Source organism: Medicago truncatula, chromosome 2, assembly GCF_003473485.1.
Source record: "Medicago truncatula cultivar Jemalong A17 chromosome 2, MtrunA17r5.0-ANR, whole genome shotgun sequence".
In the NCBI taxonomy this organism is placed as follows: domain Eukaryota; kingdom Viridiplantae; phylum Streptophyta; class Magnoliopsida; order Fabales; family Fabaceae; genus Medicago; species Medicago truncatula.
This window is the reverse complement of record NC_053043.1, coordinates 315,641-371,692: the sequence shown is the minus strand read 5'-3', so window position 1 is coordinate 371,692 and position 56,052 is coordinate 315,641. Positions and strand designations below refer to the sequence as shown.

General features: G+C 32.2%; 4 protein-coding genes across 8 annotated transcripts; 2 read left to right on the top strand and 2 right to left on the bottom strand.

The window, feature by feature from the left end:
• The first annotated feature begins 17,717 nt into the window (after nt 1-17,717).
• On the top strand, nt 17,718-24,253 carry LOC11429210 (YTH domain-containing protein ECT1). Of its 3 annotated transcripts, XM_024776652.2 has the most exons (9): nt 17,718-17,892; nt 18,009-18,113; nt 18,215-18,282; nt 18,699-18,777; nt 20,774-21,066; nt 21,792-22,340; nt 22,777-22,989; nt 23,522-23,692; nt 23,860-24,253. In XM_024776652.2, the coding sequence occupies exons 2-9, from the start codon at nt 18,086-18,088 to the stop codon at nt 23,995-23,997; spliced, it is 1,539 nt and encodes a 512-aa protein (XP_024632420.1). In that variant the 5' UTR covers nt 17,718-17,892; nt 18,009-18,085; the 3' UTR covers nt 23,998-24,253. The 3 variants fall into 3 exon arrangements, with proteins under 3 accessions (XP_024632420.1, XP_003592928.2, XP_024632422.1); XM_003592880.4 differs by lacking the exon at nt 18,009-18,113 and having other exon boundaries at nt 23,860-24,198; XM_024776654.1 differs by lacking the exon at nt 17,718-17,892 and having other exon boundaries at nt 18,003-18,117; nt 23,860-24,198.
• An 884-nt stretch (nt 24,254-25,137) lies between these two features.
• Nucleotides 25,138-29,832, top strand: LOC11429209 (tRNA pseudouridine synthase A). Of its 2 annotated transcripts, none has more exons than XM_024775715.2 (10): nt 25,138-25,498; nt 25,573-25,629; nt 25,723-25,800; nt 26,372-26,425; nt 27,383-27,462; nt 27,774-27,873; nt 27,962-28,024; nt 28,411-28,683; nt 28,796-28,856; nt 28,973-29,832. In XM_024775715.2, exons 1-10 carry the CDS (start codon nt 25,283-25,285, stop codon nt 29,071-29,073), a joined length of 1,083 nt encoding a protein of 360 aa, XP_024631483.1. In that variant the 5' UTR covers nt 25,138-25,282; the 3' UTR covers nt 29,074-29,832. The 2 variants fall into 2 exon arrangements, with proteins under 2 accessions (XP_024631483.1, XP_003592926.2); XM_003592878.4 differs by having other exon boundaries at nt 25,141-25,498; nt 27,380-27,462.
• A 2,615-nt stretch (nt 29,833-32,447) lies between these two features.
• Nucleotides 32,448-37,066, bottom strand: LOC11430331 (bromodomain-containing protein C631.02). 2 transcript variants are annotated; one of them, XM_039830190.1, is made up of 8 exons: nt 36,873-37,066; nt 35,926-36,538; nt 35,735-35,812; nt 35,100-35,343; nt 34,614-34,704; nt 34,013-34,151; nt 33,005-33,427; nt 32,448-32,917 (listed from the first exon to the last, which is right to left on the bottom strand). In XM_039830190.1, exons 2-8 carry the CDS (start codon nt 36,526-36,528, stop codon nt 32,720-32,722), a joined length of 1,776 nt encoding a protein of 591 aa, XP_039686124.1. In that variant the 5' UTR covers nt 36,529-36,538; nt 36,873-37,066; the 3' UTR covers nt 32,448-32,719. The 2 variants fall into 2 exon arrangements, with proteins under 2 accessions (XP_039686124.1, XP_003592925.2); XM_003592877.4 differs by having other exon boundaries at nt 35,926-36,577; nt 36,873-37,065.
• A 3,296-nt stretch (nt 37,067-40,362) lies between these two features.
• Nucleotides 40,363-44,665, bottom strand: LOC11428518 (leucine-rich repeat receptor-like serine/threonine-protein kinase BAM3). The gene is made up of 2 exons (XM_003592876.4): nt 41,674-44,665; nt 40,363-40,839 (listed from the first exon to the last, which is right to left on the bottom strand). Exons 1-2 carry the CDS (start codon nt 44,249-44,251, stop codon nt 40,394-40,396), a joined length of 3,024 nt encoding a protein of 1,007 aa, XP_003592924.1. The 5' UTR covers nt 44,252-44,665; the 3' UTR covers nt 40,363-40,393.
• Between the last annotated feature and the right edge of the window lie 11,387 nt (nt 44,666-56,052).

Here is a 56,052-nt window from a genome sequence, read left to right as displayed (position 1 = left end):
ATAGATTTGATGTATTGTTTGTTACAAGAAAATGAGAAAAGAAATAGGAGAGAGAAGTGTATCTGTTTGTTGAAAGTACAAGAATACCCTTAAATTGAAAAACTACCATGGAATTTATTTTTATCTTAATTCAATTAATTAATTTATTAAATAAAGATTAACATCCCACCTTTTCAACAAAAAAAATTAACATCACCGTTCATGCCACCAAAATAAATTTCAGCCTGTTCGAAATTAAAGAAAAAAAGAAAAAAAAAAGCAGCGAAACCATTATATGAATTAATTGCTATAGTATTTTTTAGCAATGAATAAATGGCTGGCTATCAATCGTTAGTTATTCTGACATAAGAACAAAATTTAAAACAGAAAAAAATAAAATTAAAACGTAGTCCTGGCTATATGACGGTTTGTTCTTGCTTTAAAATCAATTCAAATCCCAGACATTGTGTAATAATCAGAACCATCTAAAAAAGCAAAGAACTAGTGGGCAATAGTGTAAATTAATCAATAAATCAGCTCTTATTCCCTTTTCTTCGCTGTGGAGAGAAGAAAGCAAAAAGTGGATATTTTGTCTTTGCTATTTCTCTCTCTCAAACTTCTCTCCTCTTCCAAACAGAAGAAAACCCTTCTCTCTTCTCTAATTCTCTCTCCTTTATTTCTCTCTTCGGTATTTCTCTCCAAACAAACAGAGTGTAAGATATACGTACTCATATTTCTCGAGTTTGAAGCTTAAATCTACTAGTATGATAAACATAATAATTTAATCAAAGGAGAAAGCATGTGTCCATGTTGTTTCTTTTTCTTGATCTAACATCTCCCATATAATATAATTTTAGTGTTTGGTGTATTTCAGTTTTAATGGATATTATGGAAGCACAATGTTTTACTTTTAAATATCTTGTGCATCAATGGATTTTTCCATATGACATTTTGAATGCTACGATTCTGATTGTATGCAATTTTGCAATTATGTGGTGGTAAAGCTTCAGAAGGGATTTTTGTTGGTGCTTTCCTTTCTATGTCTTCAACAGCAGTGGCATGAGAATATAAGCAATCTGCTTCTGTTTCATTTTAAAGTGCATACACTGTCTAATGAACTTCCATGTCGATAATAACTTTTATGTTTCTTCAAAACACAATCTTTTCCAACGTTGATCGATGAAGATGATGATGATTTTGGAGAGATAAAGTTGGTGACAGTTTTAGCAGGAAGGAGAATAGTCAAGGACTTGTTTGATGTGTATAAATGAAATGTAAGGATGTAGATGAATGGGTAAGAGAGGGGTAAAAATGCAAAACAGAAGCAAAAAATAAAAGTGAAAATTTAAAATGAAATTTGTTGCTTTTCAATCAAAATGGTCCTTGTACACGTGGCTGACTTGATGACATGTGTACAACACATCACAACATGCAGGAAGACACCTCATCACCATTAACAGATATATTGGACAGAGGGACTAAATTGATGGACGTCTGACGAATTCAATGACTAATTTGATATTTCACATAATTGAGGGATGATTTTGGCCGATTCATGAAAATTCAAGGACGAAGTTGATGATTCACTCTTAAATGGTCCTAACAAATTGAAGTTCGATCGTGAAATCAAAGATAATTTTGTTAAGAATTGTTTCATTTAATAACTTAATTTAGAATTTGTTAATCATTTAAGCTCAATTGTTTAGTTTTGTATATCATATTTTAGTTATGTATATAATTAGTGGTATTTTGTTCCAATGATAAATAAAAAATTTTAAGGGGCTAAAATTAAATATATTACCACATTAAGAGGGTTTTCCTAGCGCAAGATGTGCTAAGGAAGAAACACCCAAAATACAGTCATAGTAGGAAACCAAAAATTATTAATCCTATCGTGGTATAGTTGTTGTATTATAAGTAATTGTTTTACTTTTATGTGAAATATATTAAAAACACCAATTTTAAATAATTGTTTATTGATAAATGTTGGTTCGTGCATTTATCAATAACAAATATTTTCTATCGTTCCCTAAAAAAACTATTGTAAAACAAATAATAAAATTATGTACGGTGTTTTTTTCTATATAAAAGAAAGATATTTGTCCTTTTCTTATATTTATCGATAACCAATTTGTGCCTCGTGGCTTTGTTATGTACCAATGACAAATATTTTTAGGTGTTTTTTTTTTTTTATTTTAGAATGAAATTTAGTTAAAACTCACTTAGGTTAGTTTGTAATATTGATTTGTGACATGAGAGTGTGCTCCTCCTCTACGTCTCAGGTTCAATTCTCTTCGGTGTTAATTTGGGTGGGTTAATTTAGTTTCGTCGAAAAAAAATGAAATTTAAGTTTTTTTTTTTTTGAGAGAGAGAATGAAATTTAGTTGACTTGTGTTATTTTATGTATTAGACACAAAAATATGTCATGTTTTATATTATTTTTATCAATGACTAGCGAAAAGACGGGCACGTTGTGCTAAAGTTTAAAAATTATCAATGGTGTTTTTCCATGAAATTTTAATTTTGATTAAAAATATAAATATAAATGATTGTTGCTTTCAAATTATAACAAACTAAACTAATTTTGTTTGTCTATTTCAAAGACACCAACAATATAACAAAAAAATATATAATATAAATTCTTATTTTTTTTAATGACACCAACAACAATCATTATTATAGAAAATATTATTTTAGTTTATAATTGAGATAATGAAAACGCCAGCCCAGATATTATGTATATCCTCGATCTAGTTTGTTAGACTTTTTAAAGTATAAAAGAAAAATTAGGCATATATTCATATTGTATTTGTTACATTTTGTTTTATTTTGAATTCACTCCCATCAATTATTTTTTAAAAGAATAAATGATTGGAAAAAATTGATATATCATGAACAATAAAGATTGGATTTGTTACACTTTTTTTAAAATATTTGAACTTACTCTTATCTATTTCTCATATGAGCTATTTGTATTTAAAGTTGATGGTAATTTGAGAAAGTAAAAAATCAACCTAAACGAGCTGAAAGATACTATTTTCTTTATATATAATACAACGGAATATTTATTTTCACACCTTTTGTAAATTCGTATCTTGTATTGATTTATAATTATCTATGTCAAATTTTTGTCTCATGCTTTATATATATATATATATATATATATATCTGTGTGTGTGTGAACATACTTGTCTTGTTTTTTATATTTATCAATAAGTATTATTCGTCCCGTGTTTATTTTCATGTTACAATGTCATTAATATTATTTTGATTATCTACTCAATAATAAAATAATTTAGAATTAATTGAGGATAAAAGGTAGAGAAATAAGAAAAACTGATTCGTAAATGTTTATGTGCAAAAGGTTATAGGTAATGGTATCGTACGAATGAATAGTGTAAAAGGTGATGCATAATGATATTTGTTTTGTAAGAAAAATAGTAGAAGTTGTTGGAAAAGGAGAAAAAACACTACAGTAATTGGTAAAAATAAAACTCATTTACGCGTATTTATAGGTTTTAGTGGTAATAAATTTGTATAGTTATATGATTGGATTATATTTCAATTTATTTTACATGATGTAAAAAATAAAAAATAAACTTATCTACGATTTCATGCCTACTAAAAAATTGTATGAATAAAATTGAGAATGATATTTTTACTAAATTACGTTTCAACTATTAATATTTTGGCTACAACCATAAATAATAGGTGAACTTTTTTAATTTATAACTGGTTCAAGTGGTGTCAAATTAGTAGATGGTATACCTGGAAATATAATATTAATGTTGGACTGGAAATAGAAAGGTTCGTTCATTTTATATTTTTTTTTTTAGTAAATAAGCCATTGTTTATAACACTCATGGAGTATTACTTATTAATTATGTATGACGTATGCGTGGATTCTCGTCCCACGCATATATTCACAGAAAATGAAAAAAAATTACTACGTCTCAATGTGTTTTTTTAAAGAAAAAATTGTTCTGATTGTCTTTTAAATTATTTTATTATATTATTTATGGTTTTTTTAGTTGATCTTTGGCGTATTTGTGAGCTTATATTTATTCTCTTAAAAAATCCACAAGACAAATCAAACTAAATTTTCTTTAAAAAATATATATTATGAAAAGGCCATATTTATTAACTCGTGATTTAGATAGAAACACAAGTTAAAAGTATTTAGCATTGTTGTTCTCCGCTCACTTTCAATAAGAGTTAAATTGAGATTTATAAGATCTACTACATGAGGAAAGATTAAATGACACAATTGATACAATTAAAATAGTAGAAGTATACATCATTGTTAGTGTGTTACGGTTTCATAAACCCTACACCCTAATTTATATGTGACAATTTTTGCCTAGAACACATTGCAATAGAAAAAAGAACAAAAAAAGCTTCCCAAAATTAAAATATTTCATATAATGTGATAAAAATGCATACATTTTTTAAAGGATAGTACAATTATATTGTTTATATAAAACTTAAGGACATAAGTCTTTACTTTAGTCTACAGATCATCTAAAAAATGTTTGTACGAGTGAGAATCATGCGCTAAACAAATAAACATCAGAGCATGCTACACACACATAAACATAACTCGTGCAAGACACAAACATATAAATCAATTATCAGCCACAAAATACATTAACATAATCATTAAACTCAAATCATATCATTCATCACATTGTCTATACACACAACACACATTATGACGTGTAACGCCCTCTTTGAATTATTTGATTGTTTTAATAGGTTTAGAATATATTTATATGATTATGTGATTTATTAAGTGACTTATTTTAGTATTTATGTGATTTAAATGATTATGCGGTGTGTCGTTATTTTATTAAGTAGTGTTATTTTATTATTTAATATAATAAGTCTTGAAAATAGAAATAAGATTAAGATTGTGGGGCTGTTTTAAGAATTTAGAGAGTTTAGTGGATTAAGTGGAAATAAGATAAAATAGATGGGAAGAGATAAATAGGAAAAACTAGGTTTATAATTATTTTTCACGTACAATCAGTTTTGGAGAAAAGGGGAGAAAACAAGAGAAGAGGAGAACCAAGAGGGAGAGAGACCGCCGATCATCAATACTAAGGTAAGGGTGGGACTAACTTTCTCTAATTCTAAGTTGTATGATTCTGAAACTGGATTTAACAGGTGGTAGGTTGTAGTTTTTGAAATTTGGGAATTAGGTTTAGAAGTTGTAATTGGTTGTTTTAATTGTAGAATTGATTGTTGAAATTAAGATGTTAATGAAGTTAGGGTTGTGAAAAGAAGTTAGAGTTTTGAAAAGAAGTTAGAGTTTTGAAATTATGATGTTGATTACGATGTTGCTATGTTGTTTATGATATTGATTATGATGTTATAAGATGATGTTTATGATGTGATGTTTATGTTGTTGTATGACGATGTGTATAATGTGATGAATATGAAGTTAATGATGATTAGAAGTTGATTGAGTTATTAATGAAATATTATAAGAAGAGTAATGTTATTAATTGATGAAGTATAAGTTGTTAAATGCTTTTGATGAATTATATGCTTATTATTATTGAATGTGAAATCTCACCCCTTCTGCTTGGAAATGTTGTCCACCATGGGTAACTTGCAGGTAACCAAGAATAGTTGATGTCGTGTGAGGTTTATCTCTCGTGTGTCTTAGGTGCTCTGATACGTAACGAGATGAGATTTTGTTGTTGCTTTCTATTCCTTACGTATTATTTTATGAATTATCATGAACATGTTGTTGGAAGAATTTTAAGAGATTTTATGTTGAGACCCTTGTGCCAAAGTTGTTTAAAAGTTGAATAATTTCCGCTGCGAAGTAATAAATATTATGACGTTGAATTTTGAAGGATAAATAGTTATTTTATTCCGTTTATGATTTTAAGAAAAGAAGTGTGACATTCCGTTTATGTTGAAATACTCTGATTTATATGTGAAATTTTTAAGTTGGGAAAACGGGGTGTTACAATACTCATTTAAGTTGAGGGCTTGATGCCCTGTAATGTATATTTATACATATTATGTTGAGGGCTTGATGCCCTGTGAGCCTATTTATGCTCAATACGTTGAGGGCTTGATGCCCTGGTTGGTACCACATGCATGATTAAGAAGTTGAAGTTGCATATGTTGAGTTTAAGTTGTAGAAGTCGCATTGTCGTTGTCGTTAAGTTGTCAATTGTCAATGAGTTGTTAATAAAGAACTAAGTGAAGTATTAATATTTATTAATCGTGGTTGTTTATGTTATTATGAGATGATGATTATGTTGATATGTATTCACATTTTTTGTATAATTACAAATTTGTATTCAGAAGAAGTGGTAAAAAACATGCATCAATTTTTTCTCGTAATAATTTTGTTAGGTTGTTAATACGTTTTTTTTATGGTGTAATATGGTTTTTGGAGGGTGACGAGTTTTTTTTTTTTTTTTTTTGCACGAGCTAAAATGATATATATTAATAACGTCGGCTATAACACCCTGCACAAGGCGTGCAAAGAGTGGAATACCGGAAAATATTTACAAGTACAAAGTGCCCAAACATAGGCACCACCCTACCACAATTCACAATAATTCAAAGAAGGACCCCCATACAAAGAAGTGGGTGAGTCCACCAATCATACCAGCTAAAACTACAAGATTTAAGTTTTACTTTCATCCAAAAAAAATGAATAACGCTTAACATTGTCAAGTAAACCGTGAGAATCGAAAGGCTCGTTTTGGAAAATGCATTTGTTCCGATTCTTCCAAATAACCCAAACGCAAGAATACCAAATACCTTGCAGAAAAGCATGAGTGCACCTAGAAATTCCCGCCATGAAACAGAAATGCATGTGGTGATCGCGTAACTCAAAGTGGTGCACCAAATACAAACCTAACCACGAACAAACAGAATACCATAAAGAGAGAGATGTACCGCATTCTAAAAAAAGGTGGCGCGCTGTTTCCGTCACGTCACAGCCAGCCATGCAAGAGATCGCTGCCGGATGAAGAATATTACGACGTAAAAGATTGTCACGAGTCGGAAGTCAATTACGAAGCAAACGCCAAACAAACAACGAAACCTTTGTCGGAATAGACTTATGCCACACATTGTCAACGAAGCTCCTATCCACCTTATCACCATTATTAGTAACAAATCGATACGCCTCCCGTACAGTGTAACCATGAGTAGTATCAAGTGCCCAACACCATTTATCAGTAACATTAACCTGCAAAACAACGTTAAGTAATAATATGGAGCACTCCCGCACACACTCCTCCTCCCAAGCAAACAAACGACGTCTCCACAACCACGCCCTACCATCCTCCTCCCACCCCTCCCTCTCCATCTCCGCCACCGTACACTCTTTATTTACAGCCAAGTCAAAAAGTCGAGGAAATTTAAATCGCAAAGGCAATTCCCCAACCCAATTATCAAACCAAAATAAAGTAGTAGAACCATCTCCCACAACCCGTCGTACATTACCTTCAAACCAATTCCCCACACCCTCTCCCCCCCCCCCCCGCGGATATTACAAAGCATCTGCCACCAAGGCGAACCAAATCTACCCCCTCCTTCAGCCGACCCCCCTCCTCGCCATAACGTGCCTTTAGGACACGATACCACAACCCCTCCTTATCCACTAACATCCTCCAACACCATTTTCCTAACAGTGACAAGTTGAACTCTCCTAGCCTCCTAACCCCCAAACCACCATCCTCCTTTGGAACACAAATAGAGTCCCATTTTATCCATGCAATTTTCCTATTATCCTCACTCCCCCCCAAAAAAATCTTTTAAAGACAGATTCAATAGAAGAAATTATACATGCGGGAGCCTTGAAGAAGGAAAGAAAGTAAACCGGAAGCGAAGACAAGACATATTTCAGCAGGATTAGACGACCACCAAAAGACAGAAATTTGTTGTTCCACGAAGACAAGCGAGCAACTATATGATCAATAAAAGGTTTCCAAAAACTTAATTTTCTAAAGTCTCCACCAATAGGCAATCCCAAATACACGAACGGAATAGAACCCCTTCGGCAATTCAAAACCACCGCTGCCTCTGTCAACTACGAAACATTTATATTTACACCAGTGATCATACTCTTGTGAAAATTAACCTTCAACCCCGAAATATCCTCAAACAACATTAACACGGCCTGCAAGGATCGCACATTCAACCAACTCTTTTCGCCTAAAATGAGAGTATCGTCAACGAACTGAAGGTGAGTCAGACTCACTTCCCCATCACGTCCATGCCATAACCTCTAAAGAGTTGCGCTTCCACCATAGCATTCATCAAAATATTAAAACCTTTGGCAGCCAATAAAAATAGAAATGGCGAGAGAGGGTCCCCTTGACGAAGGCCCCTCTCAACAGTAAACTCGTCAGTCGGACACCCATTAACAAGAACCGACGCTGTAGCCGTTCCCACACATTCATGTATCCATTTCTGCCACAAAGTTGGAAAATTCATATTTCTCATCACAGAGTCAAGATAATTTAAATCAACCGAGTCATAAGCCTTTTGGAAATCAACTTTAAACATAAGGAGTTCTTTATTCATACGTCTTGCTTCATCAACAACCTCATTGGCGATAAGAATACCATCTAATATTTGTTGCCCTTTAACAAAAGCTGACTGGGAGTCGGAAATAACACTCTCAAGAACACCTCGAAGTCTATTAGCCAAAACCTTCGCAAGGACCTTGTACATACAAACAACCAGAGAAATAGGGCGAAAGTCGTTGAATTGTTAAGGACTATTTACCTTTGGAATCAGTGCAATAAATGTAGAGTTCAAACCTTTTGTCAATTTCCCATTTCTATGGAATTCCACCATAAATTTCATAAAATCAATTTTCAACATGTCCCAAAAATGCTTAAGAAATCCAAAGCTGACACCATCTGGTCTCGGGCTCTTAAAACTGTCACAGTCCCAGACTGCTTGCTTAACCTCTTCCAAAGAAAAAGGCTTTGTCAAATCACCGGCTTGTGCATAAGATAATTTTCGAAACGGGAGAGCAGACACATCTGGCCGAACCACCGCATGAAGTTTAAAGTGCTCAGAAAAATGGTTAAAGACTGCGGCTCTAACGTTTTGTACCCCTTCAACGCGATTACCATTTACAGTTACCAAATGAATATTATTACGGCGCTTACGTGTTGACATAATTCCATGAAAAAATTTAGTATTTGCATCTCCTTCCTATAGCCATTTCAGCCGTGATTTTTGCCAATTAATGTTGTTCAAACTGCGACTTTGAGAATGTAAATTGACAGTCAACTCATGAATTTCCGTCACCTCCTCTTCTGTGAGCGCGGATGACTCTCCTTTTGGAGGGTGACGAGTTAATTACATTGTCAACGTTAAATTTTTTTTATTTTTTTTTTAAAGACAACATAGAATGTTTTAAACATGTTTTTTGTTTAAGAAAATAAAATAAAACGTAATTTACAAATTTATCCTTTCTAATGACATAACTTAAATGGATAAAATTGGGTTTTCAGTAAAATACAAGTGGGAGTAGGCTTACTAGTAACTTAGCAACCCCATATATATATTTATATTACCAACAAAATGATGGACATTCACCTTTTTATTGCGCTAACGCATGTGAAGTATGAACGATATTTTATATTAAATTTTAGAGGGATGCTATGTGCACTCTCTCTCACACTCTCTCTCAAACACTCCCTTAACCATTGGTCCACGTCATTAAATTTTTAAAACCAAATACTTGTTAACCTGTTATGCTGGTTTAGGCTCACTATTTTTTTATTTAAAATTCAACAAAAAAATAAACATCACCCATCATGTTCTTCTTCAAGTACATATCTGACCTTTGAGAATTGTCAAAACAACCTTTAACCAAAAAGAAACTACCACATCTCAGCATGCCAAACATCACCCATCATGTTCTTCTTCAAGTACATATCTGACCTTTGAGAATTGCCAAAACAACCTTTTACCAAAAAGAAACTACCACATCTCAGCATGCCAAACACATATTACTCTCTTATGAATGAAAAATGTGTTCTTTGTCTATTTAAAAAATTGGGTTCTTTGGTTTTCTAAAAAATTATGGTGTCTCTATTTCTTCATCTTTATCTCATCTGCAACAAAAAAAATAAAATCTCACGATGAACCAGATGAAATTTGCTTGAATCTGACTTCTTCATCCATGTTACGTGTTACCCAACATCGACCCATAACAACTTTTCAAAGATTCAGGTGCTTTCTTCACATAAACATTTCAAAGGATTGAGTTGTAGTGCAAAGGCTCAATTCTGTTCTTGCCATGGGTTTTTGACGAGCTTGATGAAGACAAAGGGGTTTGAGAAAACCCAAGTTTGGAAACATAAAGTTACTTAAATGGGCCTTTTTATTTTAAATTAAATTAAAATAATAAATTGGTACCAGCCGGTTGCCTGTTGCAAACCATTTTAACAATAATAATTTGGACCAATAGGAGAGAAAGTATCCAATAGCGACTGTCTAAGCGATGGTGCTTAGATTTTAAGTATAAGTATTTATGAGTTTCAAATTGTAACAAACTAAAAAGCATGTTTATTTTTTTTTTCAATAACAAAGGTAATTTAGCAAATATAATATAAATCCTTATCTTTTTCAATACCACCAACAATATAACATTAATATAGGAAAATTTATTTTAAGGGTATAATTGGAATTATAAAAAATTTAGCCCAAAATCTCTATCCCCTTCATATATAATACTAATAATATTGTTCCTATTGTAAGTGTATAATTGGAATTATAAAAAAAATTAGCCCAAAATCTCTATCCCCTTCATATATAATACTGATAATATTGTTCCTATTGTAGTGGGATATTTCATATTTTAATCGGATTTAATTTTTTTATTAAAATTTAAAATAATATTATTAAAGGATAAAACAGTAAATAAAATAGTTTAAATGAAGGGTAAAATAGGTAATGAAAAATTCAAGCAACCTAATGTATTTTAAGCATATTTTCTTTATATATAGTATAAATTAGGTGTAGATAAATATGTAATATTGGAAGTGTGGAGAAATTTTTGCAATATATTTTATTTTCTTGGGTCATGTCCTAATTTATAGAAAAACTGGTAAAAATTTAATATTTGGGATTACAACTTAGTATTTCAAGTCAAAAGTAGTACAATACTAACCACTCATATATATGTGGTGTGACTTTACCTGTGTATGGGTATACAAATTTTACAATTTGTGTAGCATAAATGTTATCTCATTCAAAGTCCATTGTTATTATGGACAAACACTCGATCTCTTCTAGTATTTGTTTTTGTTTGTATATGCTTACCCAAGTATGTATAGTTATAAATTGTTTTAATTATATAGACTAATCATGTTAAAATGTGGTGTGTGCTTACACAAGCATATGCTTACAATGAACATTTCTAATGGTCAAGTCCTTGAAAGGTGGAAGATCAACATTTAGATCGACGATGACATTGTTGAGAAGGGTGTGTTAGGGGGAAGAGTGACAATGAATTCATGAGATACAAGTCATTATTAGGCATATTTCTTTGAGTATCACCTATTTGTCATGCCTCGATGAACCTCTTTTTATTTTATTTTGTATTATGATATAATAACACATATATGGAAGTTTCATTCAATTGGATTGAGAGTGATCCTAAGTTGATTGTGAATATGTAGATGGTGAAATTTGATTCTTATGATACTAAGATTTACAAGGTTAACACACTTGTATCATACAAGAATGTCAAATGCGATAAGCGGTAAAATTGACCTGCATGTGTCCTTTTATTTTCACGTTGTTCTATTTATGTGATTTTTTTCAAATCAAGTGAATTGTATGAGTTGTGAATTTTTCAAATAATGTTGTATTGAAGTATGAAATTATTTGCGGTTATGTTTTAACATTGACTTTGTTCAAGTTTTTCCCAAGAAAAATGACAAGTTAAGTTACTGAATATCTTCTTGACTTTCGAGAAATTGAAGTAGAAGTTGACACTAGGCAAAAGGAACTAGTTGTTGAGAAGGACGAGCATTTAAGAAATACTTCTGGGTTAGATATAAATAAAATAAGGTTTTGAGGGTACATTAGGAAATGGACGTGAGAGTTTAAGGGCATTTTAGTCAACTTACCACTTAAACTTTCCACACACACACACGAGTTAGTCAATATTAGTCAAAATAGTGATCCAAACCTTCTCTTATTTACGCTATAACGATCAAATACCCAAAAAAAAATTATTTGTTCACTTTGTGATCGAATCATATATGCGAGTCAATTCTCACCCTCTGATCATCTTGATATTCAATTGATGTAAAATGGATCATAAAGAGAGTGAGAGAGAGCTTGTGGGTTATGAAAGGGAAAGGAGGAAATTTGTGAATTAGGGTTTAAGAAGGCAACGAGACTAAATTGGGGAAAAGCTACATTTTCATGGAATCTATAAGAGAAGAAAGAGCAATTGGGATCATGTACCATCAATATCTTCATAGAAACAAAGGTGGATACCTCTCTCTCATTTCTCATGCATGTATTAAGGGTTTAATTTGAAAAACTGAGCATTTTAGTTAAGCTAGTTAATCCATAAATCATGCATATAGTTTTAAGCAAATATGCCCATGCATGTTAATGTGTATGCTAATGTATTGATGAAATGTGTATGATATATGTTATGATTTGTTTCCATTTGCACTAACTGTTTGAGATGGGTTTACGGGTCATACAAAACCTCAAGATGCTGAAAAATCGTATAAAAATGATGAGATAAGTAATATAATAAATTTGTAAATCAGACACCGTCTTATTATTTTATTCATAACATGATCAACATTGTGTACGATTTACAAGTACATAAATTTACTTAAAACACCCTAAACTTTGAATTCCATTAAGTAGAATATGAGTAATCTTGGTTACAAGTTGGATAAAAATTCCTACCCTATTTCTAGACATACATGTTTTCTAAAATATTTTGTTTGAAACAGAGTTGATGTATACCTTTATTTGAATTTTAAGGAGTAATTAAATAATTGAAGCATACAAATTCAAATGTGTTGTTATGATTAGAGTTGGACGGTCATAATATTTCATGTGTTTTGCTCTCAAATCAAATTGTTACTAATATTAAGTGCATTATTTTTTGGTTATTTAAATTAAAAAAAGGCACATTCTTCTTATGTTTTAATAAGGTGATGGAATGTAATGTAGATCATTTGTTTTTAGAAACCCTAAACCTGTTCGGGTCGGGGTTGCAGAAATACCCATATTTATTTTATAATAAATATATCAATATACTAAAATAGAAAACGAAAAGGAAAGAACGTAATAAGAAGCGATTCGTTCTTTCTTCTTCGTGTGGCACGACATGATCTGTCAAAACCACTTCGACTGCCAATTACACTACGCCGCCGCTTCAAGCGACTGGCGGCCGCCACTCTCTGTTTCTTTCGTCTGTTTAGCTTCATCCTCTATTCCATTATGGCTTCAAACACTGCCTCCCAAGGTTCTCTCAACGCTTCATTCTTCCTAGATTTCTATAATTAATATTGTTTCTAAATTGAATGAATTTTCAGTTTTAGGTCTTATTTTCTTCATCTACGATACTCATACTCACACTCCCTCTGTTTCAATTCAATAAGAGTCTCACTTTATCATAAAAATTGTTTCATCATTTTCAACTTTAATATTATATATACATTATTTCCAAAACATTACTTCCACTTTGCATTTATCAAACTGAAAATATCTTAAACGACATTCATTTCAAAACAGAGGAAGAGGAAGTAATTTACATGCACACATCAATATATATACTGACACCAGACACGACACGGATACAAATACCGGACTCTAGACTAGACGCGGATGCTGACACACCGACACAGTTAATAATTTGAAAAATTACGTAATTCAGAGTAATCATATGTGTCACTGTCCGCTATCTGACACAGAGGAGTGTCAGTGCTTCATAGATACACACATTCTGCCTAACAGTGTGCCTTAATGTATTAAAGATAAAAAATTTGTATCGAAAATTGTGCATTTCATGCTCAAAAAGTTAGAAATTGTTTTTTTAGATCATAAATTACTATTTGTGGATTCATTAACGTTAACATGTGCCCTTAAAATACAAGTTAACATGACCCATAACATAAATTAGTAACAAACCTATGCTGACGCACGGGTACAATAAATGTTTGTTATTTGTAAAAGATCATTAAATTTTAATAAGAATTTTGATATAATTGAATTTTATGTAAATGTAAAGTAAATGTCGAATTATTTGTGTATTATATGTTTGATGGTGGAATAAAGTAAAATTGCATTGATTAGGTAATTTAAACTTTTTTGAATTAGTAGACGACACTTAAAATCAATTAAAAATATATAAAAGACAATTGAGATGCAATGTTAATGTATTGGTACAAAATTAGATGATTATGATTTTTTTTTAGAAAAGTCATCAATTAAAATGTCGAATTATTATTCATTAGTTTTAATAAGGATGATTATGAAAATTTGCTAGACTTTGATTTTTATATATTGTTAGCAGAATTAGATGTTAGTAGATTTGTATCAGTGACTACTTCGCCCTTGTATAATAATAGTTTAACGGTGACAACTTGTTTCGTGCATAATAAATCTTTTAAAGTTAACACATGAAATTAAGAAGATAATGAGTTTTAATAAGGACGATTATGAAATTTTGGTGGACTTTGATTTTTATATATTGTTATTATTGTTAGTAGAATTAGATGTTAGTAGATTTGTATCAGTGATGACTTCGCTCGTGTAAAAAAGTAATTATTAGTAGAAGTAGATGTTAGTAGATTTGTATTAGTGACGACTTCGTCCGTGTATAATAATAATTTTTAAAGTTAATAGTGACAACTTGTTTCATGTATAATCAATCTTTTATAATATATATCAGTGATGACATGTCACATGGTTAATAATTATCTTCAAATTTATATTAATGAAAACTTGTCTCTTTTGTTATAATTATTTTAAATTTGTACCTAATGATAACATGTATCACGTCATCACGTATAATACTGATTTTTTAAATTTTTAAGCTATTTTTTCACTTATATTATGATTAAAAAATGGAGTATGCATCTAATTCTACTAACAATATATATAAAAGTCGAAGTCCATCAAAATAAATAAATAAATTACATAGTTATTAGCGGAAATTAGTTACACTTGTGATGATCATTGTCCGTAATTAATTTTTTTTAAAAAAAATAAATTAAACTTTGAAAAACGACAATTATGCACATGAAATTAAGAAGATAATGAGTTTTAATAAGGATTATTATAAAATTTTGGTGGACTTTGATTTTTATATATTGTTATTGTTGTTAGTAGATGTTAGTAGATTTGTATCAGTGATGACTTCGCCCGTGTATAAAAATAATTATTAGTAGAAGTAGATGTTAGTAGATTTGTATTAGTAACGACTTCGCCCGTGTATAATAATAATTTTTAAAGTTAACAGTGACAACTTGTTTCGTGTATAATAAATCTTTTAAAGTTAACACATGAAATTAAGAAAATAGTGAATTTTAATAAGGACGATTATGAAATTTTGAAGGACTTCGATTATATATATATATATATATATATATATATATATATATTGTTAGTAGAAATAGATGTTAGTAAATTTGTATCGGTCCCCTCTAAAAATAGTAGATATTAGTGACGACTTCGCCCATGTATAATAATAATTTTTAAAGTTAACAATGACAACTTGTTTCGTGTATAATAAATATTTTACAATATAATCCCTCAAAAAAATATTTTATAATATATATAAGTGATGACATGTCACATGGTTAATAATTATTTTGAAATTTATATGAGCGACAACTTGTTTATTATGTTCTAATTTAAAAAAAAAACTAATTACAGATAATGGTTATGTATAACTAATTTCCACTGATAGCTGTAGACTAATTTATTTATGTTGCTGGACTTCATTTTTTAGATATTGTTATAAGAAGTAGATGTTAGTAGATTTGTATTAGTGACAATTTCGCCATAATAGTAATTATTAATTTTTTTTTTAAGTTAACAATAACAACTTGTTTCATGTATAATAAATATTTTATAATATATATATATATATATATATATATATATATATATATATATATATATATATATATATATATATCAGTGATGACATGTCACATGGTTAATAATTATCTTAAAATTCATATCGGCTACAACTTGTCTCTTTGTGTTATAATTATTTTGAATTTATACTAAATGATAACAAATGCCGTGTATAATTATATTATTTTCTAAAGTTAGTTTTTCACTTAGGGTGTGTTTGTTTCAAGTTTACCAAATTTATTCCTAGGAATAACATTCCTTGGAATATAAAGATGGGAATTTTATTCCAAGGAATTTAGGAAAAATATGTTTGGTTAGCTTTATAATATTCCTAGGAACCATAAAAATAGGGATTATAATAGGTAAACTATTTATGAATTTATTCCCATCTCCATGGGAACTTTATTCCCACCCTTTTCCTTGGGAAATTTTTTCTATTCCCAGGAACATTTTATACCCGGGAATAAAATTTAATAAACTTGTAACAAACATAGGCATATACATTCCTATCATTTTATTCCCGGGAATCAACAATTATAACTTGAAACAAACACACCCTTACGTTATGGTTTGAAAAAAAAGGAGAATAATGTTTTTTTTAAGGAAGGAGAATAATGTTTAATAATATATATCGTTGTATCTCTTGTCTCGTGTATAATAATTATTTTAGAATATATATCAGTGATGACAAATCATATGTTCAATACTTATGTCCTCGTGAGCTTAGCTCAGTTGGTTTGAATAATGCATAATATATGTAAGGTCCAGGGTTCAAACCCCGACCACTACCAAAATATGTTCAATACTTATTTTAAAATTTATATCAACAATTATTTTAAAATTTTGAAGTGATGAGTTGTCCCTTGTATAATATATTTTGTCACTCTTGTAAAAAAACACTCTATTAAAGCATTCGTATGTTTATTAATGCATTGGTTCAATTTGTTATTTGTTAGCAATTTATTAATGCATTCGTGTGACTCCAAAAGAATCCAATGATAGAAAAAATATCGATAGACCTCAAACTCCTTTTCTTTTTCAATTTGTTTCCTTTGATTAATAATTTTAATTTTAACGGGATAATTTGATTGTGGGTGGTGTGATTTTGATCGAAATTTGCGAAATTTTTTATTACCACGGCTACAAAGCAACAATGATAGAGATGCTAGACGGCGGCGACGGTGGCAAAGCAGCAGGGAAAAAGAAGGCGACGTCAAAGTTTAAAAGACTTTTATGATAGTATGTGAACATACGTACATGTTTTCATTTTACTATCTAACAAATATGAGCCGTTGATTTAATCACATGGTTTAATTCAAGTGACTCACCGGTGAAGCACTTGATAGGTGGTACACCTTAGACGCCACCTATATATATATATATATATATATATGTAATAACATTTATTAAATTATATGTTTAGAGGTTAAATAAACTACTACTATTTTTTAAGAAATTATTATTATTTTTTTTTTTAAAGAAATTATTTATTTTTATTTTTATTATGTTACACTAATTTTGCAATAAAAAAAAGTTTATACCCCTTTCTATCTCGTACAAACCTAGAGTATTTTTTCTATAATTTTCTTTTTATTTTATTTTTTGTCATTTAACTTTATTCCACACACACCATATTTATTTCAAAGTTAATTTTCTCTCTCTTCACCAAAGAAATCTGGAAAACTCTCTCATTCTCAAACAAACCCTAGCCGCAGCCTCCTCCCTCCTTCAGTGTGTCTCCGACGGTCGTTACATTGCTCCACCATCTTCATCCTCTCCTTTTCATCTGTAATTATACTCTATCAAATTTATTTCAAGTCAAAGATGATTTTAAATTTCCCTACGACCATCATTTTCAGAGAGATAACTTTACACATCATTTTTTGTTTTTAACGCTCATTTAGGAGTGGAAGCAGACAGATAAGTCTTTCATTTGTCTGAAATAGTTGCTTGAATGCAATAATCTAGAGTGGATCCTTCAATGTGGTTTGATTTGATGTTAGGTTTCAGTGAGTCAGTGTGATTTTAATTGTTTTGTCTTTTATTGGTCAAATTTCATATTTTTATGTTTTACTCATGCTCTGATTATTGTCTTTATCATGTCATATAGATCAGTCCATTCAAACGGCAACAACAACAACAACAAATCATATTCAGCAGAAGAATGAGGCAGATATGGTATGTGGCAACTTTCTTGACTTTATCAATGAATTTGAATGTCTCTTTCTTTTTCTCTCTAAATTTTAGTAAATAAGTATCGCAGGTCTTTGCTAGAGAAATTTCAGTGTAGTTTTAAATTGCTAAATGCATTGTTTAGGTGTGATGGCTCTTCTTTTCATAATTATAAATAAGATAAACTTGTAGTTTGTTAATTAGCAAGAAGACACTGTTTTTTTTTTTTGCAGCATGGTGAACACATACAAGTCACTCTCTGGACCTTATAGTTGTTTATTGATACATATCATTTTCAAATTGTTCCTGATTGGAATTTGATTTTGTAATTAATGGGATAAGCAGTTATTTATTTTGCTGTTATACCTTATTTCTCATGATGTCATCAAATTCTCTACAATTTTTTTTCATTCTTTCTGCAGGTTCCCTTAAAAGATTGTACCCCATCTGATTTGACATCACTGCATACCTTTTCTAGAGATGTTAATGCTGGCTTTGCAGGTGAGGTAGATCAAGAGTCAGTTTGAAGAGATTGTTTTTATTATATACACTTGATTATTATTTTTCCTATAAGATACTAGAGAGAAAGGGAAAACTGATTCTGTTGATTCTTTTTTATCACGTTAGAATGATCACAATTATGTTACAAATGAAGGAGCAACAATTTTAGATAGCTACCTCTTAACTCACACCAGCAGGTTTATCCTGCACTCACACTCGACACCTCTCACGTAAGAAACTGAATGAGCTTCGAGAGTAGGAGCAGAAATTTGGAGGTGGAAACAAGCAGCCCACTAATCTTCACCAAGACCATTCAGGACAATAAGCTGCTTTGGCAGAACCTTTTCTCAGACAAAAAGTATATTCATCTCCATATCTTTTGTCCTAACGTGGAGAATAGGATTTGAGCCAATAGTACTGCAAATTGTTTGTCCTAAAAACGGAGGGAGCAAGGCATGTAGCACATAACTCAGTGAGTAGTGTTTGAACCCAAAGGAAATGAGCTGTGACTTGAGCAAGGCTGCAATATTCCGCTTCAATACTTGATCAAGCTACACCAAACTGCTTATGGGACCACACCAAGAGATGAGGTTGGGACCAAAGCAAAATCGATGCTACCCATGAAGGTAGAGTGCCTGTCATCTGGGTCTGCAGCCCAGTCACCAAGATCACAAAAGGCCTTGAGGGAAAGAGGCTTGTGAATAGAGGCATGATAAAAGCCGCACCCAAGCTGAATAATACCTTTAAGGTAGCGAATAATACGCTTGACAACAACCCAATGAGACTCCAAAGGACTAGCCACGGAATAGAAAACTTCGTTAACAGCAAAGGAAATTTCAGACACGTATTGGCAGCATACTGTAGAGCACAACCCATAAACCTATACATGAAGGGATTTTGTAACCCATCAGACCCAGATCTGGAAAGTCTGAGACCAGACTGCAGATGAGTGGAGATGGCATTGGACTCAAGCATGTTGGTCTTGGAAAGCATATGGAATACCATGCTTCTTCATCAAACTTATAGCCGCCTTCGTTGCCGGAAAAAGAGCCCCACTGCTTCCATTGGTGGAATAACCTTAACCGCCTTCAATGTGGAGTCCTTAGGTTGCATCATTGTAGCTTTGGTGCGCCTACACTTATAGTTTCAATCTCTGGCGTGTGTAAGCCACATGCCACTGTGTTAGGCACCTTCTATGAACAACCATAGACTAGGTTGCTAGCCACCTGCTGTTATGTTTCAAGTGTTATTTTGAGCAGATTCTAGCTCCTTTTGTGGCTGTTTGAAAACCCTAATTCATTCCTTTTGAGATAAAGGACACATCTCTAAGCCTAGTTTTTACTTATGGCTCAAGGGGTTTTCAAGTTATTATCGATGAAAATCATATTTTACGACCTCAAAAATAGATATGAAGCTGTTTTGTGACAATAAATCAACCATTAGCAATGCACAAAACTTGGTTGAGTATGTTAGGATGAAACACACAGATCAAGGGTAAACTAGAAAAAGGTTCTATAGGGCTTCAATTAAGTGTATTCCTACAAAGCGGTTTTAAGACATTGCATGTTGAGAATGATAGATATAGATATTCATTTACAAGCTTGAGGGAGAGTATTGTATTGTAGGAAAATATTGTTTTATAGATTTTATTTTCTCTAATTAGTACATATTATATTTCATCTTTGCTTAGTTCATAGAGTTTGAGTTTTTTTATTTTTTTGAAGAAGCCAAACCAACCCACCGAAATTGGCACCGAGGAGAATTGAACTTGAGACCTTGCGATGAGTACACTCCAAGGTCACAAGCCAACACCACCAGGCCAACCCAAGTGGGTTCATAGGGTTTATGAGCTTAGTTCATATAGTTTAGCCTTTTGTACAATTAATCATATTAGTTTACTTGATTTTTTTTTTAAACCTTTGAGTATGGTGTCATGTGATCAAAGTTATCCCTTTATTCTTACTTTGCTGGCTCTGCTCTTTATAATATATATCAGGGACAAATGTGGGTGTCGATAGGCATTGTATTATCCGGGAACTACCTGGTCAACAACCTGGTCTTTCTTACACTAGTTATTTTCAACAACCAGGCGTTCATGAATCAGAAGCTATTCCTTGTCATTCTTCAGTATCAACTTCTGTTTGCATGCAAAATAAATCTGTCAGTTCTGTATTTGCAAAAAGTGATCCAAAATCTTCTACCTTGGCAAATCAAAATAGCTCAAGTTCTCCGCATACAAATGGCAGTATAACCAGCAGGTTATCCAAAGAAATAGAAATTCTAAAAAAGGTAATCAGCTGAAGATTAAGATGTTTCAGATATTTTTAAGATATCAGTAGGTATCGCTGCTAGTTGTTTATATTATTCATTTTGTGTAGTGGTAAAGTGTTGTATTTATGATGATTGCTATTAAAAAAAAATTATGATGAATGCCTAAAAAGGAATGATTCTTTTGTAATAAAAAAGTTGTTATTCTCCTTGTGTCACGTTCAATTATGTGGATAATTTGTTAAGGAAATTATTCTACTTGAGCTTGTTTGCCAACCTTTAGAATCAGTTTTCTTCTTCTTCTTCTTTCTTTTATCTGATTGATAAAAAAAATAGGCAAAATTACAGTTTTAATCCCTTAACTTAATTTTAGGTAACAGTTTGGTCCTTTATCTTTTTTTCATTTCAATTTGGTCCTTTTTGTCCATTTTCATATACATTTTTAAGCTTAAAATTCATGATTTTATTTTCTTATGATCTTTTAGTCTTCAAATCTATGATCCTCGTCTATGTTTGCATAAGAATATTAGATTTGAAGCTTGAAAATGTATATGAAAATGGACAAAAAGGACCAAATTGAAATGAAAAAAAGATAAAGGACCAAACTGTTACCTGAAATTAAGTTAAGGGACTAAAACTGTAATTTTGCCTAAAAAAATATGAACTTTGTGTTATGTATTTTAGATTTTCATTGTAACTTCTGTAGAATTATGGTGTTTTGCTCAAGTGAATGTTTTATTTTGCAGGCTCCTCATTTGCATTCTAATTTTACAGTAGCCACCCCTCCAAGAACCTACAACCAAACAGGAAATGTTCCATCATTTGCCAACCCAAGAAGCCATGTCTTTCCCAATACTAACTACAGACCAAGTACTTCTACTAACTACAGGCCAATTACTTCTACTAACTACAGACCAAATGGTGCAGTATCTAATGACAGAGTTATGTTGAGTGAGAAATTCAGAAGCGGAGAATCTGAGATGTCAAAGGAAATTACTCGGGGTCCTCGGTTTCATCAAAGAAATTCCAATCCAGAGTCATCAGTAGTTAAGGATGAGTTTGCATTCACTGTATGCAGAGATCAATATAACCTTCCAGATTTCCAAACAAAATATGAAACTGCTAAGTTTTATATGATTAAATCTTTCAATGAAGATGACATTCATAAGGGCATTAAATATGATGTTTGGACAAGCACTCCACATGGAAATAAGAAGTTGAACGCCGCATTCCAAAATGCAGAAGCTAAATTAAGTCAGACAGGCACACAGTGCCCTATCTTCCTCTTCTTCTCGGTGAGTTCAAATCTTTGCCCCAAATTTTTCTCTTGTTTTTTCTTTAGAAGAAGTGTGATAATAAAAAAATGAAGATGAACATTATAGAAACTTTAGTTAGATATTGATGATACCTTGGAGGTAGTTTCTGTTTTCTTTTCTTCTTTCTAGAGGTATGTTCAAAATCTCCTTAGAAAATGAACATCCTTTATATTTATGTCCAATGATTGGCAAAAATCAAATGCTTTCTTGGATTATCTGATTAAAATGTCAAGACAATAATTTGTTTTGTTCTAATTGTAATCGGAATATGAACACAAGAATATTTAATTTTGGTTCATTTGTCTTTCAAAATTATGTATCAGCTGATTTGCATTTCAGGACTAGGGGTTCATGTCCTCAAATCTTTATTACCTAATTATTCAGTGGTCCTGGATGTATTTTGATGTCAAATCAGGTTAATGCAAGTGGGCAGTTTGTTGGAGTAGCTGAGATGCTAGGACCGGTGGACTTCAAAAAAGACATGAAGTTTTGGAAACTTGACAAATACAACGGGTTCTTCCCAATTAAGTGGCATATAATAAAAGATGTTCCCAACCGCCAGTTTGCACACATTACCCTTCAAATAAATGAAAACAAGTGTGTAACTTTCAGTAGGGACACACAAGAGGTAATTCTTACTTTTTATGGTGTTAAGTACATGATTCCTCTTTCATAGAGTCTGAGGGAAATAGTTGTTGCATAACCACAAAAAAGTATGTGCCGCTCTGAATAACTAAAGCTGGGGGGTCTAGTTGTTTGTTCACAGATTATCAAAGAAAGTGATGAGTAAGGTGTATTATCTGTTTGTGGATACGACATAACACATGCATGTGTCAATGTTTCTTTAAAACGACTAATCACATTTCTATTATAAAATCTATTTAATATATCTGATCAATTATTACTTCATGCACCAATACAAATCCCCGTTCTGTTTTTTTCAGTTTTGAATGAAGTGTAATTTTTATTATTTCCTTTGCTTTTGCTGGACAGCTGCAAAGGTTGCTCAAATGCCCATATAGATGATAGATAGGATATATAACATATATGTATATCAATGATGGCATTTACATTTTGATGATATGAATATTTTTATAGTTTTTTACTCAACTTCTGTTGGACACAGTTTACCATTAAATTCGCAAATGTCTGGTTTTCAGATTACACTGAAGGAGGGCCTGGAAATGCTGAAAATATTTAAAAGTTATCCAGCTAAGACTTCTCTATTGGATGATTTTGATTTCTATGAGAATCGAGAGAAGTTATGTCGTTCCCAAAGGACTGAGCATACAGGCTGGAAACAGGAAGCGTACAATAATGATAGTTACCATGTAGGTTCTATTTCATTTGTCTAGAACACTTCTTAAATATTTATGCAATTGTAACACATAATATGTAATTTGCAGCAAGTACACACAATTGTAGTTAGCTACTTAGCTCCTCTCTTGCATGGTGTAACTTTGTTCCTCTTGTGTGTTCTTATATTGATTTTTTGCAGAACACTATGAAGGCAAGAGAGAAGAGAATAGAGATGCAATCAAGTGGTACCAATCAAGAAACTCTGGTCAATCTAACAAAGAATCTCTCTCTCAATCCCTCTGAAAGACAAGGCTTTAGAAGACAGGGCTTTAGATAGTCGGATTAACCGATGACCAAGAAAATACCAAAAAAAGGATGACCAGATTTTTTTTATTAATTTATTTTATCTGTGTAGGTATTTCAGGGAAGCATATCTGTAGTTTGGATATAGAGCTTCCCTTATGTTCGACTATTATCTAATTACTTGTGTCAAGACGTGCACTGCTTTTCTATTACGTTAAGCTGTATGTTTATTTTATCATGTTATAATTTTTTTTGGAAAATACAACAATCAAATAAAGACTTAACTTATAGTGTTCTTATTGCGGTAGAATTGTTCATATTATAATGGGATATAATATTATATTATACTACGAAAGATAAGATTGTAGTTTTTTTTTTAAAGGAATAAGATTGTAGTTATAATAGTTTAAAATGAAGGAATAATTGAAAGATAAAAAGTCAACTCAAAATTATATGCATAGTTGCATACCCTTTATATATAAGTATATTGAGCTGCAGTTTTACATGCTTATCCATAAGCTCACCACTGATACGTCTGCATTTCAACAATGTTCACGAGTCATTGAGTTTCAAATTTTACACGCTTTTACTTTCCACATTGTTTTTGTTAAGTGGTAATTTTGGTTAGAATTCCACATTTTTTTTTGTGGCTGGAGTTTGAACCTCATACCTTATCTATTTTATGCATTGTCCATATTAATTGAGGTAAGTTCACGAGGAGGAATTCCACATTTAAGATAAATAAGCGGAAAATCATTTTTATTTGAGTCTCTATTTTATCACATCTTACCTTTTCTTTTACTATCAAATTATACACACGGTAAAGGTGTGAAAAAATCTTTTTAATTTTTTTTTTCTCATATAAGAAGCTTTAGATTTGAGTTTGTGTAAACTTATTTAAACTTAACTTAAATTAAGTTTGAGTTGTAGAAACTCGGAATGCGCATATGACATATGAATTGAATTCATGTAAATGTACTTAAACTTATTTGGCATAAATGTACTTGAATTGTATTAGCAAAATAAATAGATAAATGTTGAAACAAATTTGCATAAACGTGCTCAAACCGAGTTTACATAAACATATTTTAACCAAATTTAGTACGATTAAAAAAAAAAAAAAAGGGAGTGGTAATAAAAGATCTTGTGGAAGTTGCTTCAACCTTAAATCAAATTTTGACATTCCTACATTCGGTGAGAGATAGTGGTGAAGTAAATATGAGACGAGGACATTTTGGGAATAGTGTGTGTGAAAGGGGCAGAAATAACGGGAGGAAATGGAAAACCCTAAAACCCTTAATTAACTCGAAAGTGCAACAATGACACAGTTGAATCCGAAGCACACAGTTGAATTCGAAGAATGCAGTGATAACAACAATAGGCCGTCAAAGATTTCAAAAATTGAAGAAGAGATGAACCAACATCATCATCATCGTAAAATCCAACGTTATTTGGTGGCGGTTGAGTACATTGGAACTCGCTTCTTTGGTTTTCAGAAGCAGCTCACTGACCGTACTGTTGCTGGTGTTCTTGAGGTTAGTAACATATCCCAATCCCATGTAATGTTTTTGTGATTGTTTATGTTATTTAAATGTTTTCTTTGATGTAGGACGCTTTTTGTAAATTTGTTGGCCAACCTGTTTCTGTTGTTTGTTCAAGTCGAACTGTGAGTAATATCATTCATTCATTCATTATGCTAAACTATATTATTATTTCAATTTATTTATTTATTCATTTTAACAACAAACAATCATTCCAGGATGCTGGAGTGCATGCCTTGTCAAATGTTTGTCATGTAGATATTGAACGAATCAGCAAACGGAAGCCTGGTGAAGTGGTAAGTAACTCTCTATAATTTACCAAATTTTTTTAGCTGCATCAAACTTTCTGTGTTTAGACATATATGAAGCACAAACACTTTCACACCGATGATAATTTGAACTCAATTTGTCAGTGTTGGACATTGACGCATGTCTGACACTGGAGCACACCTAATCCAAGAATTGTCCATGCAACATTGTTAGTCATCTTGTACAGATGCTGCTCTCTGTCTGTTAAATGAATTTAGTTTAAAGTTGTAAATAAAGCTATTGTAGCTTCTTATAACTATCTTCAGTATAGTACTCATTGTGCAAGAGAGAAACAACTTGCTTTGTCTTGTTTTGTTGTAAACATTCTAAGTATATTAATCTTGATGTTGATGTCTTTCATACCGATGCTTACAGTTTGCTTCTCTACTTCTTTGATAAGACGTCAGTTTTGCATTTTCCTCAGATGTGTATAGAGGAGGATGTGGGTCTCCGTGCCTTTTCTAATTTACTGTTTTTTCCATTTACTTTTTATTGGATTTAGAGTGGGGTATGCCTTTTGCATTATTTCTCAGTAACTTGTTTCTTGTGAAAATACAGTTACAACCTCATGAACCTGCTGTGGTTAGAAGGGCTGTGAACCATTTCTTACAGGTGTGTTCTTCTTTGATTAGTAAATTCTACACTATTTGAATACGGCGCTTCTTCTATGTGGTAAAATGCTTGATCTTGTTAAACGGTGAAAAAGAAACTTCAAAGACAGGGTTCTACATCTCTTTCCTCATCTCTGGTTATACATATATTTATATATATATTTTTTTTTGTGATTTGTCATTGTCAAAATCATGTTTAAATTTCATCCAAATTAATGTCAATACCAAATAATTACTGAATGAGAAATCAAACATATGTTTTTAATCCATGCTAGCTCTAAACAGTGTGTGTTTGCAATATCCACCAATAACTCCTAAACCATGTGCTGGCTTGAAAAATCCCATATAACTTGCAATTTACTTTTCGTCATTCTATGATTGCAAGTATCTCAATCATATAGATTTGTCTGCAAAGAGCATTACGTAGAGGCCAAAACACGGACAACCGCTCATTCATGAGCTATAGCTTTTCGTCCTTTCATTGTGGATTTTAGTAATGCTTCTACCATTGCTGCAGTTTTTTTTTTAAAGAGTAAATGTGTTGTTTGTAATAGCTTTCCATTGGTGTGGATTCTTAACCTTTATACTAAAATTCAAATGTATATTTTTGAGAAGATAAACAAATTATTGAATATATTTTTATTCAAGCATAACTGCCAATGCTTGCTATCAGTTTCACATTTGCTTAAATATGAAGTTGGAGTTACAGTTCTGAAAACCTAAACTGTTCCTGAAATTTTATTTATCAGCTGTTCCTGAAATTTCATTTAGCAGCTGATATCATTTTATCCTAATATGATAGAACATTACGGCATAATTTGATCCATATAGCAGGCCCCACTTAGTAGGATATAGCTTGGTTGTTGTTGTTGTTGTTGTAGCTGATATCATTTTCAGAATATTGTTCGTGCTCAAAGATCCTGACAATTTTTGTTGCCAATATGATTTATTTTAGAAGGAAAACGGCGACTTAGCGGTCATTGATGTACGATGCGTTCCATCAGATTTTCATGCAAGATATAAAGCACAAGAGCGCACGTGAGTTATCCTTGCATTGTCTGTATTTCTCACAAATGTACTTGCTGTATTATCTAGCATCATTGGCTTTTACGATTTCTCTTTTATTACACTGTCATTTGTAATTGACATTTGTTGGATCATGAATGGAGGAGTTACTTGATATGTGAAATTTTATTTAATTGTATATGATAGGGACAATTAAGAATATCACAGTAAGGCTGATCTTAGATTGTCAGATGATGTGTATTTTTATCATGAATTACCAAAGAATTCTTTTTAATTTTTTATGATCATGTTGTAATTGGTAATTGTTTGTAACTTCCACTCAGATACTTCTATCGCCTTTTATCTGGGCCAGAGACTTTGTCAACCTTTGAGAAAGATCGAGCATGGCATATACCTGAGGAGCTTAATCTTCCAGCAATGCAAGTTAGTTAACAGTTACTTGTATTTAGTAGAATATTAACGCTTTCAGACGTATCATATGAGATGCGAGTCATTAATGATATCCATGCAGGAAGCATGCAAAGTTCTAGTTGGACATCATGATTTTAGTTCCTTCAGGGCGTCTGGTTGTCAGGTGGATTCTTTCTCCAATGTTGTAACCAATAACAATTTATAAAGATAAAATTCCAAGCAATCAGTAGTTTTACCCAAAATGGAACCTTTTTAACACATTGACCCTCTTCTGTATTCCTCTGAAGGAATGGGGCTTGTCCATCTATGTACATTGATTTGTTTGGTGAACTTCACAATTATCACATAGCAGTCATTATTACACTATCATTTAAAGGATTGATTTCAGTTTAATACTCCTTGTGTATTATTCCTAATTTTTTTTTTTTTTTTAACCATGTCCTCTCTTTTCTTTTCAAAATTAGAGGTCTGTTTTGAAGTTCTATATTGTATCATGCAAAGTTTATTTGAACTATCCGTAAAATCTGATGTATAATTTCCCTATTACAGGCAAAATCACCAATTAGATCTTTAGATGAACTCAGCGTCGTTGAAGTAACTCGAAGTCCATATTTTCCATCTGTAATGGATAGAGAAAATCCAATTAATGTCACTGATGATCTTCATTGCTTTCACAGCAATTCTGAAACTGTCATTCCTCTTGGCTCTAGTGCAAGAATTGATGAAGTAAGTGCATCAAAGGAAGACGTGGGATTTGGTAAAAGAAGGTATCATCGTTGTTTGGTAGTAACTGCACGTGCACGTGCTTTTCTTTACCATCAGGTTGGTATCTTCCTTTTAAACGAGGCTTCTAAGTTGTATGTTCTGCTTTGTGATTTCATCCTGCATGGAGACAATTCGTTTTGGTCTGAATATTAATGTTAATTCATTTCAGGTTAGACTACTTGTTGGTGTTCTCAAAGATGTTGGCACTGGAAACATAACAGTTACAGATGGTAGGTACTCGTCCCAGTTTTCTCTTTTCATGTGTGGTAATATATATCCATAGGTATTTGACTTTTTTTGTACACCGTTTTCAGCTAAAAATTATTTCACTTGTGTACCATTTCAGTTGAAAGAATTTTGAATGCAAAGACTGTTACAGCCACAAGTCCAATGGCCCCTGCATGTGGTCTCTACCTGGGAGAGGTGAAGTACGATCTACCTAGTTAGTAGATGTTATGTGCTGTGATCCTGATTTGAGGCCTAATACCTCCAAGAAGAGGTGAGAAAAAAATCTAGGGGCAAGTATTATAGGCATGAGTTGTTATAGCTGATATTAAGAATGCCGAATTGTAGGAATGAGCGTTTTTGAGAGAGTAATATAAGGACTGTAAAGTCCAAATTTGAAGGGCTGAGTGAATAAATATTTTTTCATCTCTTCTTGGAGGTACCTAGCCTCAAACAAAAAAACTGTTTTAGATCATAACAACTGGTGCTTTTATTGAGATGGACCTCACTGAGAAGGCTATACTGCAGTTTAGATCAACAAGGAACTCAACTGCAGTATTTAAGTGTCGTATACTGCAGTTGTTGAGGACATCAACTCTTGCACCATTATGATGAGTCTCATCCAAGGGAATTATAATTATAGGCAATTCTTTCACCTAATACATTAATCTTTTGGGATAAATTCTCCCTTTGGGCCTATGCTCATAACATTTTGAATCTCTAGGAAAGCGTTTAGGACTAAACTTGAGTTCGATATAGGTGTTAAACTAATAGACATTAGAAGTGCATTTGTTTCATTCAAAGTCCAGCTGTGGGTTATTTTATTTTATTTTTACCCTTGTATTTTTCTAAATTTTCGGTTTTAATTTTTTTTAATATGTTAAGAGGTAGATAGATGCAATTTGTTATTCTGCAGGCAATTTGTTAAGAGTGAATGTATAACACTTTTTTAGTTAATATTAACAACACGCTTTCCTGATAGCATAGTGGTAAATAATCACTATTCCGAACAATTTACGTTGCATATGGAACTATGGTAGAAAACACAAGTGACTATATAGAAGCTTCAATTTGTAGGTTCGATGGAAATTACAATCAGTAAATTCGTGCTATACAATAAACATAGATTATTTCTTATCACAAATTTAAAACAAAAAACTGAGTGTAAAAAATCGTAATTCTAACTTCAACTAAGAAATTTGGAGGGTAGGGGTTCGGGATAAATTGGTGGGTTTTTTGAATGACGTGTGAAGCTTCCAACCTCTTCCACTATTAATAGAACACTTGCTAGCTTTGTTGATTTAAATGGAAATTGGTGACCGAGGGATGTGGTTATAATTGAGTCTATATCAACTATGCCTCCTCCTCATCCGAATAATGGAGATGATCTTTGGATTGGAAATTAATTAGTGATGGTTCTTTTTCCTTAACTTCTGCATATGATAATTTGATACATCGTAACAATCATACAGCCCTTTTAAATAAGGGAAATGTTAAGCCAGAAGTGGCAGGTATTGCATTGAAAATCATGGAAAATATTTGAGCACCTTTGACTTTAGTGTCATTGGGTGCCTTTAGTTCATTTTAGATAATGAGAATGATGGATGAATTATTAAAATACTCCCTCTGCCCCTTAATAGATAATCTATTTGACAATATACATTATTGACTTAACATACTTTGATTATATTTTTTTACTAATTCACAAAGATAAATAATATCATGTAAGATGTTGGATTCGCCTCGATGAATATTTTTAAAATATTAAATTTTCATAATTTTTTTTTAGTAGAGAATTGAAGATATCAAAGATAAAACATATGCGTTGGTACGTGTCGGAGTCAAATAGGTCATCTAATATGGGACGGAGGGAGTAAATTATTTAGATGAGTGAGAATGAATGGCTAAAAGATTGATAGGCACAAAGACATCAATATCATCAAAGCCAAATGCACTGAAGTGTAATCCGAAAATTGTAGTCAATTCTTCAAAAGTAAAAAAAGTGTCTTTTTCAATTTAAAATTTCTTTTTTTTGTTTCCTTAACCGGTGCTTGGGGGCACCGGTTAACATGACTCATTAAATCATATGCATTGAAAAATCACAACAAATGATGTTTGTCCGATGTGTAATGATATAAGTTTATGTGCATTTTTGACACCTTAACTTTTAAAAAGTAACGATTTTGGTCCCTAACAAAAATAATGCAATTTTGACCCCTAAACGTTGCAAAGTTGCCGAGAAGCCGCCACATGTTCAAAAATAGGGGTCATAATCGCAACTTTTTGCAAAGATAATGGATCAAAAAAGCATATTTCCCTTAAGTTAGAGGGTCAAAAGAGCATATTTCCCTAAACATGGAAGGTCACTTTTGCCATTTTTTTTAAAAGGAGGCCAAAGTCGCTACTTTTGCAAACTTAGGGGATGAATAGTGCGCTTAAGCCTAATGTTGAAGATCATTTTCATACGTTTAGGGATTGTATTGGAGGTAGGAGTTTTTGGCTCATGTTCCAACAATTTATACTGTGAATTTTTATTTTTTTTTGGCTTTCATACTGGTTTCCAACCCACCAAAGGTGGGCGACTAATCCGGCTCATGCGTAGAAGCATGCGCACTGGCCAAGTGTTGTTCCCCCTGGGAATCGAACCCGGTATTCCCCGGGTACGTCCTTGGAAAGAGCTCATTGCCACTGGAGCCCAAGCAACTTGGTTATACTGGTTGAACTTATGTTGAAACTTAAAAATTCTGGTTTTGTTAATGGGGTTTAAAGGCCTCTTATATTTGTGTTACTCTTGATAACATATGGTTAAGAAGGAACCAATTGGTATTTCAACAAATCAATGACAGCAACAATGCAGTGGCAAATTTGAATATTGCCGGAGGCTGGAGCGGCAGCTCTCAACACATATGGTGCAGTTGCTCTTAATCGTACTTTGGCATCTTGTGGTGAAGTTCTTAGAGATGATAATGTGTAATTTTCAGTATGCCTTTGCAGCAAAAAATCATGTATGTTCAGTTCTTGAATCTAAGCTTTGGTCAATCTGTGATGGTTTAAAGATTGCTAAGAGTAGAGGATATAGAAAAATCCATGTTTTCGCTTTCCTCGTTGAATGTTATCACGCTCTTAAAGGATGGTTGTGTTGCTACTCATAGGACATTGATGTAGGTTATTCATAGGATACATGATAGTATAAGAGAGACTATTTGGACTCGCATATTTTGATCGGCTAATCAAGTGCTTACTACACATGGTTCGACATTTGGATAATGGTTTCTTCCCTCGTCTCTTCATTTTGCCTTATTGGTTGATGTGTCTAAGACTATGTTTCTGAGAGGTTTTAGTTGTTCACATGGGTTTAGGTCATTTTTTTTATACAGATAAACAAAATGACAATAACCATTGGAAACTCAAAACACACAAATGAAAGGGTTAGAGTTTGAATCTGATCATAACGTACAACCAAGGATTTTCGACATTTTTACCGGATGAGTTAGGACTTGAGGACATGGCTTAACCCCCAATCATTCACAAAAAAAAATAAAAAATGTACGAGTGACGTCATAGTAATTATGAGATATGATTAGATAACTGTACTCTGCATAAACAATTTTTTTTTTATAAATGCACAAAGCCTAGTCATTAAACTCACGTCAGCATGTGTACCATATCTACGCCCAAAAAAATAAAACGAATTTAAAGTATAAAAAACACAGCACGAATCTACCATTGCTCTATTGTTGTGACTATCGTACATTCAGAAGTGAAGGCCATCAACGATTCAACTGCCATGCTATCATCTGCCAAGAAAAAACTACAACATAAAAAATATAGTCTCATTTGGAGTAGTTAACACTTTAAAATGAGACAGCTACTCCATTAACGACCCAATAGCCGCGTGAATTGAACTAGTGCGGGCAGATTTTCTTTGGTGTATCAGTGAGTGCGGACCACTCCACACAGACTGACTATTTTTGGGGAAGAGAGTTCCACACAAACTTGAAAGCATGGGGTTTTCAGAGCATAAGCTCTCAAGTAGCTTAGCTTTTTGATGTTTATCTTGGGGTTCCTACAAACACATCGAACCATTTAAGTCCACACTGCAACAACAAATATGCAAATAATCATTACAGCAATCAAATAGTGTTTGATATACCTTGTGCTTCTTCTGTTGCTGGACCACTGCAGCTTGTCCTTCTTGTTGAGTATTTTTATATTCATCATGAAGAGCGGCTGTGTCTCCAACTTCCGATTCCTCTGCCAAGGTTCCACCATGCCTTAAAGTTTCATCCATGCGTCTCTTCACCCTGTTCATTTCAATCTCTTCCTCATTCTCCCCCTCTCCATCTTCCTCCTCGTCCTCTTCCACATCCTCTGGGCCATGGTTCTCTTCCTCCATCCCATCATCATCAACTTCATTTACTTCATGCCTCCCATCAGAAGGGCTACAGTTCTTCTCACTAGTCTCCATCTTCGTCACCTCTCCTTTATCATCATCAACATCTCCATCAGTTCCCAGCAATTCATCTGTGTTTGACAATGAATCTTCCCCACCGGGGCTCTCTACAAGCATGGATTCCTTTGAAACAAGATAAAGTACGAGATTATTTAAGCCATATGTCTACCAATGAATTTCATGATAAGAAACAAGAGCAAGTATTTCAGATTCAACATTGCTTTGCAAGAACCCTCATGTAATGTCTGGATCATATGTTGCCGAAGGCAACAGAAATTGAACGGGAAAATATCATGTTCATGTATTATTTTGGAATAACTTGCATAATGAATAGCACCAATGCATATTTTATTATTATTATTTTTTTTTGAAGCCAAAATAGCCCACCGAAATTGGCACCATGGAGAAGTCTGAGGCCTTGAGAGGAGCACACTCCATGGCCACAAGCCAACACCAACAGACCAATCCAAGTGGGTTGCAACAATGCATATATACAAAGCCAGTTCAGTGATATTCTATTCTAAGTTAATTCAGTGTATAAGAAGAACCAGGGGAAAAAACTCAAATCAGGAAAAAATATATGCCGTTAACCGATCATTTCAGTCAAGAATCTCACCACATAGAAACATGATATATGCCCTAAAATTGACTCCAATGTTTCAAGGGATCTATTTGATGTAAAACATAAAGCAAAAATCACTAAAATACCTCTTGCTTGAAGTCTCTACCATGATTATCGCTACCAGACCCAAAATTTCCTTTTGCAATTCGGTCATTCTCCTCCCTTTCCTTCCTACGGCGCTTTAGCACACAAATTGCACATAAACAATCATGTTTATGGTGTCTTCTGCAAATCAGATAAAGCAAGCATGTAAACATTTCAAAAAAGGCAACATTTGTCATAAAACTCATCATTTATGACATTAATATATTATCGGGATAGGAATCAACCAAGTTTACAAATGAACTAAAACATGCATTTTAGACAACTTATGCTGAAGGAGATGCAATTCCAAAAAGTCAAAGGCTTCTCTTTCCCTTTATCTTATTTAAGATTTATAAATAAGGTAAAAGAAAAATAGACTATCAGGCTTATATCAAATTTATAGAAACAAGTATATTTACTTTAAATCTATTAGTGAACTTGTATTGGTAAAATCATCATAATACAAACAAAAACAGTACCAACAAGAGATTTTTTTTTTAATTTACATTATCTCAACTCTCAAATCATTTCCATTAAAAATATTACTTTAGCAATGACAATATCTTGCAATAAATAAGATTAAGTTTAATTTAGAAAACACACCCATGCTTTTTTTTCTTATGCTTCAACTGACCACCCTTTCCTGCTTTTCCATCACCAGAAAGTGCAATATCTTCTGTAGTCCTCTCAGTGCCTGATCCAAAAAGATAAATGAACGCCCCCAACGATATCAGAAAACCATGGAATAGTATCTTACATGAAATGAAAACAATCTGCTTTCAGAAGATCATGCAAAAGTTGACCACTGTCCATCTCCTCCGAAGATACAAAATAAACATAAGATACATGAAAAAGTAGAACACCATCTTTCCGAATTTTTTCATTACATTAGTAATTCTCTTTATATGTGGAGAAAGATTATGACTAGTTAAAAATAGGAAAAGTGGTTGCTTTGCTAGGAGCTTCCCAGATAGTCTCCAAGTGTCTAGTCAAGTTTAGACAAAAATTCAAGAGGAAGATGAAATAGAATTAATTATCATGATTCATTATGAAACTTCATCAATGGATTCCAGTACATGGAGGTCTCACCTGTGCTCCCTTTTGGTTGTTCACTGTATAACCCAGCAGCGGCCCAGTACTTCATAAAGTTCTTCTTTACGCGCTTCATAAGATCCACGATATAGTCACCCTTATTGTTATACTTATAACAGTTCTCCCAAATGTACCGTACATCGTTATAGACATCCTCCGAATTCATATACTTGTCATTCTTTTCAAGGTTGCTGCATATAGTTCCAAAATCCATTGGTGTATCAATGATATCGAAATAGTCCTGGTTCAAGATAGCGTGCGAATTATGATATTAGACACAACTAAAAATATAACTTTTTCACAAAAGAATGACGATAGTCTCCATGGATGAACAAATGTCACGTAGCTTTGTAGAATAATCTAGCATAAATTGATTTATTTCTAACTTTTGCTTTTCATACATGGTGGGTGAAGCAAAGTTATGCCACTAAACAAAAGAAAGATGATTGACCGGGAAAAACCAATTTACGAAAACAAAATACAGAAAAGGTTGAAAACATTAGGTTTAGGACAGAAGTTGGGGTAGGAAAAAATCTACTGCATTTAGAGAACTAAAAATAAAGTAAGTGTGATGTAAATTACTGGTAAAAAAGAATACCATGAAAAAGTTACTTGAAAATGTTAATACTTACAGGAATTCCTAGAGCTTCTGGATTAACAGGAACATTGAAGGGTTCAGCAGCATCCATTTTCATTACCTTCCTTATAATCTGTACAAAAAAACACAAGAAAACAGCCAAAAGAAAATTACTCATTAACGAATCCATTATAATGCTAGGACAAAAGAAAACTAAAGGAAACCAATACGAAAGTTCCAACACACCATTAAGGAGGTATCCAATTCGTGCTTATTATATCTGGGATTAAGCGGAGGCATTTTCCTTTCTTTCGGGTGAATAATTTCAGAGGAAATCGGCAAAGGCTTGCTTGTCTGGTCAGCATTTAATCCCAAAACCTTTGAAGACTTAATTTTTATGCTACCAGCTTTCTTATAAGAAGCACCATATTTCAAATCAGGGAATGAAGTGACACTATCTTCAATTCTGTCAGCGTTCACACCATGTCTCTCCAGTCCATGTTGCTGCTGGCTACTCTTATCAGTATCACTCTGTGAAGGTGCATCAGATGAGTTGGGTTGAGAGTCCAACATTTTTGATGTCTTGAGCTTCACCTTAACGCGTCCAACGGGCTTACGGATGGAACCATCAGGATTTATGTTGGCAAGATTGGAATGTTGATCGGTACCGGTGGAAGAAGGTGTGTCAACTTCCATTCCAGAGTTGTTATCTTCTTTACTACCAACATCAAAAGCAGAGGTTTCTTCTTCTTCTTCTTCTTCTTCTTCTTGTTCATTTGTAAGGGTTACACTTACAGGGTTGGTGTTACCCTTTGGTCTTCCTTTCTTATGACCACGTTTGCGCTTCATCTTCTAAATTCTAACAAAATCAAATGCCACCAACCAGTGTGTTTGTGCTCTAAAAAAGTTGCATCAAACAAATTGAGAACAAAGTTAAATCACCAAAAACAATGCAGTATAAAGATTTTGCATCAAAAGATAATTTTTTTACTGGCATCACAAGATTGTTAAAAAAAAAAACACAAGAAGGTACTAAGAACAAGACCCATGTGCTTTTTATGTGTGTTTCCAAAGAGAAGAGAAGGAATCGAACGTAAAAGAATAAACTTTAGGAAAATGAAAGCAATTTTTGAAATAAATAAATATTATGCAATTGAAATTTGAGGAGAAGATAACGAGTTACGACCACTTACATAGTTGAGTTGAGTTGAGGGGTGCAATTAGAAAACAAAGAAGGAATAAAATTCGTTCGTTAAAGGCGTTGAGATTGCGACGGTGACAGTGAGAAGCCTTCAATTCAATTCACGGTGGCAGTGACAGTGGCGGTGGTGGTCTGGCGGAGGAAACCCCTTCTTCGATCTCGTTTTAAATTTCAACTTTAAACGATTCGTTTCATTACGAAAATATACTTCAATTTTTTTTTTTTTTTTTAACGAGGCATTATATATATATATATATATATATATATATATAGGGAGTTTCTACGGTACACCCTTCAGTTAAGGAGTACCAGTACACTTATTTCATAAATATATAAGTTAACGATAATTTTTATGTGATAAAGAGATATTTATCAACTTTTATATTTTAGAAAATATTATCCCTTAAGAAAAAATATCATTTCATTTTTTATAAGAATTATACTAAATTTTTTACAAAAAATAATCAATATTCACTATTATGAGTAATAAAAATTAAAAAAATTTGAATTTTGCTTTGCCGACACTTTTGAAAAATAAAATAAAATTATTATAATTATAAATGATAGAAAATATTTTTTTCTAAAGAAATAAATCATTAAACTATTCATTTAAAAACACGGGTGTACCAGTACACTCAAAATTATCGAGTGTACCATAGAAATTGCCATATATATATATATATATATATATATATATATATATACTCCCTCCGTCCCAAATTGTATGTCACTTTAGAAAAAATATTTGTCTCAAATTATATGTCGCTTTACAATATCAATGAAAAATTAATGTTACTTTTCCTATTATATCCTTAACTATTTATTACTCTCTCTTCTTTCAATTCCTTCATTTATCTTTCCCATATCATTTATTGAGGATAATTTTGTAAAACAACTCATAATATCGCTTTCCCACACAATATTAATTACATTTCTTAATATGTGTGAAATGCCCAAAACGTCATACAATTTGGGACGGATGGAGTATATGCTACAACACTCACTATTATGTGAGAGTGTTTTAGCAAAGCTACACCTTATGGTGTATTTAACCACTTTTTAGTTATTCATTTGTTAAAATACTCCTTCTAAAAAATAAGTTGGTGTATTCTAGCAAATGCCTATAAAATTTGCTAGAACACACTCACTTGTTTTGTTTAGAATGTGTGTTATAGCAACATACTCTATCCGTTTCTAAATATAAGCAAATTTTACTTTTGAGGTTCATTCATGATGTATGTGGTCCATATTATAAACTACATACATCATTAATTGAATGAACTTAAAAAGTAAAATTTGCTTATATTTAGAAACGGAGAGAGTACACCTTAAGGTGTATTTATTAACTTTTTAATTATATTTTTGTTAAAACACTCCCACATAAAAACAAACAAAACTAGTGGGTGTGTTCTAGCAAATTCTATATATATTTTATCAATTTAAAAAAAATTGTTTTATCTATTTTTCTAAAAAAAAAAGTGATAGGCACAGTAAAATAAGAATATTTAAACCATGTTAATTTTTTTTTCCTCATCATTTAGTTATATTTGCTGGATAAGTTTTAAAATTTGAAAACTATACTTTCGAATTTAAAATTATGAAGACTAAAATCATGAAAAGATATAAGCAAAAATAAAATATGAGATCAAATGCGTTTAAGTTGAGTGAGGTAATTGAAGTGATTTTGAGTTAAGAAAAAATGAAGTAAATGTTATAGACTCAAACTCTTTTATTTAACTAGTAACATTTGAGTCGCAGAACATACATACATATATGAGATGACAGCGTGGAAGCAAGAAACAGCATTAAGAGAAGCAAATTAATTAGTACAGTTGATCACGATCCATTCCCTTATATATCGATCCTAACCCTGTACTGTACCTCTAGCTAGCTACTACATTACATATATTTAATCCATCCATCCATCCATCATTAGTATTAGCTTTTGACTCGTCATCTTGCTTGCTTGCATGTTTCACTGACACAGATGGAGACTATTGTCGTTTGGGTTAGAGTTACAGGCTTGATTAGTCGTTGTGTATAATTGGAATCAGTGTGTCACCTTCCTTTGCATTGATGTAGGCAATAATTGTTTGGATGAACGTTCAATGAATAATGAAACTTTTTAACGACAATAGTCTTCGACCTAAACTGCTCTAATAGTTAGATCAAGAGGTCACAACGACTAATCAAACCCACAATTCTTACCCTAACAACAAGAATCTTATACGAAAAGTACTTGGATAAATGTTAAATGATTAATCAAGATATTCACTACGTGGTTTGCATTTAATTAATTTTATCGTTATTATTAAAACTAATTTATAAATTCAATATACATAACAAATTACAACTATTTTTTAAACACATTGAAACGAAAATAACATAATAATATTGTAATTAAATAAACTCAAGAATAAAAAATGCAAAAACAAATTCTTAAAGCTAACGAATAAATGTTGTGTATTTTAATGTTCATTTACCTTAACCCATTCAACAATTATGTACACACTTCGGTCACCAAAATAAGCAAAACTAAAATTTTTAGATTTATTCAATAAATTATCTATGTGGTCTTTAATATACATCACACACACTATTTATATTAGTGTGATTGGATGAACTGTCTATTTTTTGTCCAATTTATTCATATTCTAAATTTTTGAAAATTAAAACAAAAATCCAATTAATAAACTTTTTATCTAATTATCTAAATTTTTCAAAACATCATAAACAATCTAATTACTAAATTTTTATCCAATTATTAAATATTCTAAATTTTCCAAAAAAAATAATCCAGTTATCTAAATTTTCTCAATTTGCTTCAACAACTTCTACTAACTTTTTATTCATTTTCAATTTAATTTATAAATATGTTTTATTGTATATTTAATTTTTAATAATGATTAATTGTATATTTAATTTATATTAAGATTTAAGGAAAATTTAATAACTCCCTTCTACCATTAAGCCCAATACAACATTTTCTTATGGGCCTCATTTTGTTATATAAGCCCAATACAACATTTGAAAAAAAAAAAAACAATTAAAATATTCCGATTTAATCATCAAGTGGGACCCGCGGTACTCTAGCAGCAACAACTTCAGCAGGTCACCCATCCCTTTTACAGCACAGATATCAAATAAATCAATGGTTCAGAATTGATTTCAGCTCTTAAATGCATAACTTTTACATGATGCACAAATCTTTTTCTTGTGCATGCTAAACCCCACCTTAAATTGAATTCATCAATTGAAGACTCAAACACGCCACTACGTACGTACTCTACTCTACTCTGGCATGACTTGGAGTACTGGACGTGGAATCAATCAATTTCTCACCATTTCTTTTGCTTTTCGGGACAAGTACCACAACACAACTTTGATCATTAGTGTATATATATGTTTCTTCCACATATTACAAAACTCGAAGCCAACATATATATATATATATATATATTTAACATTTACTTGAAGGAAAATGGAAAAAGAAAAATGAAATTTGCATTTAAATTAAACCAAAAGGTCTTGTTTAAAAGTAGGAGGACAAGGTAATTTATGATTCTGAATTAACTTTTTGATTGGTGGATTACTAGAAGAATTACTAGAAGAAGAAGAAGAAGAAGAAGAAGAAGAAGAAGTAGATTGTCTTGGAAATTCAGAAAGCATCTGAACAACTTCCCTCATGGTTGGTCTTTGAACACTGTTTTCTTCTAAGCATAACATGGCAATGAAGAACATGTGCATGGCTTCTTCTTTTGGCACTACCATGAGTCTTGAATCAATTATGTTTACTACCTCTTCTCTTCGTCCATTTGTTGCTTTTTTGCACCATTGTACAAGATCCACACCTTCTCCAAAATCCCCCACTGGTTTCCTCCCCGTTAGAAGCTCTAGTAGAACAACTCCAAAACTATAAACATCACTCTTTTCATCTACCCTCAATGTATAAGCATATTCTGCAATTCATCATTATTAATTAGTAATTAGCCAATCAATAACTATTTATTATTATAAGAAGAAAAAAAACACAATCCTATGATGTCATGGGAAGAGAAGATGATGGGAAGTTCAAGTTGTATGAATAAAAAAAGAAAAAGAATGGTGGGTGGGATGAAAGTGTCAGATTGAAATGAAGTGAGCAGTGTCTGTCTCACTCAGTCTCACATACACATGTACATTTTCTTCAATTCTCGATACACACTAGTCATCATTCTTTTAACACCATCCTTCACCACTTTTTGTCTCCCCTCCCTCTCCATCATCATCATCATTCTACTCTATTCTTTCTTATATTTGGGTGGCATTAATAATTATGTAGCTAGCTATACACTCTCATATCATATGATATCATTGAAATGCTTTTTATCATTACCCTGCTGCGATCCCTAGACAACTTGGGTTGGTTGGGATCACAATCACATGCACTAACTTAAGGAAGGAATTCTAAATTACTAGATACATTTGAGATCATGACAGTGATTTACCCTACAACATTCATCACCACATTCCTAGACCATCTCACTTGTAAACGTTAGAATAATTTTCAATGGAACAAAAATTCATAATTTTCAATTTCATAATCAATATAACATTTTCTCTCTTTTGGTTTTGGAGAAAAAAATATAGACAAACCAAAATAATTGATTTAAGACATGATTTTCATATTTTATCAATGAAAAAACAAGACCTACTACCTCAATCAACTCTGCATATTCTTTGTTATTAATTTATTCATTTATTTATTCAACCAAATAAACAGAAAGAAACAGTGATGTGAGTGAGGAAGTTACCTGGTGCAATGTAGCCATACGAGCCTGCAATTGAAGACATGCACTCTGCTGCTGCACCATCCACCAAGAACTTTGCCAGCCCGAAATCAGCGACATGTGCTTCGAAATTTGAACTCAACAAAATGTTGTTTGATTTCACGTCTCTATGAAGGATCAAAGGAGAACAATCATGGTGAAGGTAGCAGAGTCCTTTCGCCGAATCAATTGAAATTTTGTACCTAAAGTTCCAACTCAAGAATGCACCTTTTTTCCCATGCAATGTCTCACCTAAGCTTCCATTTCTCATGTATTCGTACACGAGCAGATTTGTTTCTTTGTTTGAACAGAATGCAAGTAGCCTTACTATGTTTCTGTGCCTTATGTTTCCAAGTGTTTGAATTTCAGCTCTAAAACCATGATCATGGTTATTTGCACCAAATCCAAGTAGCTTCTTCACTGCTATTTCCATCCCATTTGGCATTTTCCCATGGTAAACAATCCCTGCACCTCCTCTTCCAATAACATTACCGTCTTTCACGCATTCAAGGATGTCTGAAACCGTGAATTCGAGCTTTTTAAAAGCAGTCATCTTCCAAGAACCAGGGCCTTTCTTTTTGAATGACTTAGCCTTAATAATGGCTGCAACAGCAAACACTAACGAACACATCAATAGGCCAAGCGCGAATATCAGCTTGAAATCTGAATTATTTTTTCCTGGTGTGGATTTCATTCTTGTCAATTTACATGGATTGTTCAATAGAGAGCCACATAGTTTAGGATTCCCCGCGAACGACGTAGCGTTAAAGAATGAAAATTGACCTGACTCTGGCAATTTACCGGAGAATTCGTTGAAGGAGAAATCCGCAACTGTGAGACTTTTCATTGTTCCTATTGATCTTGGTATGCTTTGGTTCAAATGGTTTCTAGACAAATTCAAGTAATTCAAAATACGGATATTGGAAATCAATGGTGGAATTGAGCCAGAGAGATTGTTCTGGCTCATGTCAAGGTATGTAAGATGAACACAGTAACCAATTTCGGGTGGAATATCACCTGATAATGAGTTTCTGGTAAGGTCGAGTTTAAGCACTTGATTTAGTCCTCCAATGGAAGGTGGAATTGGACCTGAGAATTGGTTTCCACTAAGCAAAAGGATTTGAAGGGAAGTGAAGTTTGAGAGTGAGTATGGTAAAGGACCAGACAACGCATTGTTTGACAAATCAAGTTGTTCTAAACTAACAGGCTTAGAAGAACTATTACCATTTTCGGACAATGTTCCTGACAAGTAATTGTTTTTCAACTCTGCTAAATTTAGCTTAGGAAGGTAAAGAAAACCATTTGGAATGCTACCATTAAGGTAATTCTCTCCTAACCTCACTCTAGTGAGACTGTAACATGTTCCCAACCCTTGAGGTATGGGTCCAAAGAGAAAATTATTGAGCAGAATCAAAATTTTAAGCTGGCTTGAGGAACAAAGATGTGGTGGAATGATACCAGTGAGCTTATTGGAAGATAAATCAAGTATTTGAAGCTTCCCATTGAGACCAAGTTTGTATGGAATTTCACCTGTGAAATTGTTCATCCAAAGGCCAAGTGTGTCTAAATCAGGAAAATCAGCAATGTAGTCAGGTATAGAACCATGTAACCTGTTCAAGAAAAGATTGAGAAGTGTGAGGCGGTTGAGGTTGATGAACTCAATTGGGATTTCACCTGTGAGTGCATTGCTTGAAAGGTCAAGGTAGAGCAAGTTTGTCAAGTTACCAAGTTGTTTTGGTATTGAACCTGAAAGCTGGTTTATATGCAAGTAAAGTGTGTTTAGCTCTTTCAAGTTACCTAACTCTCTTGGTATTGAACCATCCAAATCACAGCTTGAAATATCCATGTGAACCAATTTTGTTAACCTTCCAAACTCCATTGGAATTCCACCTTCATAGGTATTGTAATAGCCCAAGTAAATCTCTCTCAAGTTACTTAGATTCCCCAACTCGCCAGGGATTTTACCACTAATATCATTTCCAGCTAGTGAAAGATACTCAAGAGAAACTAATTTTCCATAACTTTTTGGGATTTCACCAAAGAAAAAGTTACCACCTAGATCCAAGTGTTTGAGCTTGTTCTTCAAACTAAGAATTCCCAATGGGAGCAAGGAAGTGAAGTTATTGTTATAGACATCCACAACTTGTAAGTTTTCCATGGTTGAGTAGTTCCAATCCATGTGGCCACTGAACTGGTTATTGGAGATGTTTAGAAATTGAAGGTTGGTTAAGTTTGTTATGTGAATGGTGCCGGTGAAGTTGTTGCCTGCAAGGGAAAGGTGTGAGAGTCTATCAAGTGATGAAATTGAAGGTGAAACAGAGCCAAACAGATTCAAATCTGTTAGGTCCAACGACACGACTCGACCCTGGTGGCATTGAATTCCAACCCATGAACAAACTGAGCTGAAATTTGATGTGTTCCATGTGTTTATAACTGGGTTTGGGAATTGAAATCCTTGTCTAAGTGTGACTAGAGCATGGAAATCACTGAGCAAGGATGAAGCAGAAACAGAGGAAAACAGAACAGAAAACAGAGTGAAAACAGTTAAGGTTAAGGGGATCATGTTGGAATATGTTTGGTTTAACAAAGACCAAAGGGTTTTTTAAACTCTTGGAAAAAGGGAAGAAAAGTGAGGGGAATATGAGAAACTTCAAGTGTGTGTGTGTAAGAAGAGCTTATTATGGTTTTGGAATCAAACATGTTCAAAAGAAAGAGTCTTGAAATACAAGGAAGAGAAGAAGCTAAAATCCTTCTTTTTTTTTTTTCTTACTCTCTTTCTATCTATCTTTTGCTTTCTTTCTTTCTTTAACTATCTTTATCTTTGAGAGCAAAGAACAAAGAAGACGATGAATATGGCTATATTTGCTTTATGGGTTGTTTTTATTAGTAAAAGCTCTCTCAGGCAGAGGAAAAGAAGAAAGCATAATAAGAAAAAGAAGGAAAGAAATGGTTTCTGAAAATTGTTAAATGGTGAAATGAAACAAATCAACTTTCTTTTGTTTTTGTTTTTGTTTTTGTTTTTTGTTTTTAAATAAAGCCGTTGGATAACAGAAATTTAAAGTTCAGATTAGGGCCAAAAAATAAATAAAGTAAAGGTTGATGCTCTCTTTTTTCTTTACTCATTTGTGTGACAAAAATGCCCTTTAGCTTTAATCAAATCAAAGTTTGGCTCTTTATTGCTTTGAATGAGAGAGGTGATGGAATTGCACTTTCAATAAATCAAAATGGCTGAATTGCCCACATATTTATGTTAAATTGATATCTTTCCACCATAGTCCATAGGAGTATGCTATGGATTTTTTTATTTAGATTAATATTAAAAAGAAATACAAAAAATGGAAAGTGAATAATGCAATCAGTGGTTGCCAGTGTGCTAGCTAGACTACCTCAAAGCAAAACACAGTATAGTGGCCAGTGGGACTCAAAAAATGTATAGTTTTACTACATATTCCATGCAAATTGTATAGTTTCCTATACTGTACCAATTCAATTTATTGCATATGAAATATTATCTAGCTTTTTTTAGATACTAATAAATGTCTATTTAAATTTAATTAAGGTGAAAAATGGTAAAAGAAATGAGGAGTAGATTTGGCATTGGCATTAATAATTAAACAACCTATTGAGGAAAAGATTTGAATGTGCAATATGACCTAGTACTAGTTGATAATGAAATGGAGGAGGAGGACCCATTTAAAAGTGTTTATGATATTTATTTTGTTTATGATTATGTATTGTCAGCATCATATGTGTATATTTTCAATTGGTTGAGCAATAAATGATTAATTTAAGGCAACTTTCTTTACTTTGCATGTCATTGTGTGTAATGTGTATCCAAATTGGATGTCATTGTAGTATGAGTTTCCCTTCCCAAGCAAAGTGCAATGTACTATCAACAGTGTCACGATTTTAACCTCTCTTTTGCAATCCATAATCTTGGAATTGGTAACATGTGCCTGCAAGAAGCAGAGATTGTAAGAAGTAAAAGATGATGATTATTAATAAATCATGACCATATGTAGTTTGAATGATCAAATAGATTGCATGGAAGAAGGAACCAGAGGAAGCTTTTTTTGTTTCAACTTTATTCTTTCTTCTTTCTTGTCCTACAGAGCAGGGACCAACTATCAATAAAATTGTGTTTTTAATTTGGATGGAATAGTCCTAAAGAGAGGGCTGAAAAGTAAAAGTGATCAAGGTAATCTTCCTTTGATATTCCACTAGTTCAAAAGAAAAGCAAAAGAGAAAGAAAAATACAATAACATGGAAAAGAGTGCTATTGTATTACTATTAACCAACCTTGAATTGAATGAATGGGAAAGAGTGCTCTTGTTTCAATTCAATGTTTCTCTCTCTCTCTCTCTCTCTCTCTCATATTATATGTGGACTTTATAACAATTTAAACCTTTGATGCACAAATCTAATGGCAAGAAGGTGGTGTCTCTATCAGTTTTAGTGTCCCTTTGAGGCGTCACTGTCTCTCTTCTCTCAATTGGTATCGGCCCTTATTATTGTCATAATTGTGCTCACCTCACTTGCTTGGACTATAGCTTAGAGATCAATTGCAACTATAGTGTGTATGCATGCCTAAATTCCAACAAGTAGAAACAATTTCATTTCACTTTTCCAAAAACATTCTATGTCCCGTCTTATTTACCCACTTCATACTTGACATCAACACTTCACAATTGTCAAATAAGTTCTCACTAATCACTACATGGAAAACAATAGTTTAGTGAAATGTTATTAATTTTAAAGATTAAATAAATATTATAAAAATCGTGTTTTAAATATCTGGTGTCCAAAAAGAATTAGGTTATCTTTGGATTTACAGTGATTTTAACAAAATTACTTTGAGCCATGATGATTTGCAAAAGCTACACTTTAAGGCTTTATCAAAATCATGGTATCACTGTAATTTTGTCAAAAACACGGTGATTCCAAACATGCGTTAAAACAACAAAAAAAAAAACTATGAATGGAAGTAATCAAAGTGATTATAAACAAGGACATATAATGGAAGTAATCAAAGTGATAAGCCAAGTATCCTAAGAATTGCCAATAAAAATAATGACACACAATAGTTCCAAAATTATTTTGTCATTAGTTTTGGCCGAATGTTTTTGGAATAACCTTGGCTTTGTGTACCAGTGATTGTTCAACTGCACAGCATCTAGAGTATTATAAGGTGACTCATAATTTGATTACAAAATTTATTTTGCTTTGTTCCTTAGAAACTTTATTCCTCTTGATCAGATTGATCTGTAAAAGCCATGTTAGAAATTACATGAAAAAATAAATAGAGGAAGAACATGGTTTGCATCAAACAACATGAGGTGTATTTCCCAAAAGGAAAGAATCAGGTTCTGTAACTTTCTCTCAGAGTCAGAGTATGCAGAAGCTGCTTGGAATGTCAATGGTTCTGCGGCATGCAGTTTATGATTCCGTAGCATGCATCCATGGCATTTACAACCAAAAATATTTACTTATTCATAACCCCTAACTCATGCTAAATTTAAGGAATAAACTGAATGGGACCATACAGTCATAATAAAACATGCATGCCATGAGTGTTTGTCCTTGTGAAAGGGCAAACATTTGCCTTGCATATGAAGGATAAGATTAAAAGTACGTACGGTGCAATGCTCATGTCTTGATGAAATCATACATAACAAATTCACAATTGCATTCCGTCTAGAGAACACGCTCCAATCATTTGGAAACATAGTGCATCGTGTCATGTCAATCTAAGGGCAGCACTCGGGTGATATTGGTTGTCAATATCATGTGACATTGGCAACCACAATGTTATAAGTGGCTTTCTTTTCTATTTTTTCCACAAATTTTTTTTGTACACTTGTGGCATTGTGGTTGACCAATGTCGTATGACATTGACACCCCTCTTATACTCAATAAATTAGAAAAAAATTCAGTTTCGTTCCATAATAGAAGTTTGAATTACATAACTCTCATCTCTTATATTAAAATCTAGGCTTAATTGCACTTTTGGACCCATATCTTTCTAAAAGTTGCGGTTATGGCTCCCTAATTAATTTAAATACAAAACAGCCCCCTATGTTTTGATTCTTTGGCAGTTTTGGACACCCAGTCCATTAGTGAGGTGCCACGTGTATTATTTAGGGGGCCACGTGGCACTCACTAATGGACTGGGGTGGGGGTCCAAAACTGCCAAAAAATCAAAACATAGGGGGCTGTTTTGTATTTAAATTAGTTAGGGGGCCATAACCGCAACTTTTGGAAAGATAGGGGTCCAAAAGTGCAATTAAACCTAAAATCTATATTTTACTCCCTTGGTAATTTTTTATTTATTTCCATTAATTTTAAAAAACTAATAGACTTTGAAGAAAGATAGTATTACATGTTCATTTTAATATGTTAAACACTTGAATGCATTTTTTTTTCTATTTTTTATTCAAAATTTCATTAATACAGAGGTTTAATCCTATTATAAAAATATGAAACAACACTAAATAAAATTATAATGTGTATAAAAGTTACTAAAGTCGATAAAGTATGGTTATCTAAAAGTGAATTTTATATTCTAAATTATAAAATCCATGATAAAATATTTAAATTTAATTATCATTGACATTTAAATCGTAAAGAAGTGATTTTTTTTTAAATGGTGGTTCAAAATTAGTATATATCATAAAAATATTTATTTATGCTACTCCCTCCGTCCCATTTTAACTGAGCGATTGACTCATTTCACACTTATTAAGAAAAAGTGTATAAGTGAAAGAGAGAGGAAAATGGTTTTGAGTGCCCTTATCAACTATTGATGCATTCTTCTTTATCATAAATGCAAAGTAGAATATATTGAATTGAAAGTAGTATTAATTAATGTTATAATTGGAAAAAAAATAATTAATATTGTATTGAAAAGTGAAATGGATCAATTTTTCTAGGACAATATTTTTTTGCAAATGACTCAGTTATTATGGGACGGGGGGAGTATTTAATTATTAAGGGAGGAGTTTGTAACTCAACATAGGGGAATGAAGTATAAATTTTACTTTCCAAAGGAGGGGAGTGTACATTTTAACATAAGAGGGGTATGGAGTGTAATTCAAACTTCTTCTAGAAAAGGATTGTGATTTACTATTTTGGATATCCAAAAACTGATCCAAATTATACCGTATATCTTTGGATCGGATCAGTTCAGTTTTTTTAGAATAATTATTCAAACTGAACCAAACTGTATGTAATTTTTATTTTAAATCGAATGATATTTTACCTCAAAATTGATCCAAACTGCACCGCAAACACCTAACAACAAGCGCATAGTATAATATGTGTCATTTTGATTTGTGATGACTAGTTAGTTATATCCCTTGAAAACTCCAATATATATTTTAGTGATTGGATTTGTGACGATTCTATTATAAAAAAAAATAGATTTGTGATGACTAGTTCCAAGTAATAACTCAATAAGTATTGAGAATTGACGTAAAAGGTAAATATTAATTTAGATATGTAGTCGAATCAAGTAATGGAATATTTTCCCTGTTTCTTAATTGTGATTTATCTGCTAGTTTTCTTTTTAGAGATGGGAATATTTATTTAGAAAAATAAATCACTAACAAATGAATGAATGGTATGTTATCTTAGCTACCCACATAATAGGCTGTGCTTGTAATTGTGATCTTGACATGATTAGATTAGATTTTCTTGAACTAAATATTGATTAGATGGTCCCAAACTTATGTAGTATTGGAAGAGAAATCTAGGAGACAAAAGGAAAGGAAGAAAAAAAAAAAAGGAGTTGCCTCATGATTAGATGAAGACACTGAGCAAAATGAAAGAAAATGTCAACGTTGGGATGGTAAGCTCATGATTGTTTTTTGACTTAACACAATTGATGAAATGAAAGCTTAGCCAAGCACAAGAAAAACACAAAGGCTCTACTCTAAGGGGTTTTCACGCCTGCTTCCTTCACCTTTAACAGTTTCCTCAAATTGTCTTTTCATAGTCCGATCCGAGCTTGTTTTGTGTTAACTTAAGGGACAAACGAAGCATCCTTAGAAGGTGCCTCTCGGACCTCTTATGTAATAATAATTGTTGAACCACTTGGATCATTTTTCAGATGTCCAATCATGAACGTGAAGGGCGCGTGTTAGGTCACCTACTATTAGATCACCATGTTTACTTCAAATGTTTATAAGAGTGTAAGAGTTGACCACTATATGATGGTACATATATCTTTTACCACCATACAAAAATGTGACACGTGGTTATCTGACCGTCACCACTCTATGTAACACTCTCTTTTACATAAGGTAAAATTATTAAAATAATGTCCTTTTCACATTATTTCCGCCACTTGTAAATAAAGGAAACTGCTTGTTTGAACTTTGAAGTTAAAGTAAGGCCACTACATACATCTCCTTTTATCTACTACTCACTTTTGTCATTGACATATGTGATTCAGAAAAATAATTAGTGTATTTTAATGGTTCATTTTGTGAATGAAATTTTTGATTTGGGACACTTTAGAATTCTTACACCATAATAAGTAGTATATGTGTCATTAAAAATGCAAAAATGAAGGGAGGCACAGATTTCAAGAATGATAGCAGTGAGTAGTAATTCTCAATGCAATCAGTCTTTAATCATAACACCAGCCCTGCTGCTGCTGGCTGCATTACTCTTTTACCCGTTTACAGTTTACTTGCTTGGTGGGTGTCAATGTCATGTCATGCATGAGCCTGCCTGTCTAATGCTGACTCTAGTTTTCCTCTGTTCCATCTGTGAGTGAGTTACTTCTGCATTTGTTTTCTTGTTTCACAGTTAAAAGGATTAATCCTCCTCCTGTTAAACTAGTTAGTTAAATTGCACACTCTCTCTCACATTTTTCATAATATATTTATTAATTCAGTTGCACTTTCTCAAAAGCTTAAACCCAAAAACTTTGAAAGCCAAATAATTAATCACCAAAAAGCTTTTTATTTTTGTTTCCAAGTTTGGTATCCTCTTGAAAACGAAGAAGATTGTGTAGGATTTAACTAGATTGTACGCCTTTGCATTTTTATGAGAAGGCACATATGATATGATATACGTAGATTGTCCGCTCTTTCTAGTGCGCTAACGCATGTGATTGTTTTTATTATATTTGTTTGTATAATTTTGATTAAATTTTAAAATATTAATGAAAATTATTGATTTATAAACAAAATATTGTCAAGGCATATAAAAAAATTATTTATGAACTCAACATATTTTAGTTTGCCTGCATATAACATAAAGATAAAATAATGATCTTTTATTGTTTATTCTAATAGTAATTAGTAACATCATAACATAAATGTATAAATGACATCTTATGTAAAAGAAACATTGATATGATTGCGATAAAAGAATATCTTTAAAAACTACATTTTTCGTAAAGTCTCAATCTTCTCCTTTTATTTTCCCTTCTTTAATGAGAACTTTTGTTGAATTTTGAGAAACTCCTCTTGATAAAGCTACATATAATTGACCATGACTGAAAACATGTCATGGAAGATACATTCCGACATTGGGAATAGTCTGCCCTTGTGACTTATTCATGGTAATGGCAAAACTTAGTCTAACGGAAAACTATTTTCTACTAAACATAAAGGGAAGTCTTGAACTCACATTTGTTTTTAATTTAATTATGGGCAAGAATGCTATTTTTCCAGCATTGCTTCTTGTTAAGATTTCCACATCCAACATATTCTTAAATAAACCACAACATAACAAATGTAAATATTTGATATATTCTACAAAAGCATTGGAGTTTCCATATTTCGGTTCAAAATACTCTAGTTCATCATATTCTGATTCATTATCATGAGTTCCTTGAAAAGTTGATGCATTATTAAGATCTGGTAGTTAAAATAAATATTTTAGAATATTTATGACACAAAAAAAGTATCACAATATCATAATAAATAATAGTAATTTCTCTAAAAAAAAAATAATAGTAATTGTTAAATAGGTGTAAAAATATATAATTTCGTTTTCATCACTAACCAACTGTTGGGTCATTAATATGTATGGTACTCGATTCTGTTTTATTGTCATAGGTTTCTTGAAAGTGTGTATTTGAAAAATTCATAGCTGTGAAAATTAGATTGGGCACGTTTGGCTCAACGATATCATTAGTGCATAATAATTCAACTTCATTTCCTTTTTCTTTTTCTTTCCGTCGTTTATAATTTTCTCCTCTTTGAAGTAGTCGTTGTTCTGTTTGCTCATTGTCCATTCTCTGTTTTCTTTTCCTTTCATATTCTTTCCTTACTTTATGGTGATCCTCCCTCGATAATTGACTTTTGCTATTTCCTATTTTTCTAATAAGAACCGTCAAAATTAAAAGATTAATAATTAATAATGAAAGAGATTATAGTTTTTTGTTTTAAAGGGGTCATAATGAAAGAGTTAGTAAAAGTACCATGCATATATTTAAATTTTTTTATCAAAAAATGACATGAATTTTTATATTTTTTTTTATCAATGTATGACTGTGATATTTGTTCAAATAGCGACATCCATCATCGTTACATACGTTGTTGAAGTTATATTGCCGTTATTAAACAAAATAATGATTTATTTAATAATTAAAAAAAACCACGGTTCTCTTTATAAAAAAAAAAGTCACACTATCATAATTTGTATAAGCAATTATACACCAGCAAAGTCAAATAATCCTTGAAATTAATCGTAAACAACTTGAATCATAATCACTTATAAACCAGCAAAGTCAAATAATCCATATAATTAATCGACTTTGATTAGTTGTAAAATGAAAGAAAAAGAAAAAAACTTACAGGTTAATTCTTTAGTCTGATGCAGAGGACTGAGAGAGGTTGAGAAAAACTAAACAATGCGGTAACGAATTATGAACCATAAATATCATACTTATTAATATTTAATGTTTAATATAGTGCTAACAAATCTTCTTCTAAAATATTTTGAGTCCTAATCTTTTTTTAGATGATATAAAGTCTAACCTTTAACAATATTTTTTGCTCACGCTTGTTACTAATTTTTTTTTAGAGAATTTAAAGTCCAATCTTTAACATTATTTTTTGATCACGTTTATTACTAATATTTTTTTTAGAGGATTTAAAGTCCAATCTTTAACATTAATTTTTGCTCACGTTTGTTACTTATATTTTTTTTAGAGGATTTAAAGTCTAATCTTTAACAATATTTTTTGTTCACGTTTGTTACTAATATTTTTTTAGAGGATTTGGAAATAAGGGATATGAAAATACTTGGCAATCTTTGTCGGTTGTATTGAGGGGAACAACACAGATGTACAACATAAAATTGACTGATAAAGAAGTAACTTGAGTTTTTGTTTTGTGCTATTTTTTTGTGAGTTTGATCTATGCTTAACGGAGGTAAAAGAAGTTTAACGGGGACGATTAGTGACATGGATTAGTAATCCACATGTTATTTTATAATTGGCTAACAGTAAGAACAGTTCATAAGGAATTCTGTGTAAGTTTTCTCCTTAAATTAAATTTATTCTTATCTATTTGTTACATGTGTTATTTGTATTTAAAATTCAAATTAAAAATTAATAGTATTTTTAGAAAGAAAAGTTCAATCAGAAAGTGTGGTGAAATGGATAGTTTTCTTTATATATAGTATAGATAGATATATTTGTTACATGTGTTATTTATATTTAAAATAAAATTAAAAATTAAAATTAAAAGTATTTTTGAAAAGAAAGTTCCAACTTAAAAATGTACTGAAAGAGTAGTTTTCTTTATATATATTATAGAATAGATATTGAGTTGATTCACTTGTCCCGACTTTCCTTAATTAATTAACACTATCTCCCATCCCATTTGTCTTGTTGACTAACTTATATACTGCAAAAATTGTCCCAAATAGTACTCTCTATATATATAACATCATTTTCACCCTCTCCCTTTCAACAACAATTCCTACACACGTGCTGCTGCTGTGCTGCATCGCCCTTGTGCGTATCTACTCAAAACCACATATTAATGACGGTAAAATCCAAGACTCAAGAAAAACAACAAAAGATGTTGTAAGAGTTTTGAAAATTAATTAATTAAGTACCATTTAAGACTGGTCTTAATTACTGTTGTTGTTCGGTACCACAATGTTTGCCCATTAACCATGCAATTGAGCCCCACCAAAGAACTATCATCCGAAAGATTTTACTTACATCCTGATTGAACTCTATATTATTAGGGTTTACTTCTCTGAAACCGTGTGATTAAGCCAAAAAGTATTTGACCATTTAGTCATTTGGCTTGACTTTCAAAAGGTATAAATTGTTTGTCCGATAAGTTATTCAAAGTGCCTTTGCCCTTCATGTTTGATGTGCAGAGGCTTTATTCGGTACCAAATTTTTTGGCCATTTGGTCATGCAGAGCACCTTCACTCATCGGGCTTAATGATGTTGTATTCGGTGCTTTGAGGTTACTATACGCTAGAGACCAAGCAATGGAGTCATGGAGGATCAACCAGATGAACCCAATACCCAATCAAAATAGCATAGAGTGATCGATCAGGCAACTTTGGATAATTAGAGAACAATGGGATGGTCGAGCATTACACCGAGTTGACTCTAGTAGATGGAATAAGGGTTAACTTATCACGATATAGGACCCGTCTAATGATGACACCCACACCTTCGTCGAAGCTCGACCTTCAATCTCCCCAAGATTAATTTGAGTTCTAGACAAGGAAATTGCAGTCAATATGTTTGAGTTTCAATTATTTCAGATAAATTAAGATGAAATCATAATGAAAGAAATAAAATAATAATTTTATTGTATGAAGTTTGTTAAGCATCGGTATAAACCATTATCATCATAAATATAAAGTGCAAAACAATGACTTCAAAATAATACACATTCATATAGTAATTAAAAAATTATAACCCTTCAAAAAAATTAAAAAATTAAAATTTTTAAAATAGCATTTATTTTTAGGATAAAAATAATCCCATTATATAAAAGTATATACCGTATATATGATCCCTTGTCATAGTTGGGCTATATATGTGAATGAGACATGAGGGGTAATAGAGAAATCCCCACAAAAAGAGTAGACATGAGAAGATGAGGGCAAAAGGGAGTAAATGGGGTACCTATATTATGAAGGAGCCAGAGATGCCCGTGAATATAAGCCTAACTAGGAGAGGAGAGTAGAGTAGAGTAGGATAGTAAATAATTAGATGTTATAATAGAATTGACCTTGATATCTTGTGGGGTTTGCATCATCTTCAAATTGGTGGAAATCCAAGTCACATTCAAATGTGTTTGTCCACAATCGTCTTTCTTGATATCATTGCCACTCATGCCCTCTCAATTTTTTTTTTTTTTTTTTATAGCCATATCTGCTTCAACTATAAGTTAATTCATCATTCATTTTCATACGATGTGCTATGACTTTCCATGTCATTGTCATAAGGCACCCATGCTGCTAGTTTATATCATTCATGAATGCTTATTTACTATTGGTTGCTGATAATCAAAGTCCGCATTAGTGTTCTCTTTGGTAGTTGTAAACGGTGGGGAAATCTCTTACTAAAGTATTAATTTGTATCTTTATATAAATAAATACATATTCTAAGACTAAGTTAGATTCCTATTTAATTTAGTCAATGGTGCTCCAAAATAGAATGCTCATGCTTCTAGTTAACAATAAGCTAAGTGCATGCTGCTACTAAAATATAGTAAAAAATATAAAAGAAATTTGTATGTATCAAATATATTTGGTCATTATTTTATGTTTCCCGCGTGTCTTATCTTTTTTAAAACGAGTGTTTTCGGAGCACTCTGTAAGGATTCCAAAAAAATAAATTAGTAGTAAAAAAATGGGGTCAAACCATAAAAAAATGCATGAAACCGACCAACTTTATTAACAAAGCAATTGGCCACAATCTAAAACATTTCAAATTATATAACTCAAAATAATTCCATGATTGTTTCAAATTATATATGTGAAATATACATAAACTTTTATAAATTTGTGAACCACAACACATAATAATGAACATTTGTACAATAGATGTGAACATTAAGCTAGTTGTAGATCACTAAAATTGAGAAAACCTGGTATGTTTAGGGTTCATATTGATGCCACAATGTCTGGCTTGAAAATCAATTGGACCAAATTAAGGGTGAACAATGTCGAGTATAGTTGTCCGTCAATAAATTCAAATGGGCACATTCAATTCACTTAGATGAAACTCCAAAACGACGACTTACGAACCATATTCTCTATATTTAGTTAGTATAGTTCAAATGGTCCGATCAAGTTAGACGTTTCCTTGATTATATATATTTTCATGATATTAGGTAAAGCTTGATTCAGTCTATGACCTAAGAA

What these genes read in the sequence shown, in the direction of transcription:
- LOC11429210 (XM_024776652.2), top strand. Translation starts at nt 18,086, where the DNA reads ATGTGGTTTGATTTGATGTTAGGTTTCA. An exon ending in AGAAGAATGAGGCAGATATG is followed by an intron (nt 18,283 to 18,698) that starts GTATGTGGCAAC and finishes TTCTTTCTGCAG; the next exon opens with GTTCCCTTAAAAGATTGTAC. An exon ending in TGTTAATGCTGGCTTTGCAG is followed by an intron (nt 18,778 to 20,773) that starts GTGAGGTAGATC and finishes AATATATATCAG; the next exon opens with GGACAAATGTGGGTGTCGAT.
- LOC11429209 (XM_003592878.4), top strand. Translation starts at nt 25,283, where the DNA reads ATGACACAGTTGAATCCGAAGCACACAGTTGAATTCGAAGAATGCAGT. An exon ending in TTAATCTTCCAGCAATGCAA is followed by an intron (nt 27,874 to 27,961) that starts GTTAGTTAACAG and finishes ATATCCATGCAG; the next exon opens with GAAGCATGCAAAGTTCTAGT. An exon ending in TCAGGGCGTCTGGTTGTCAG is followed by an intron (nt 28,025 to 28,410) that starts GTGGATTCTTTC and finishes TCCCTATTACAG; the next exon opens with GCAAAATCACCAATTAGATC.
- LOC11430331 (XM_039830190.1), bottom strand. Translation starts at nt 36,528, where the DNA reads ATGAAGCGCAAACGTGGTCATAAGAAAGGAAGACCAAAGGGTAACACC. An exon ending in ACAACCAAAAGGGAGCACAG is followed by an intron (nt 34,705 to 35,099) that starts GTGAGACCTCCA and finishes TTTTTGGATCAG; the next exon opens with GCACTGAGAGGACTACAGAA. An exon ending in AGCAACAGAAGAAGCACAAG is followed by an intron (nt 32,918 to 33,004) that starts GTATATCAAACA and finishes ATGTGTTTGTAG; the next exon opens with GAACCCCAAGATAAACATCA.
- LOC11428518 (XM_003592876.4), bottom strand. Translation starts at nt 44,251, where the DNA reads ATGATCCCCTTAACCTTAACTGTTTTCACTCTGTTTTCTGTTCTGTTT. An exon ending in GTATGGCTACATTGCACCAG is followed by an intron (nt 40,840 to 41,673) that starts GTAACTTCCTCA and finishes GATGAATTGCAG; the next exon opens with AATATGCTTATACATTGAGG.